This window comes from Callorhinchus milii, unplaced genomic scaffold (genome assembly GCF_018977255.1).
Source record: "Callorhinchus milii isolate IMCB2004 unplaced genomic scaffold, IMCB_Cmil_1.0 Scaffold5, whole genome shotgun sequence".
Lineage (NCBI taxonomy): Eukaryota > Metazoa > Chordata > Chondrichthyes > Chimaeriformes > Callorhinchidae > Callorhinchus > Callorhinchus milii.
This window is the reverse complement of record NW_024704746.1, coordinates 33263854-33335942: the sequence shown is the minus strand read 5'-3', so window position 1 is coordinate 33335942 and position 72089 is coordinate 33263854. Positions and strand designations below refer to the sequence as shown.

General features: G+C 38.0%; 3 protein-coding genes and 1 long non-coding RNA gene across 4 annotated transcripts in view; 3 read left to right on the top strand and 1 right to left on the bottom strand.

Moving 5' to 3' along the window:
• Nucleotides 1–5895, top strand: part of lum (lumican) — a 9235-nt gene extending 3340 nt beyond the window's left edge. The window contains exons 2-3 of the mRNA XM_007895309.2: nucleotides 1711–2598; nucleotides 4689–5895. Of these exons, the coding sequence (XP_007893500.1) occupies nucleotides 1731–2598; nucleotides 4689–4843 (1023 nt within the window). The 5' untranslated portion in view covers nucleotides 1711–1730 and the 3' untranslated portion in view covers nucleotides 4844–5895. The remainder of the gene's footprint in view (nucleotides 1–1710; nucleotides 2599–4688) is intronic.
• Nucleotides 5896–20607: 14712 nt separating this feature from the next.
• Nucleotides 20608–28144, top strand: kera (keratocan). The gene is made up of 3 exons (XM_007895310.2): nucleotides 20608–20635; nucleotides 25925–26796; nucleotides 27783–28144. Exons 2-3 carry the CDS (start codon nucleotides 25938–25940, stop codon nucleotides 27953–27955), a joined length of 1032 nt encoding a protein of 343 aa, XP_007893501.1. The 5' UTR covers nucleotides 20608–20635; nucleotides 25925–25937; the 3' UTR covers nucleotides 27956–28144.
• Nucleotides 28145–37356: 9212 nt separating this feature from the next.
• Nucleotides 37357–50872, top strand: LOC103179840 (epiphycan). The gene is made up of 7 exons (XM_007895311.2): nucleotides 37357–37480; nucleotides 38813–39031; nucleotides 45994–46135; nucleotides 47217–47375; nucleotides 48341–48543; nucleotides 48962–49057; nucleotides 50096–50872. Exons 2-7 carry the CDS (start codon nucleotides 38822–38824, stop codon nucleotides 50261–50263), a joined length of 978 nt encoding a protein of 325 aa, XP_007893502.1. The 5' UTR covers nucleotides 37357–37480; nucleotides 38813–38821; the 3' UTR covers nucleotides 50264–50872.
• Nucleotides 46613–57289, bottom strand: LOC103179839. Its single transcript, XR_488036.2, has 5 exons — nucleotides 57231–57289; nucleotides 48974–49051; nucleotides 48432–48507; nucleotides 48041–48097; nucleotides 46613–46681 (listed from the first exon to the last, which is right to left on the bottom strand). It is a non-coding gene; the product is annotated as an uncharacterized LOC103179839 (long non-coding RNA).
• Between the last annotated feature and the right edge of the window lie 14800 nt (nucleotides 57290–72089).

Sequence of the window (72089 nt, the reverse complement as noted above, 5' to 3'; positions counted from 1 at the left end):
TCAAGGAATCGTCCATTGAGCTTGTATCATCTAACGGAACTGTACACCTGCATAAGACAGCTTTCAGGGGGTCAGTGCAGACTCGATGGGCTGATTGGCCTCTTTCTGCACTGTGGGTTTTTATGTTCCTGTTATTGTATTCTCTGATTCCAATACTTGGAATTGCAAAAACGCATGTACATCTCATACTTAAAACTAAAGATCTCCTGGAAGCTTATCATATCAATCGTTCTCAATATGTTTCCCTCGTTGAATTACATCTCATTCTAACCTACAAAAAGATCTTTTTCTGGATCTATCCATTCATTTCATGGACACTGCTCTTCCCTAATTCAAATTCACCGCAAAAACTTCAAATAAATTACCCTTCATCTTGCTTGTGGAACATATCTAATAATAATAATAATCCTTGCTTTTGATGTAGCGCTTTTCATCTCTTCTAGACATCTCAAAGCGCTTCACAGAATATACTGTAAAGTGAATTGACTGTATATTTGTGGGTGAAACGCGGCAGCCACATTGCTGGTGCAGATACCTGCTTATCAACATTATATATGATAGACAATTTTATTCCTTGTTTTAATCATGCCATTAATTTAGGTTCCTTGTGATTCAGACAAATGCTAAGACTTCTAATATATTTTTAAATGGTTTGTCCCAGTTATTCTGTTTTATATTCCCTATCCATCCAAATTCATCTCCAAATTAAAATGAGTTGACCACTCATCTCATTGTTGTGTATAGGTCCCTGCTGTCACATAGTAGCTGTTGGGTTTGCCTACATAACATTGATTTACTAATTAATCTAATTTTGTAAATAACAACAAAAGTTACATTTGTATAGTTCCTTTCACGTAAAGCATTTCTTTGATATAATAGGTGCCTTCCAAATCCAAGTTCTTCTTATTTTCATCCAATTCTGTTTTTCTTCTTACTTTTCATTTTATGGATTCAAGTATGGTTGATTTATAATAAGAATCCATGCATTTGATAAAGCACCTTTCACATCAAGACAGTGTCTCAAAGCAGTTCACAGGACTTCCTGGAAAGTTTAGCAATTGTGTATTTTAGAGGTGAGTTTTTGCACACTGCAATGTCCCACAAACAATGATGAAGTGAATCACCAAGTTTATATTCTGGGGAAATGTTGGCCAAGACAGTGGGAGAAACTCCCTTCCCTTTTTGAATAGTGATGTGAGACTATGGCAGTGCTCCCCCATTATGGTATATCAGCCTAGACTAGGAGCTCAAAGTCCCAAAATGGGGCTTGAACCCACATCCTTCTGATGTGGAGGCAAGTGTGCTACAAATTGAGCCAGGTTTCCCAGCACTTGCTAAATGTACACCAACCCATTTCCTTCTGCTTAGCCATATGATTCACCATCTGCAAAAGGTTATTCCTTAGCAGACAACCAGATATTATCATGTATTCTCCACATCTGCTAGTCAGTATTATTAGCATTATTTCCATTAATTAACACTTTCAAGAGTTGGGTATCCAGCCATAACATTTGATCTTGTGTCAGTTCAACAAAACAATATGCATTTTTAGCCTCATCCTAGTTGTGATATCACATTCCAAATGTAACATCATGCGGGGAGCCTAATTGAATTTCAAAAGTACTGATAATTTGAGTTCAGAGTATATTGCGACCAGGTTGAGATCAGTTATAATTCCATATGTTTTTGTCCTTTTTTTTCTATTCACAGGGTTGCATTAAATTCCCAAGATGAAGCTCATTCAACTGCCTATATTTGCCCTCCTGGTCAGTGGCATATTCTGTCAGTATGACTATGATTCATACTATAATTATGATCCAGCAAGTCAAATGGCCCCTTCATCTCCAATTTGTTCAGTTGAATGTGACTGTCCCATGAATTTCCCCACTGCCATGTACTGTGACAACCGCAAACTTAAAACCATCCCTATCATCCCATCACCGATAAAGTATCTTTACCTCCAAAACAACCTGCTGACTGGCATTCCAAACGGTGCATTTGATAATGCAACTGAACTGCTTTGGCTAATTCTTGATAACAATCAAATTGCTTCTTCAAATATTGGTAAGAAGGCATTCTCAAAGCTAAAACGCCTACAGAAGTTGTATATAAACTTTAACAATCTGACAGAGCTTGTCAGCATTCCAAAGTCATTGGAAGATCTAAAAGTCTATTCGAACCAGATCTCAAAGATTGGAAAGGTCCTCGCTGACCATGACAACCTGACCACAATTCAACTTAATGACAACCAGCTGAGTGACGTTGGTGAGGCTTTCAGTGGTTTGAAATCCTTGATGTATCTTGACTTGAGCATCAATAAACTAACTAAACTTCCTGCGGGACTTCCATCTTCTTTGGAGATGTTCTACATTGATCACAATAATCTCAACAGCATTCCTAAGGGTTACTTCGATAAAAATAGCAAACTGCAGTACTTGCGCATTTCACACAATCAATTAAAGGATGAAGACATTCCTGAAAGGATCTTCAACATCACCACCCTCCTTGAGCTGGACCTGTCATTCAATAAATTGAAAGCTATCCCTGTTGTTAATGAAAATCTAGAAAATCTCTACCTTCAAGCCAATGAAATTGAAAGTAAGTTTGCTTATATTTTTTTCACTCAACCAAACATCCTAAATAAAAATGGGGAATTGCACTATTATCCCAACATTTGTTTCTCATTGAATTGTTGTTCCTTTTAAAGCCTCTTTCACTGTCTGAAGCTCTCATTTTGATGAATTGCAGAGCATCAGATTTATAGTTTTTAATTGTAGCCGCTTACTGTTGTAAATATTACCTCCAAAGAATTCTTCTTCTGTTGGCCTATTGGCAGCAGACAGCATCACATTCGAGCTACATCCAGAAACACTCAAAAATTGTGAACGTAAAGATTTTGCTACAATTGTTAGTTGAAGTGGCTTCTTGTAGCTAATGGATTGTGGCTACTTGTAGCCTTTTAATGGATAGTTGTTAGAAAATAAAATCTTCTTTTCGAGTTGCAATCAAACACAACCACTGTTTGCAACCAGAGTAGTGTTTATTAAACTCCAGGATCCGTCCAAGTTCCCGATGGGTGTGGGCAAATAAGCACAATCAATTAATTTACTAACAGAACAATACTACCGCGTAATTCCTCCTCGTGGTCGTCTACTTCTGTCTTCTAGATCTCAGTCTTCCATCCACGGTAGGTACTGTCCTGGGCGCGAGTCGATCTTGGTCTGGCACAGTGTCTTAAGCTTGTGTCCATCCAATCATGGTGCGGACATTAGGTCACCTGGCCAAAATCATGCTGGGTTCACGTGAACACTTCATGGGGTCTACGTGCCTCAGCACACATACACATTGTCTTTAAGACCCCCGTTATCTGATCTAATTGTCTAAGATAGAGGATTGATCAGTTTAGGACTGTATCTGGTGCTCATTATTTTGTGGTGTGGGATCATTAGTACATTCCTTTTAAGTGACTGGTTATTCCTTATCAGTATCCCGGGATGGTACCAAGGTCCTCTAGTTTAAGCAACTTGCTCATTAATTGCTATTCTTGAGGGTTGCCTTCTGTCGCTTGGCAGGCCCTGTCAGAATCTAGCGACTTATTGCTCAGTCGAGATCCCGTGTCGACTGGTAGCTTGGACCGTTACCTCTGTGGCTTGTTGTCATTTACTGATAAGAGTTGAACCCCTGCCCCTGTCTGTTATTCTTTCAAAAACAGAGAAAACCAGATGTGTCCTATCCCATGACTGTCAGTCCAGTTGTCCCCCACACTTAACTTAAAAGTTAACCCGTTCGCAACATCTATTGTGATTCTAACATAATACAAAAAGTGTAAATTCTAACATAGTGAATGGGAAAATAGTCTGTTTCCTCCAATTAGTACACTTACTCGAAGGGTACCTATTAGGAATTGTCAGGTGGTATCTTGGGAGGACATTTATGACCATCTCCAGCTAGAATACATGAGGTCTAACTTCTGGTATTTCTTAACAGGAAAATGCATCCTTCATGTATAACACACTGACCCATTGAACCCATGGAATCTATCGCCATCTATTCTGGAGCAGAGTTTCTGCCAGTTATTAAGGAATCCTGTCGAGAAATACCACAATTTAAAACAATAATATAAATATTGGTGCCTCTGCAAATCCTTCTTTCTATGATTCTGCCATCTTGCAATATTATTAAATGTTCAACTTGGTTGATTTTTCATCTTACTTCTGATTTTAAAATAATATCTATTTTTCTGTATTGGCTTCCCCAATTTCCATTCTATCAGTGTATTATTTCCATGATTGACAAAAAAAATTGTAAGTCTAAATTGTCTTATGCAATTTTAGAATATTGTATCTGGCATATCCTCAGTTAGCAGAATAGTCTACAGGCCTGAAATTCCACCTAATCGTATTCGGCAAAGACGATTTTGTCTTTAAAAACTAAGCTACTGAGAATTGTGGAAAATTCTTAAATTCAAGTCTTAATTTGCAAGTTGTTTTTCTGAAGTTCTTAAAAAGAAAAAGCTTCCAAATTAAAAGCCACGAAGAATTTGCCACAATTCAATGCAATATTAAGTTTCAAGACAAAATGTTCTTACAGGCTACGACTAGGTTGAATTTCAGGCCATGCATGTGGTGCATTTCTCATGGGCATGGATATGAGCTGCGTCACTAATTGTTTGTCATTTCATTTTACAGAGTTCAGCTTGAGCAGCTTCTGTCGTGTTACTGGCCCTGAAGAATTTTCCAAGGTCAAACATCTGCGTTTGGATGGCAATAAAATCACTCAAGCAGATATGCCATTTAACTCAGCACAATGTCTTCGCCAGGCTTACGAAATAATGCTGGATTAATTTGCCTACCAAGATTTCACACTTATTAACTCATCATATAGTGCAACCTAACACCTTAAATTTTATAACTACACATATTCATGAAACCAAGTTTTCTACTAGATTCTCAGTTAGTTAAACAATACTGACAGAATAACTAAAAGCAAAGTAATGTTATTTACTTTGTAAAGTTTTCTATACATTTTATAGAATAAGCATAGCTAAGTATTTTGTACAATAGCAAAGAGGTGTTATTGACCTTAATTCCAAATTGAAAGCATTTATCTGCAATTTATAATTTTCTTGAATAATGCATTTAAATCTATAATTGGCTATATACATGCTGCGCATAATTGATAGCCTATTCATGTTTATAGTTATAACTTTTGAAAAAGGGAAAATTCACGAAATGCTCACAAATGCAAGAAATGCTAAATGACATTAAATTGTATAATGTGTAGTCGCTATTATTTCTCTCCCTGTCAAACCATTTCGGTTCCGTTTCTGGTATTAGTATACTTATTATTTGTATCCTATAAAGAGGCCAGACCAATTGGAAAGATCCCTGAATGATTTTAAAGATTTAATATTTTTTATAGCAATTCATGTACTGTGCAATCCTTTCTTTAAAATTCTACAAATGAACTAATCGTTTGAGTCCATTTTCTATAAACTCTCACCAAAACATCTTATAGGATTTTTATGGTTTACTAGATCACATAGTTTGTATGATGTCCATGGTTGGAAAAAAAGTTCACATAACCAATATGGGATGAAATGACTGTAATGGGGTTTACACATTAATTCATGTACAGAAGTACTATGAAATAAAAATAAACAGAAGAAATTGTTTTAAATCTATCTATCAGTAATTTTGTATGTTTCTTCAACTTAAAAAGACAGCAATTTTGAAATTGCTAGGAAAATCTATTCTGGATGTATTTAAATATTGCATTTTATCTGAAACCAGGATTGTATGCTATAAATCATGCATGACTTTATATACATCATTCTTTGGTAACCTGTATACTTTTTATGATTTATCACATAGGAAATAAAGCATAAGAAATTAAGTGGTGGTTCATCTATTGCATTTGTATTTTGGCCAACATCCATCGATGTTCATTTTACAACAAAACTCTTCAGAATAAGACAACAATTGGTGTACACAACCACATAGTGCTGGGAATTGATTTCAAAGTCTCCTCGTCACTCAAATTCAAATGCCATTGCTTGTAATAAATGCTGTCAGTTCTCATCTAGGTCACTAGGCAAACTACCTTTCAGAAGTGGAGTAATAATGATCCTTATAATAATAATCTTTGCATTTGGTATAGCGCCTTAACATGTCTACGAGATGTCTCAAAACGTTTCACAGAATATACTGCAAAGTGAATTGACTGTATATTTTTGGGGGCAAACCACGGCAGCCAATTGCGCACAGCAGTGTCCCACAAACAATCATGGACTTAAGTGAGGAAATTTATTATTATTTTATTTCTTATATTTTTATTTTTTGAAGGAATTATTACCCCTGGAAAAGGAATCCGCTGATCGACTAAAAAACGGGTTCCTACATACCGCTAGATAAACAGAGGCATGTGGAGTAAGGAAACTTGCGTAACATTTTGCCCTGCCTGGGAATTGCGAGGCAAGTGATCTAACCACTGAGCTACAGGGTTCTACAGGTAGAGTATTCTACCTTTTGAGGAAGTTGAAGAGTTAACTGGCATTGCACACCTCTCACTGTCGCAGTGGACAGTGTTAGCTGGTCACACAATTACAGTCATGAGTGCACTGAGACAGAGAAACCTCTGCTTCATTCTTACCTGCTGAAGATGACTGCATGGAAACAAAAGGCTCTGGTTTGGGGAAGGAAAGGAGACTTGAACAAAATCTTCCTGAAACTGGGTATGGACGAGGGGAAAGATTTTAACTTTTGCAAACTTTTATTCTGTAAATACATCCATAACAAATTGTCTTATACTTTTATTGTTAACTTCCTATATCAGCTTGATTCTGTTCACTAATATTAGCCATTAAAATATATAAGTAAATGAAGCAAAGTAATAATGGCCACTCTTAGCCATTAAAATATATACTCTTCTTATGTTCATCTGTTTTCCTTTTTTCAACCAAACATTTCCTGAATTACTATTGTTGATACAGTGCAAATGGCTCATTAACTACCTCAGAATTATGTGTGGCAACTTCCTGCTTGCCATCCTGCCAGCCTATCCGCCAGCCTGCCTTACAAATACATGCCAATATAGTCAGAAGTCTCCATTATCACAATCAATCACTCTTCTATTTTATCACATTTTAAGTGCTCCGAAACGCCACCTCGTATAAAGGCACAATATAAGTGCGAGCCAACGTTTTGGCCAACGATGTTGATTTTGCAACAAAACTCTTCAGAATAAGACAACAACTGGTGTTCACATCACTGGATGCACAATCACATGGTGCTGGGTACTGATTTCCAAGTCTCCTCCTCCATTGCTTTTAATAAATGCTGTCAGTTCTCATCTAGGTCACTAGGTAGAGTGCCTTTCAGAAGTGGAGTAATAATAATCCTTATAATAATAATCCTTGCATTGATATAGCGCCTTATCATGTCTACAGAAGTCTCAAAGAATATATTGCAAAGTGAATTGACTGTATAGTTTGTGGGCGAAACATGGCGGCTTTTAAATGCTTCCTCAAGTTGTGGTTTAGGTATTCCAGTCGACTCCCAGTTCTTGAATTCATTATAAAATATATTAAATCTATTTTATGGTTGTTCTGGAAAGCACAGAAAATTACAGGAGGATTAAAATTTCAGAGGGTGCTTAATCTTTGCTCCAAAGTTACCAAGTTCGATTCTACGGGTGGGGCAAATTATGAAGAAGTCATGGAATAGGGTGAGGTCACAATAAACTGGAAAACAAAAGCTATTACTTTACTCCTTAACATTTACAGGTTCAGTATGAGTGAAAAATGGTGTGATCTAAGCATCAATTTATAAGTCCATTAATATTTTGCGAATCTTTGTATTGGGTATTGCAATCAGTTACAGCAGGATTCTTTTGTCAAGGTTCGGTTTGAAGTCTCTGTGACAAATGGGATGAAAGCCTACAATGTTTAAGCTTCCGCCAAATAAAAAGAGTCTGCGTGGATTTAGAAGTAACAAATCATGCCTTCCAATTCTACTGGAATTTAGATAACTGAACTGGTGATTGAGGATTACTCACCTGAGATATTCCTCAGAATTTAAGAAAGTCATTGATAAAGTTCCATGTCAACATTGGGAAGGTTCTGACAGACTAGAAATAATCAAAAGTGGTTCCTATATTCGAAAAAGGTGAAAGAGCAAATACAGACCTACTTGCCTGGCTCAATAATTGAAAACACCCAGTAGGAAGGAAATTACCTGTGTAAAAATAACTTACTAGATCACAACCTCCAATCTTGCCTTACCAACCTCATGGACCTTTTTGAAGAGGTACTATTTCAACTTGACAGTAGCTTTTGACAAAGGGATCACAGGTGAGATTCTCTTACAAACTGATGTTATAGACTAACATCACCCATAAATCCCTTCAAGCCCTAGCACTTCCCAGGTCTATTTGCCTTCTCCTCGCATCGTCCCTCCTCTTGTCACAGGCTCGCTGTGCTCCACCCCTGACCCCCTCCTTGCCATCATTGGTAGCTAAGCCTTCAATTATTATGCCCTAACCTCTGGAAGTCCTTCCCTAAAACCCTACATCTTGTTCCCTCTTTGTCCATCTCTAAATTCCCCTTAAAGCCTACCTCTTTGACTGTATCTATGGTCCTGTTCTCCCTTCTTCTTTGTTCGGGGTCCGTAAAGTGCTCTGAGATGTTATCCTGGAAAGCGCTATAAAAGAAGTTGTTGTTGCTGTTTTATTAAGGGTAAGAAGTGAATATGGATTAATAACATAGCAAGGGGAATAATGGAGAGAGCAGTCATTAGGGTAACTAGGTTGAAATGGGGGGGGGGGGGGTGGGGAGAATAATATATTGAGTTATATCTCTCAGAGATCTGTACTGGCACCCTTCCTATTTCTTCTATACATTTTCCCAGGCTATTAAAGATTAATATGGCTCAATCCAATAATTTCTGATATTCAGAAAGAGGTCACATTGTACATCTTGTAACTGATGGACAGATTATGACAAATCTGAAACAATTTACTGAAACAGCTTTACATTGTTAAAGGGCAAATATTTATTAGATACCACAGTCATGTTACTCTAAAAATAGTCACTTCAGAGGAATTCACACAGACTGTTGTTGGTAAGCTGGTATGTGAAAACTGCCAAAAAAATGAAGCAAAAATTTCAATCTGAAGCAAAAATTTCAACTATTTTGCACTGAGCTACGGAGNAAAAAAATGAAGGTATGAACTAGCAATGGATAAAACAGACAAATATCATCTTGCAAGAGAAGGCTAACATTTCACTTAATAACAGTGGTTGATGATCAATTGCAATTAATAGTTGGATACAAAACAGGAATTTTACTTGAAATTCAGCATAAATGAAAGAGATTTAGGCCACCATGCCTGAGTCTTGTTAGCTCCCTCCACAAGGAAGATTTTATCTCATGCCCTTTTAAATGTCATAATTGACCCAACTTGAATAGTCACTTGTGCAAACATATTCTATGCTCTCATAGCCCTTTATGTAAGCAGTCGATTATTTGTCAAGCCTAAACAAACACCAGTTCTGGATGTTATGTTTAACTCTCTTCTGTTTTCAAATAGATGAAAATATTAGCTTGTGTTTGTGATCCGTTCATAATCCGAAGGCCAGATGTTAGGGATTTGTCCAATCCTCTTGATTTACTCACTAGTTTCCAGGCGCAGAATCCCTTTTACCCACGTATAAATTTAGGACTTTGAACTTCTTAAAAGAACAATTAATAAAGCATATTTCTATGAAATTTCTGCCCACGTGCTAGTTATTTAATGCACTCAAGTTTGAGAAATTACAATACAGTAAGCAAGTTTTATCTAGCTATGGCTAAAATGAAAGCATTGTTTTGTTCTCCTTCTAAGAACATCAGGATTTAAGACCATAAACTTGCAAAAAGGAAACAAAAACAAGAACTGGTCCAACTTTGTGCCTTCCCAGTCTAGACAGCCTGTAAATTCAGGATGGATTTTTTTACGCAATGTTTTCCTCAGAACAAAGAGCCAAAGGCTAAAATTGCGCTGTTCCTTTGGGTTGTTCCATTGAAACACAGCTTCATAACCCGAAAAGGGCATGAAATCAGACATGGCATGAGAGCAGACATTTACACTTTGACAGATGGAATCTGACTCGTAACATTTTACAGTCATCACTGCACGTTGTTTAATATGACGCCTCCCTTGGTTGGATGGAATTACACAAAATCCAAAATGGTTTACAGTAATAAAAATAGGCAATATGTTAACCAATGGAATCACAAACCTATAAAAGAAAAATAAGTACTTGGGTGATTAAGAGGTGTTAGAGGTATTAAGGAATATGGCGAAGGGTAAAGCAATTGGGATTAAAAGACCTGCCAAGCTCAACATAAACTGGTAGATCTGGCTCAATGGACTGAATGGCTTCCTGCTGTTCCAGCTTTCCTAAGTTTTATGTTTGTAAATCTGTGCAAATATTGCCATCAGCCTCTTACTGTGTTAGCGTGCTTCTCAGTGATATTAATTAAAATGACAACCATGCAATAGGTCTGACAGCCAACCATAAGCAGTTTGGGATCAGGGCCTATCGAACACAAACATCTGTGTATTACCACCACTATTTCTGATAACAAGTCAAATCATTCCAAAGCTGATCAACTATAAGTCATAACATAACATGTAGGAGCAGGAGTAGGCCATTCGGCCCTTCGAGCCTGCCCCGCCATTCAATCATGGCTGATCTTCTAATCTAACTCCAGCTAATAACCTGATCCTGCCTTATCCCCATATCCCTTAATACCTTTTGCAATAAAAAATCTATCTCTCTCAGTTTTGAATATGTTCAAGGACTGAGCGTCAACAGCCATTTGGGGTAGTGAGTTCCATACGTTCACCACCCTTTGAGTGAAGAAGTTCTTCCTCAACTCAGTGCGAAAGGGTTGGCCTCTGATTTTAAGGTTGTGACCCCTGGAAACAATCTCCCACTATCTACTCTATCATGCCTTTTGATCATCTTATAGGTTTCTATAAGATCCTCTCCAATTCTTCTATATTCTATAGAATATAGGCCCAAATTGGTCAGCCTATCCTCATAACTCATCCCCTTCATCCCTGGTACTAACCTAGTAAATCTACGCTGCATCCCCTCCAAGACAAGTACATCCTTCCTTAAATAAGAAGACTAAAACTGCACACAGTATTCCAGGTGTGGTCTCACCAGGGCTCTATACAGTTGCAGCAAGACTTCCCTACTCTTATACTCTAATCCTTTCATAATGAATGCCAACATACCATTCGCCTTCCTAATTGCTGCTGCACCTGCAGACTAACTTTCTGTGAATGGTGTACAAGGACACCCAAGTCCCTCTGGACGCTAACACATTCCAATCTCTCCCCTTCTAAAAAATAACCCACTCTACTGTTTTTGCTACTGAGGTGGATGACTTCGCACTTCCCTACATTATACTTCATCTGCCACCTACCTGCCCAATCACCTAACCTATCTATATCGCGCTGCATTTTTTTAATGTCATGCTCTGTGTTGACACTTCCTCCTAGTTTTGTGTCATCCGCGAATTTAGATATATTAACTTCGATGTCCTCATCTAGATCGTAGTTGTAGATGGTAAATAGCTGAGGCCCAAGGATTGATCCTTGTGGCACTCCACTAGTCACATCCCGCCAATCTGAGAAGAACCCATTTATCCTTATTCTGTTTCCTACCTGTTAACCATTCCCCAATCCACGTTAATATGCTCCCCCCAATTCCGTGGGCCCCTATCTTTTGGACTAATCTTTTATGCGGCACCTTATCAAATGCTTTCTGGAAGTCCAAATAGACCACATCCACTGATCTAGTTTACTCGAAATATCCTCAAAAAATACTATGAGATTTGTCAAACATGACTTCCCTTTTGTAAAGCCATGTTGACTTGGCCTAGTTATATTGTGCTCCCCTAAATACCGCACTATCAACGATTCTAAAATTTTTCCTATCACTGATGTGAGACTAACTGGCCTACAGTTCCCCATCATTTCCTTTCCACCGTTTTTAAATAGTGGTGTGACATTTGCGATCTTCCAATCCATGGGGACTGTTCCAGTATCCAAGGAATTTTGGAAGATCAGACACAAGGCCTCCACTATCTCATAAGCTACTTCTTTTAAAACCCTGGGATGCAAGCCATCCGGATCAGGGGATTTGTCACTTTTTAGTGCTAACAGTTTCCCAGCACCAATTCTCTACTAATGAAAATTTCCCTAAGTTGCTCCCTGTCCTCATCCCCTTGGTGCATCCCTATTGTTGGCAGACTTGTTGTGTCTTCTCGGGTGAAGACAGATGCAAAGTACCCATTTAGGGATTCTGCCATGTCCTTGTCCCCCATTACAATTTCTCCTGTCTCTGACTGTAGTGGACCTACACTTACCCTCACTAGCCTATTCCTCTTAATATATTTGTAAAAACTTTTACAATCAGACTTAATGTTCCTAGCTAGCTTATCCTCATACTCCTTTTACTCGCTCTTAATGAGTTTTTTAGTTTTATTTTGCCGGTTTATAAAACTCTCCCAATCTTCAGATATGCCGCTTTTCTTGGCAGTTTTGTAAGCCTTTTCTTTTAATTTGATGCTTTCCCTAACTGCTCTAGTTAGCCACGGATGAATTAATTTCCTTGTGGTACTCTTATTCCGCAAGAGAATATGCGACCGCTGAGAATTTTGCACTACATCCTTAAATATTTGCCACTGTTGGTCTACATTTTTACCTCTTAATCTTATTCTCCAGTCTATTTTACTTAAATCTTTCCTCATACCTACAAAATTAACCCTATTTAAATTCAGAATACTTGCCTCGGTTTTAACTATATCCCTCTCTAACTTAATGCAGAATTCAATCAGATTGTGATCACTCTGCCCTCGAGGATTCTTAATACCTGCACTGCCAACTACACAAAACAAGGTCAAGGATGGCTTGTCCCCTAGTTGGCTCCTTGGCATGTTGCTCTAGAAAGTTATCTCTCATGCACTCAATGAACTCTTCTTCTGACCTACTTTTGCCGATTTAGTTTTCCCAATCTATGTGGAGATTGAAATCACCCACTATTATCGCTTTACCTTTCCTACATGCGCCACTGATTTCTTGATTGATACCCTGTGCTATATTGTGATCGCTGTTTGGAAATCTTTAAACCACTCCCATTAATATTTTCTGCCCTTTATTATTTTTTATTTCCACCCATATTGTCTCGACCTCCCGGTCATCGGATTTCAGATCCTTCCTCTCCACTGCTTTTATTTTATCCCTAATTAACAGGGCTACCCCCCCCCCCCCCCCCCCCCCCCACCTCTTTTCCCGCAGTGCCTATCTTTTCTGTAAGTCATGAGAGACATTTGTCAAATCAATACATCAGTGAGTCACTGGTTTGATGAAGCCAAACAGAAGTAATAATAATAATCATCCTTACATTTGATATAGCGCCTTATGTCTTCGAGACGTCTCACAAAGTTTCACAGAGTATACTGTAAAGTGAATTGACTATAATTTGTGGTTAAAACGTGGCACCTAATTGCGCACAGCAGTGTCCGCACAAACAGTCAAGGATTGAATGACCAAATTATTCATATTTATTTATTTATGAAGGGATTATTACCCCCGGAAGGCGATCAACAAATCGACTAACAATCAGATTCCTACTTACTGCTAGGTAAACAGAGGCATGTGGAGTAAGGAAACTTGCTCAATGTTTCACCCTGCGACCAGCAATCAAACGCAGGCCCTCTAACCACTGAGCTACAGGACTCTATAAATAATGTCAATTGGTTACTGCATTATTGGTGTACAGACACACAGTTTATGAGCTGTGCTGGGAAGAAGACAAGAAGTGATCTTAATCTAAACAAGGAACAAAATCAGTTGACGATAAGCATCTCAGAAATGGTTAGCATCTTCGGACACATTTTGTTCAGAATTAAATCTGCCTTTTGTTTGAAGTATAGAGTTTTCTTCAAAGATTTCCATTTTCCATGAGTATTAGAGGCCAACTTGACTATGATAACTTCCACGAACAAGGGTTTCATTTCTCATCTGTTAAACTGGGTGAATCAATTATTGAACTGTGCTTTTATTTGGTCGCTCTGTTTATCATCATTAAATTACAAAAAACAGCTTGCACTTATATAGCATCCTCCACGCCAGGTAGCGTCTCAGAGCGCTTAACAATGGTGGAGCCCGAGGCAAGCCAGGGGGAGGGGGAAGGTGACCGTAGGCACGGTCGAAGAGAAAAGTCTTCAGGCACGACGTGAAGATGGGGAAGGAGGGGACGAGGCGAAGGGGTTGAGGGAGGGAGTTCCAAAGTTTCAGGGCGTAGTGGCTGAAGGCATGACTGCCGATGGTGGAGCAGAGGATTTGGGGGACATGGAGGAGGCCAGACCCGGTAGAGCTGAGGCAGCAGATACTGCTGTGGGGAGAGAGGAGGTTAGGGAGATAGGGGGTTGCCAAGGAATGGAGAGATTTCTACTTGAGTGCAGGAAATACTTTTTTTTGTGGTCCAGCAATTTGCATAATTTATGTATATTTCCCACAAAAATGCTTAATATCTACAAAAGAAAGATGCTCTTTGGGGAACTGTTTATGTATTTATAGGAGAAATATAGAAAATTTTGAAATTGGATGCAGGAAAACTGGTTCTGATTTGGAGGCAGTAATTTGAAACAATTAAAATGAACCACAAGAAGCAATTACAATAAAACAGGGAAAGGCTGAGCATTGCAATACTACAGGGTGACCAAAACGTTGTGATACCATTACAATGTCTAATAAGTCTCAAAGAAATTATGATTTTTTTAGATAATAGGTTAGTAATCAAGACTTTTTGGTCACCCTGCAGAATGCTGGGGTCTCAGTGCACTTTGATTGGCATGCTTACAAGTATTTCCCTTGGGGAGTGGATTTACCAAACTTGACCTGGTCACGTAGAATGAGAAAATCTTTTCCTTCATATCTTAAAGGTGAATCCTTTTATGATGGGTCAATCAAGCATGAGAAGATATTTCTTATGGAATGAGGAAAGAAGATTTAGCCACCAAATCCAAGGCCAAGACTTCCACAAATCAAAACCTATTCCATTGAGAACTCTGTCTCCAGGCAACACTTTTACATAGATATTTCCCAATTCCCAGAGGTCACAAAGGAAAAACTTCCAGGATATTCAGTCATCCAGGGATACATCCTCTGTTGAATCCAGATCTCCTTCCTTCCGCAGAAATGCATTCCCTCCTCTGGTGGTCATTATCTCCCAGATGAAGTTTTTTCCATTTATCATTACCATCTGCCATCTACTACTAAACCAGATTTTAACTCAACTGAGTAATTTGCTGTTAATTCCGTGGGCCTCAATCTTTTCACAAAGAAACATCTGGTGTTGATGGAGAGATACAAAGGTTTTTCCACTGTCCTGCTCTGAAACTACATATGTAGAGGCTCCCAGTGAGGATAGGAAGATATGGCTATTCAGAAACTCAAAAGATTCATTCTAAATAATTAGAAAAACTTCTGATTTGTGATAGTAGGGGAGAAAAGGGGCAATTAAACAAAAAAAACACAAATAACAAAAGTACAGCCAAAAACCTCTGTCAGTGTAGAAAATGTCTGTTTCTTTGCTATGATCAGTCTGCCAAAACTGGAATTGTGCTACAAGCACCTGTCGTTTTAAACTCTTCACACAGTTTGATTCTCCCCACTGTAATACAATATAAATACACTGGGTGCAAGTCACACTCAGCTCCCTCCTCCAGTGTTCCATTGAAAGTCCTCGAGTGATACATTGGATAATTTACAAACTTTCAGTGGACCATTTTTTTATATTATTAAAGAATTGATCACGCGATGGACTCATTAATAGCATTACAAAAGCTAACATCCACTTCGAGGGCTTTGCGTATGTGCTGAGGTAAGCATGTGCAGAACTCCTAGATTTTCTTCCACATTATAATGCAATGGAATGTGGAACCGGAAGTGTAAATCCGTTGCTTTGCTCCAAGCATTGTAATGTCAGCATACACTATGAGCTGAAAGTCCAGCAGAAGTTGTTCACCCTCTTCCTCTGGTCGTTTTGCAAGATTGCTTCACACAACATATCGTACCATAATACCACCTAAGGGATTCCAGTCACAGAAGATATACCATCATTACATGAGCCAATGATGCTCAGCCCAGCCTTTTCTCAGTCAACATTCTTAGGAACAAGCTATTTTTCATTCTCCCGAATACTTCATGATGTATAACCATATGTTGATTTCTATTTTTGCACGAAAGTTGTAATTTCTCTTTGAGAAATGGCAAAACATAAACACAAGAAATGATAACTGGACTCAGCACTTTAATCTGTGCATTCTGTGAAGTGCTTCGAGATGTCTTGATGAGGCGCTATATCAAATGCAAGGGTTATTATTCATTGTCACCAGTAAATGACTAAATTGTAAGTAAAACTAGCTATGAAAGCTTGGATATGAAAGTTTAGGAACTAAATGAGGACGCGTTAATTTTAAGCAGTTTTTGCACAGAATTACAAATGCAGCAATAACTAGCAACTGATTTTGATTGTTCACTAAACAATAAAATATATATAATTGACATTCAGTGTACTTAACAGTGTTCTCCAAAAGTGTACAGTTTTAAAGAAAAGCACAGCCATTTACAAGAAGTAATGGAAAACAGATTTCTCTAAACCACAAAAGGGTATTCCATTTAAAAAGCTTAATTTTAGTCCATACTATAAAATTTGAACCTGCATTTATCCCAACACATAAACAACAATTTTACTGTAAATTTCAGTATCTATGACCAACATAATTGCTTATTTTCTCACCAGAAGTAAATGAGGATAGTAGCAATCTGAACCTAGAACTAAGTCTCAAAGGGGTATTGATCTTTCCCCTTTTTTAAATCCCAGCTGAAAACTTTCCTTTTCAACTGTGTCTATGGTCACATCCCACCCCCCACACCTCGGAGTCAGGCTCCGCCACTGTTAAAGGCTCTGAGACGCTAGCATGCATGGAGGGCACTTATAAGTGCAAGTTGTTGTTGATTGCCGTTAAATCTTGCAGGGCACAGAGTAGCAGCCCAATTACTGAGGGCTGAGAGTCTTTTCTTTTGGCTCCTGATTATCTTAACGGATACGACGGTCCTAACTGCATAAGCAACAGGAATCGCACAAGTGCTCCACGATGGTAGGCTACACTCTTTCAGCTGGTTAAACTTCCAAAGTACCTCAAATGCATCCCAATTCTTGGCTCTTGTCAACCTGTACCCAAATTCTCTAGGAATAGGTAAACGGGATATTTTTCTCTGAGGAGAGATTTCACAGAAATAGAAACCATAAAACATGTGATACTCCCAGTAGATTTTGAAGCTCTTAAAAACAGAGTGATGGGTTTTTATACATGTTAAATACTTGGCTGAAAAGAAAGTCCATGAAAAGGACAAACGAAAGTCCACTGTTTAAATTAGCATCCTGTTCTCCACAAACAATAACTTCCCCATCCGCGAGGATATTGCGAGAATATTTGTTCGCCTTGGATTGTACATTTCCAAATATCCTCCACTATTGTTCTAAGCGGATATATACAGTTCCATTTTGTAGGACCTCAAAACAGCAATCACCACGTTTGTTGAGAATCTGTTCCACATATTCACTGCCTTATACGAAACAAAGTCTTCTAATCTCTAGTTCTGCCAGAGGCATATTAATTTAAATGTATCCCCACCAGTACTGGTCTCGCTACCTAAGTCAAATTGCTTGCTTATGTCCATCAAATCCATGCCTCTAAGTGATTCAAAGATCAGAACAAGTTCTCCTTTTTTTTCTTATGAGAACAAGATTAGCTGATCAAGCCTTTCATAACATATGAATGTTCATTTTTAAACTATTCTACTGTGTATAGTTGAGGCAGTACAAAATGTTGCTCTGTAGCATAGAAGTGACAGAGTTATGGCTGAAATGCAGTGTAATTATTGTTGTTCTGGTATATTAGACGTCTGGAATTATTCTGCATTTATATGGCCCAAAATTAAATTTTAGATTATATATGAATCATGCATGGAGAAAGATTCATAACAAAATGACTACTTAGTCAATGTGGTATCAATGAACTGATATCTCAATGTCATGCATGTGTTCAAGCTTCTTCATCAATGTGAATTTGGGTTAATCATGGCAGTAGACTCTCTCAAGTAAATTGATTGAGTTATGACACATACATGAGCATGTAACCATGCCACACAAAATGGTGCCTAGTGGTAGTGGATCTAATGGCAGAGGAAAATAAAATCTCCCTCTCTGTAGGTAATGAAGCGCTCTGAGATGCTGTCCGGCGTGGAGGGCTCTATATAAATCCAAGTTGTTGTTGTTGTTGTTGTAACATGGTGACATGAGGGAGGCAGAGCTGTTTCCACCAGAGTCACAAGATCACAAGATTAATTTGCAATTAAAAGGCATTTGGTCCATCTGATCTCATCCTTCCCTGATGGCTTCTCATCACAACACAAAGCCTTTGTTCTTTTAAATGTTTCCTGGCCTCAACCAATCTTCATGGCAACCTGTTCCAGTCATTAATTATTCTTAGGGTATAGAAATACTTTCTGGTATTTACCCTGAAATTGCCTTTTTGCAATTGTAAACCCATGCCCCTCCTCTTCTCCTGTCTTGCTGCACCCTCAAGTATTGTGTAGGTTAAAGCGCTCTGAGATGCTATCCTGAGTGGATGATGCTATATAAATGCAAGTTGTTGTTTACCTTTCGATCCCATTTAAAATGCTGCATAGCTCTTCTAATATCCCCCTGAAATACTTCCTTTCAAAAATGAAGAGCCCCAGCTTGTCAAACCATTGCTCGTAGCTCATTCCTTTAACATTGAGGATCATCTTAGCTGCTCCACTCTGCATTGCCTTTGGAGCCTGGGGAGCCTTCTTTTGGGGCAACCAAAAATCCTAAATATAACAACGAAGTTAATAACTTTCAATCTACAGGGCATTTCCAAAGTGAACTGAAAACGTGGCAGCTGATGACTGGTTCCAAATCTAAATCATATCACGGCTGGAATCAATGTTAATCCATTGCCATAGGCTTCGAAGGTTTCTAAAGTTTCACCACGGTTTTAACATTTAACATTTGTTTTCCAGTTTTAACATAGGTTTTTGAGGAGCTCAAAATTGGCACAAATGTTGGTTGAAAACTCAACATTAATTCACTTTGTGCCATTTGTGATGCTCTTTCTTAAACCAGCATAAACATGATTCAAAAGAATTAAAACACACACAGTTGGATACCAAAGAAACTCTCCAATTATTGCCCCCTGTGGTGCTCTGCTTGTATTTTATGATTTTTTCAACAGTCCAAAAAAATTTATTTGTAAGTTCACAGACTGAAATATTTGCCTATGTCGACATCATGCAATGGAAGATGGAAATGTGCAGCAAAAAACAAGCTCACTGGTCACATCAGTGCCACCTTTACACATTAAATAGGAACAGAACATATTTTGACAACGTTCTTATGACTAGTCTACAATCAGAATGGTCCTACTCATGCAATGAATGGATTCATGAGCCCCATTCTGATTTGAAAGGTAATAAATGCTTTCTTAAATAGAAATAAGACAAAATATTACTTCAAAATATTTGACCATAACTAGAAACATATAGAATTTGTTACCAGTATGCCTTTTACATTATTGTAAATGGAAACCATTTGATATGCAGAATGTTGAAAAATCTTAACCAGATTTGTTCCCGAGTGTTACATTTAGTCCCTGCAGTGTATACTCCTCATGCATACATTTACTGAAGTAAAAACCTTAGCACGATCCAAACAGAAGTAGCACTAGTAGGATGACTTAATAAATGATCAGATGTGGTACTTTAAATACAATTCCTGGATCTGGTTTGTACACGACTCAAATAAGGAGAATTCACAAAAAAGCAGCTGGGATTGTTTTTCATGTTGTTCAGTAATGTAACTTATGTTATGGAATGTTATTGCTGAATAAAATTAATTAAAGTTCTCTTTGTAGCTATTGTATTCATTTCATATGTTTTATTTTAAATTACAACCTTTTCAAGTGGTTACGTTTTGCATTAACCTTGTCCTAACGTAGTCTTATCACGTTTGACATTATATAAAGGTTTATATTGAAAGATTAAAAGAATCCCAAACAGCTGTTTCATATTTCTGATCTTGACCCTCGAGCCTCGAACGTTAGGTGTCTGTTATTTTAGGGTTAAAAAAAGTTATTCCACTAATCAGTGTATATAATAGCCTGCCTTAATAAAACACAGCATGCTATCTCAGCCAATCTGGTACAGTGTAATAGTGGACCCTGCAGAAAGCTGGAAGCCTGGACAGAAAGTGTATTGACAGATTATGGTCTGCTGTACATTTAACAGCAGAGGTTAAAATATTGTAGGTTGGGCATTTATCTTTTGGCACCAAAGGGAGTTCTTTGTCGTCTTAACTGCTGTTGAGCCGGAAAAACATAAGATTGGATGAAACAATCTGAAAGGAGCCAAAGTTTCCTCATTGGGATAATTTCTCACAAGCCACAACTATCTAAAGGAGGCTAGAGCTACACTTCTGGAATCCAAGGTAAATTGTTTTGCACTTTTTTAGCATGAATCAGATGTTTCAGGATATTTATTACAGAAATCAGCCTCCATAATGTCCAAGTATATCACCATGGTATGAGTCGCCTCCATACCTTGATAATAATGAAAGATTTAGTGGTTTCATAAGTAACTGTTTATTTGTGCTAAAGAGGCAACTGTAATGAACAGTTAATTTACTATACTAACAATTGACTTTAGTGTTTGTTCAAATGATCATGATTAAATTAATCAGAAACTGATATCATTGATTACTTTTTAATGTTTCTTTAGTTGACTAGAATGTTGATATTTTATCAGCTTGTCGTTTAGGTTAAATAGATTTTTTAAAATTGGTAATTACTCTGGAGATGACAGGAAAATATTTTTTTTCTTTATTTTGAAAGATTTATCAGACACACCAGTGATTAACAGATTTAATAACTAGGATGATGCACAATAGTGCTTAAACTTCACTTCCCCCCCCAACCCCCCTCCTTCAATATTTCTTGTCTATTTTTCTTCCTCTTCTCCTGAAGGTATTTGACTAATTCTTCCTTCCATTCGGTTACATATCCACTGGCACCAGTTGGCCACTTACACCTCAGGCAAGTAGGTCCATTATTCATCAGTAAGCTTCATTCATGTGCAAGTACAGTGAGTGTCAATTAGCTCTATGACCAAGGGGGGCATCACAACCAAGTCCAAACTTATCCTCAGCCAATCTCTGCAAATGTATATATTTCCAGGAGGAGTCACCAGATAGCAATTAGTTAAGGAACCTTAACTAATTTCCCTTTCCTTACCCCAAGGCACTGAGGACAACTGAAGGGTCCCAATTGCAGCCTGGCTACAAGATAACACAGTGCAGACCAGGATTTGCTCTTGCGACCAACTGGCCTGTATGGTTCAATGCAAAGCTATATTTAACCCCAAAGTATATTGAAGCTCAAAATTTATAGCCGACAATTAGAGCTCAAACAACAACATGTATTTATATAACACCCTTCACATGGGGTAGCTCTTCAAAGTACAGTTTTGAACAGAATTAGTTCACGTATCAAAACAATTTTTCTTCCGTTTAATATTATGTGCAAAATATGACTGGTGATTTTGAAATATGGTTCCTTTATCAAAAGTACCTGAAGAAAAGAATATTCTACGCATTACATCGTGGTTTTGGTGATGCAGCTTAATTGCTTGCAGGTACTGTATTTCAAAATAAATAAATCACCTAAATCTAATGAATCAATTCAAATCATTTCAATGTTAACCTGGTTATTTTTGATATACTGCACTTTAGCAGCAAGCTTTATTGGTGATGGACTTTGCCTCTGTGATTATCTCACTGTGCAAGAGTGAGCCTCCCACCACTGGAAATCATCCACGCTTTCATCACTTCAATAGACTGCACTAGCCTTCTCCCATCTCGCTTAAATGCTATCGTGCCCCTAAGCATCTTAAAGTATTATCTTGCCCTTTGTACTGAGACCCATGTCTGTGTTTTATACACAGAATGACCTTCACAATGTACCCTGACCACTTGTCATCTCTCATGCTGTTTCTCTTTGTCTCTTTCATGTCCCACAAAAATCTGAGTCTGATGGCGAGTGCTGGATTGAACAACCATTTATTTAACACCAGGCTGCTCTCGTTTACACTGCCGATTCCATTTCAAACAAAGGCTAAGAATATTTCACACAAATTTTTCTGACTTTTTAAAATTGCAAACAGATAACCACATGGTATAAATCAAACACCACCACTGAAGGAGTGGTGGTTAATGGCCTAAACGTTGTGTAGTAAACCCAGTAAACCTGATATGTTTTGGGGAAGGGGGAGGATTATCACTTCCTGTCATTTATTCCCAAATGTAGAGCATTAAAACATTTGAACATTATACAGTATATTAACTATCAATTAGTTTAACTATTCACTTCTTAATCGATTCGAGTTACTTAGTAGTCGATCAACAAAGGATTGAAACAGAAATTTATTAGAACTTTGCTTCATGATTTTATTGATCATTTGTTGTGTCTGTGTTCATTTAGCAGTAAGGTGCGATTCTGACTGGAACAGCCAAGAAGTCAGCTGGATATTGATAGATCAGTAAAGGTTTGAAATAGTTCCCAATAGGGTTCCTGTTATTCCAAGACATCTGATAAGCAGTCATGACAGGCACTTATTAGATTTCTCTTTCATCCTGGGCTGGGGGGAAACTCCCAAGAAAATGTAATCCAGATGATTTTATTGTCCAAGGTGATTAAACATATAAACAAAAACATCTGTGCACTGTATTGGTCATCTGTAGAGCACAACTAGTCTTCATTTAATTCTGCAGATGTTAAAATCGACAGTTAAAATTTCACTTGATTTCCTTTGGGAGATTGGGGAATTTTTTTAATTGAACTTCCCTTTAAGAAATTAATAAATGTGCTTTAATAGTAGAGAATAGCACAGATTGTGTATGTCTGTGGAAGAAGTGCATTAAATGGGCCAAATTGCCTCTCTCCTATCCTTTGTTATGTTCTTATGCTTAGATAGTAGTCAAATGTCAATATTAATGTGTCAATTACATTTTGCAATTCTCAATTAAAACACAAAACATTGAAAAAAAATGAGTGGTATAATATGTCAATGTTGCAACCTGGATTTGTAAATATTAAAACCTGCTGGCATAATGAGCTGAGTGTGTCCTGTCAATCCACAAGTGAAATGCACTCCATTGTATCCCAGAGAAGATCACATATTGGTTATTGACAGAATCCAATATTTAAATCCAGGTTACATCTTATACACTGTAAAGCCAATTGACGTAAGCTTTAACAAAAGCAGGATCAATTATTGAATAACACTTAAATGTTAAATTATGTATTAGATGTTATACATTTAATAACTACTGCCATTGTATCGTATTGGTTAATCAATTGGCCAATTCTCACTGACTAAAAATAACACAAGCTTTAAGGCATTGTTTTTATTGTATGTCTACAGAAATGATACGCTGGCAAGCGATCTTCTTTCTGATTTCACCGTTTCAGAGCTCTTGATGTCCTTTGTTCTGTTGGAACATTTAATTTCTTCAGGATATTCAAAAAATCCACAGTCCTTAATCCAGAACAGCTGTACCATTGTCAATTGTTGGTTTGGGAAGCAACATTTTTATGATTCCCAATTTGTACCTCTTTTCCGACGATTCCCTTGAGTTTTCCATCCCACAGGTGGGCTTCTTTTGAAAGCTTACGCTTGTTTCAGGATTTGGGCTGGAACTTTTTAATAGAATCACTCTTTTGTCTTCTGGATCTGCCTTTGGCTGGCATGATCATTTTGATAACAAATTATTGTTTTCTTCTTTGCTTTTGTTTCAACTTTTTCTCAATTTCTTCCCAAATATTTGCCCCCATTGGTCTCAATTGTTCTGAAGTATTTCCAGATGTTCCACGTGCAAGGCTTTGAAAGAAACTTGCTGGAATGAAAACTGAGTTAGCAGCAAGAGGAAATGGAAGATGATCAGTGGAAATCTCCCTGGGAGGCAAAACCAAGTAGAATTCCTCAAAAGCCTGTTTTGTATTTCTTTCTGTTCAAAAATGATGTCATGATAATCCTTGCATTTGATATTTGATATAGCGCCTTATTGTGTCTTTGAGACATCTCGAAGTGCTTCACAGAATATACTGTAAAGTGAAACAAAAACCATAGTTGCTAAGAAAACTCAGCAGGTCAGGCAGCAGCTATGAAGAAAGGAAAGTGAGTCAATGTTTCAGGTCCACAACCCTTGGTCAGAACCCTTGTTTCAGATTTCCAGCATCTGCAGTATTTTGCAGTGAATAGACTGTATATTTTGTGGGCGAAACGTAGCAGCCAATTGTGCACAGCAGTGTCCCACAAACAAGCATGGATTGAGGTGACCAAATTTTTTTTTTTTGAAGGAATTATTATCCCCAGAAAAGCAAACTGCCAATCAATTAACAACCAAGTTCCTACTTACTGCTAGGTAAACAGAGGAATGTGGAGTAAGGAAACTTGCCTAACATTTCACCCTGCTAGGAAACTGACTCGTGTCCTTTCGCTTGCGAGGCGAGTTCTCTAACCACTAAACTACAGGACTTCCAAGCCATACTGTTTGGTTTCTCATCAGCACCTGCTCACTTCTGGCTCCGACTCAGGTGTTAGCCTAACTCAGTTAGTAGCACTCTCGCCTCTGAGCCAGAAGGTCATTCACTTCATAATGCTTTAAAATGTCCTCCCAATGTGAAAGGTGCCATGCCAAATGCTTATTCACTCACTCAATCTCACCAGCAGTGGCCAAACCTGTGATCATACAATCTTCAGCTTTGTTTCTCCTTTCCTTCCAAAGCCTCTTAAAAACAATAATTTCACTTTTCGCAAACATCTTTTTATCAACACCTTTTTTCCTCCCTGCTAAGTATTCCTTATGATATTTGCTTTCTGTTTTGATACATTCACCCACGTGAAAGGCATTACATCAGTGCATGTTGTTTTACTGCAGTAATATGTGACCATATGAAACTATAAAGGTGATTAATAGCCTTAAATGAGATAAGGAATCAATTAAGAAAAGATTACGGGTAAGTACAGACAGTGATAATGAAATTCAGTATTGAAGACAATGATTCATATATTGCCTTAGTTTGAATAATGAAGCTATCATTAGGGTTAATGTGTTGATATCGGGGCACTGTCAAGTTTCTGTCACATGTCCAAAAGTGGTGAATGTTATGAATATCACAGCTAATGCAGTCATAAAGGTATTCATTAATTTCATTGCTCTTTATTATCATATCTTAAACAAACAACATTCATATAATATAATGAGAATAGGGTAACAGAGGTGGTCTACGTTTCCAAGACTTACTGATAAGCCATTGAGGCTGGTCAAAAATGCCTCAACGTACCATGGAGCCACTTGAACCCACAGGGAACCACTTACTATTCACTCTAAGGAGATATTTTTGCACACGGTTCTATTTGTTTAATCTCAAATGGGTTGTGGGACCCATTCGGAATCAAACCCCAAAACGTCTTTTCCAGGTCTAAACCAGCTGACCTATTTGCCACCAAAATCAAATGTTATGCAAAAGAGTTGTTTTGGTTCTTTTTGCTTTTGTTACAAAATGCTATATAAACTAGTTAATGATATGCTGCACAAACAAATCTATAAAAGGTGAAATTAAACTGTTAATTGAAATGTCCAAAGATTGTAAATTGATTGTTAAAAAAAGTTGATATTTAAAGTAAAGAAAATTTCAATAATATTTGATTTCTTTTTCAGGACACATACAAATATGAATATTGTGGTCCAATCTGTCCTTGTGGCTTTTATCCTAATCAATGGCGTATGGTGTCAACGTGCATCAGACTATTTCAGCTATCTGCGTGACTGTCCTAAAGAATGTTTCTGTCCACCTAACTTTCCCAATGCCCTATATTGTGATGGTCGGAAACTCAAAGAAATGCCTGTGGTTCCAGCAAGGATCTGGTACGTGTACCTTCAGAACAATCTTATTGAAACACTTTCTGAAAGTTCCTTTAAAAATGCAAGTCAACTTAAATGGATAAACTTAAACAAAAATAAGATCTCAAACCATAACATCAGCAAAGGTCTGTTTCAGAAAATGAATAATCTGCTCTACTTATATCTCGAAGACAATGACCTTGAAGAAGTACCATCCCCCTTGCCAAATAGTCTGGAACAGTTACGTCTGGCCAGGAACAAGATCTCCAAGATCCCTAAGGGTACCTTCAGCAACTTGGAGAATCTTAGCATGCTCGACTTGCACCACAACAAATTGGGAGATTTTGCTTTTGAAGAAAACACCTTCCAAGGATTGGAGACTCTCGTGCAACTCAACATGGCAAAAAATGGCCTCAAGAAAATGCCCCAGGGCATCCCTGCTTCAACTCTACAACTCTTCTTGGACAATAACTCCATAGAAGCTTTACCGGAAAACTATTTCAACGACCTGCCTAAACTAACATTTGTCAGATTAAACCACAACAAGATTTCTGACCAAGGAATTCCTAAAACGGTGTTTAATGTTTCATCCATACTTGACTTGCAGCTGTCTCACAATCAACTCACCGCGTTTCCACCATTCCACCTCAAATTAGAACATCTGTATCTCGACCACAACCAAATCAAAAGTAAGAATCAAGTCGATGTAAAGTGTCACACTTCTGAGAGTTGCAACAGTATACCTGCAATTGTACTTTTAAATGAGCAATAATAATAATATTAATCATAACAGGTTGTGCCTTACTTATTGTTATGCCAGGTTCCTGTAATTCAGTTTAATATAAACCTTTACAAATAGCTAAGAGAATAAAAACAACCACAACTTGTATTTATATAGCGCCCTTCATGCGGGGCAGTGTCTCGGAGTGCTTGACATTGACTGAGCCTGACGCTGAGATTGGGGGGTGGAGAAGGTGACCGAAAGCACGGTCGAAGAGGAAGGTCTTAAGTGATGATCTAAAAGAGGTTGAAGGAGGGTGCAAGATGGAGGGATTGGGGCAAAGAATTCCAAAGCAAGTTGGGATGGAGTTGTTTATAGGTCACGCAAGGGATAGAATGTTCCATAATGTGCTAATTATCACATCACTTTGTGCATTTTCATCTGCGTTGTGTCAGAATAGGACAATTCATCAACCCAGTGCTCACATGATCAAATTTCAATCCATGAAAAGTTTAGCTCGAACTACCTGTTGACATCTGTAGATTCAAACAGGGTTTTATAGAGCTGGGAATGAAGAGTACTCAAATCTTATGGTAACTGGATACATTTTGAGGTCCTGAATTTATTTTGACTAAAGCTACTCTGTGAAAATGAAATTTCTTCAAATTCTCTTGATCTAGAATTGCGTAGAAATCACTGCAAATGAAACTAAATATTTTGAAAATATCTCCCATGTCCATTGTCCTATATAAATAGAATTTAAAAATGAGTATATCTTTAAAGTAATTCTAACCTTGTTCCAAATACATTGATGTTTGTTTTAGTGGGGTCCATTATGAATGAAGTTGTGAGCTAGCCCAGAAAATCCAGAAAGGCAATGAAAGTGAATTCAAGGGTGGCTTTCTTTTTAAATGAGAAATTAACATGCAATATTTGTATTTTTTTTATTTCCAGGAATTAATGGAACTCAGATTTGCCCCACACCTGTCGGCAGCATTGATCAATACCCCCCAAAGGAACTCCTGCCTCGCCTTCGCTACCTCCGTCTTGATGGAAACGGAATTAAACCACCTATTCCACTGAATGTCATGATCTGTTTTAGGCTTCTCTCTGGAATTGTGATTTAAAAATACAAGCACGCGTACCAAACTGCTTGAGAGAATCAAACAAAAAGCAAGTCTTGCTGGCAATTGTACTTGCTGTCTGAGATGATTCCTGGTTATGTACCTTCTAAGCTGGAAGAGAGGCTTTGAAATAAAGCTTTACTCACAAAAAAATGACATAGTAATAGCAGAATATTGTGATGCATGAATAGCATGGGTAGAAATTCATCCACACTGATGTTATTGGTATTTTGATAAGGTAGCTTCTTTGGGTATAATTCTACAGTTTGTTTTTCTTACCTTTCACTATAACATAGTTTTAGCCATGTGATATATTTTCTGCTGATACTCTGCATTAAAAAAGCAAAACCCAGCATGAATTTCTACCTTGATTCCAATTTTGTTGAAATCATCTGCTATTGTTAATGAGAGGGTTCAGAGAACATGCATTTCAGAAAGTTTTTTTTTAAATCAATTGATCAGTACATTTATACATGCTGCAATTCAAGACTGAAAGATTTCCTTTTAAAGTAAACATCTGTGTAATGATGTAAACTTATTCCAAAGGAAAACATTACACACTTAGTACCAATGCATGCTCAGATTGTATTAGACACATTTGTTGAATGAGTTGAATCCATTATGGGAGTCACAACTTAAAAGTTGCGAAAGCTAAAAATTCAAATTAGCATATCAAATTAAATTATCTAAACTCAGATAATTCTTATACATTTACTTAAAAAGTACAAGTACAACAATCCAATCATTTTGGATTCCTAGGAAAAGTAGAATAGTCTGTGTGGTATAATAGGTGAAAAATACACAGTATTTATGTTTAAGTAGATCCATGTGACACAATAGAGTATATGATTTGACGTGTGCTTGTTTCACAAAATAATTAAAAGCTTATAATTTTGGAATAGTCTTACATAATGTGCATGTTATTACAGAGTTGCTAGCATATTGCCTTGAGTACAATAAATGGCTGAGTTTAATTTATTTCCATTCAGATAAATAGAGTAATGGAGTGATTTAGTACTCATGGAAATAACAATAAAAAGTCAAAGAGATCTGTTGAAGCTTGTAGATTTTAGGCATAAATGGAGATCTGCGGATGATTTTGTTCTTTAATAGATGCAGTAAAATGTCACAACGTTGCTTGAAACACAGAATAAAGCAATATATCATATACATGTCTGTTTGTCTTACAATTCTTAATCATTTCAATTGCTATACATAAAGGATTGTAACACGTATCGTAACAAACATCTTTATCCTCTTCACAATTTCTCCTATAAAGAGCAGGAACTAATTGTTCCCAATTCCTATCATTATACGTTCTGATATAACAACTTGTGTTATATGGTGCCTTTATGTTTTACCAAAGTAAGATTAATTCAAAATAAAGTGAGTAATAGTCCCAATAACAATCCTTGCATTTGATGCAGCATCTTTCATGTCTCAAAACATTTCACAAAGCATTTCACAGGATTTGATGAAAAGTGCAGTGACTGTGTATTACATTAGGGGAAGGTTGTGGTATATGTCGGCAAACACAGCAGCTACTTTACACCAGCAATATAATGATAGAGCATTTGAGTTCAAAGAAGAAAAAGGAAGAAAATTAGTTGGGTCAGATCCTGAAACGGGAGCTGGATTACAGAGAAGGCTGAATGGGCTCAATGGTCTTTTGTTCCTTCTAGATTATTAACCCTTTTAGGGATTTCAGATATTGATCCTGAAGTAAAAGCTAATATCAAAATTTAATTCAAGGCTGTTGATGGGGGTGCGCTGTGTGCAAACTGACTGCTCCATTCACTAAAATCACTTCACCGTACAGCAATTACCTGTGAAGCCAATAAAATAGGAACTGTCAAAAACTCCATCCCCTGGTTATGGACAAGTTCTACCCAACTGTCTTGCTTAGCTCGGGCATCTGCACAGACAATATTAACAGACAGGATTGAGTACTTTCGTACAGAGAAGTCACAGTTCCGGTCTAATCCGGAGGCTGTTATGATTATAGAGATGGAATCGATCTGAAGTTTTCCACTAGATTTTTAATTAACAGAATCCACAGATAATCACAGAATAGGTAGGTTTTACAGTGCGACTTTGATACAGGAGCTTGAATGAAAAAGAATAACCATTGCAGGTAGAGGCGATGTTACCTTGGCTCTTTGTTAACTAGCACTATATAAAATGGAAGGATAATTTAGTTCATGAAGAAACCAATTCTGATTTTCAATTGCACTATTAAAACATATTCCAGCCAGCTGCCTGCAGTACTAGTGCTACCTCTCGGGTATAGTACTAATTCTTACTTGCCTAACTTTAATGCCCAAGAGTATCATCTTACTTCACTGCAAATTGTTCCTTATTTTCATTTCTGGATTACCTCACTGATGGAAACAGGCAACCAGCCAAGATAAATTGTCCCACATGCTGGCTTTAATATGATTCAAATAATTTCCCTCACCTCTATTAAATAGAACTTGTTGGCAAAGGTTCACATCCATCTTCTTCCCTAAAAAAACATGTGTAATCCCCCGAAGAGAAATCTTGCGTCACCTTTTAAATTTTAAATAAAGTGATGACTCTGGAATGTTTACGGTCTTGCTTTTACACATACATAGAAAATCATTCTGTTTACAGTGTTACGTGAAAAGATACTTTAAATATTTCGTAGTCAAAGTGAAAGTGGAGAGAAAAAGTCAAAGCATGGAAAATGGAAATATGGATTTTTTTCCTCCCAGAACAGACACAGCAGGGCTTGAAGCCAATAAAATAGCAACATTGCCAGCCTGTCCTCCTCCCTTTCCCTTATCCCCCTCCCTCCCTCCACACATATATATTCATCCTTTCAATGCACACATTTACTCTGCCAGAATAATTTTGGCAGCTAAAACATATGTGTTCTGCTTTCTTAATCCTTAGTTTTACTACAAAATCCCTGATGTAGAAATGAGCACACAGACTGTGAGGCTCCATATTCAAGTCCCTAGTGCTGAGTTAACTAATCCTAACTAGGACTATCTCTGGAACCCAGAGTGGAGAGAGGAAAATTGAATTAGTTTCCACTCCCGATGTGAAGAGCTCAGGGATAGCTGTTGATTGAGATCAAGCTCACCTCTTACATTATCAACAGTCATACACAATATACATTTACAGTACAAATTGATATTTATACAGCATCTTTCATGTTGGGAGGACGTCCCACGGTGTTTTAACAATACATCCAAGCTAGGGGTGGGAGATGAGGCAGGTGGGGAAGGGAAAGGTATCTGATGGCACAGTCAAAAAGATAGGTCTTGAGACGGACTTTGGACAAGGTGCGAAACGGAGTCAGTCAGAGGATGGAGGTCCAGAGTGAGGGCAATTAGGCTGAATGCACATCCGCTGATGGTGGAGTGGGCAGGGAGGGGCAGGACATGAAGCAGGCACAAGCCTGTTGTAAGAAGCGAGTGGCCTAGTCATTAGGGTTTAGATACAGCTGCCAATCACTGTGGTCCAGGTTCACAAAACAACTGGGTGAAGTGCTGGATGTCGATTGGTGCTCATGGAAATGTAACACAGTTCAAGTCAGGAAATTCAAGACAAGTTTAAAAAAAAGTGATGGGATCGAAATTGTGCTATTCCTAAACTTATTCGCAGCCATTAAATACCACTGGGGGTTATTAAGGTTATTAAACAACACATTACCAATTGGAAACTATCCTTAATGATAGATTTGGGATTGAACATCCCCAAAATTTGTGAAAACGGTTTTTCCTTCAGATTTTTCACAGTCAATGTCTTATCCTTCCTCTCACAATGAAATCTCCTAATCTCGAGGACTAACTCATTTAAAAGCTTGACAGATTTTCCTTTCAAATTGATGATTTACTGACCTCTGCTGGTTCTTGTCAAGCAATTTTATTTTAAAAGTTGTGTACTTCATGTAAGTATGATTTTGGCTGAAGTTTAAAATATTATTGATTACAAATATTTCATACAGTATTATATTTAGTTTGTTCTTAATTACATTTCAATAAGAAGAAATCTCCAAATTTCAGCTCCGTGGTTCTCCGCGTTTACCTAGTGAGTAGATGAGAAAGGGACTAAGTTTGGCTGTAACATATCCCATGAAGCTTCCATCCAGTAGTTGAAGAGCCCAAAATATTGATAAAGAGAATGCAAAAAAAAAATCTTAAATAAAATATCACAATCGCGCCTTGTTCTGAAGATTGATAGGTTGCAGCTGAACTTAAATGTAGGTAAATATATTATGGCATATTTTAGGGGAAAAAACCTAGTGTGGAAATGCACCCTAAAAGATAAAATGTTATAATCAATGGAGGTACAGAGAGATCTAAGGATCCAAGTAACACCAATCTCTAGAAATGGGAATGTAGATGGAAAAAAAATCATATTTTTCAAAAAGGTTGGTAAGAGATGGAAAAAAAAACTACATGAAATAAGGTGCTATATCAAATGCAAGGATCGTTATTGTTATTATTGGTTGGAAAATAAGGAGAGAAGAGATAGAATACATCATTAGAGTAAAAATAGCATGATGTTCCAGCAGGGACGTCCGCCCGACGTGAAAGGCGCGCTATAAATGGAATCTTGTTGTTGTTGTTTAATGCTGCGGCATTAATTTTCTTTCTCTGGCCCAGAGTTGCTGGAAAAAACAATCATTTTCCAACTGAAGTCAATTAGGATATTAGCGAATACCACTTTTGAAAGAGACAGCACTACTATTTATTAAATCATACAATTCAGCTTATGTGACCCCTACCCGGGTCATGTCGCTGCTGTCTTAATAATCAGACAGGTCATGACCTAGGAGAATATGGGATATGTTCCCATCAAAAGTAGGGATGCAATATGATTACATTGAGTCAGTCATGTAATATCATACTGTATATTGCACCTCGTAATGTGTCATTGTGACAATCACCAAGACTGCCTGACTACTTTCAGATTCCAGCTCATAACCTACCTTTCAGTGAACACTGGCTGGCTTGCTTCCTGTCCCCTAACCAGTCAGGTGAATCTCTGAGATGTCAACCCAACATGAACCATCTTTATACTAATAAAGGTGAAAGAGGGTTTTTGGGGGAGGGAGGAGTGGAAAGGTTATATGAGCGTGTGTGTATGTGTGTGTGTGTGAATGATTGTGTCAGGAGGGAGAAGTGAAGTCTGAGGCCTGTTCAGACTGACTAAGCACCAGGAGCTGAGAGAGAGAGAGAGAGAGAGAGAGAAACATCGCAGCACAGCTCACAAACTGTGCGTCTGTCCACCAATAACACAATAACTGACTGACGTTATTTATAGAGTCCTGTAGCTCAGTGGTTAGAGCACTCGCCTCGCAAGCGAGTGACCTGGGTTTGATTCCTGGCAGGGTGAAAGCTTGGGCAAGTCTCTTTACTCCACGTGCCTGATAATAATACTTCAAGAAAAAAAACAAAAATAATTTGGTCACTCAACCCACAACTGTTTTTGGGACACTGCTATGCACAATTGGCTGCCGCGTTTCGCCCACAAATAGTCAATTCACTTTATAGTCTATTCTGCAAAGCGCTTTGAGACGTCTAGAAAAAGCGCTATATCAAATGGAAGGATTATTATTATTGTTATCATTAGTTACCTCATTTGTAACTCATAGATTTATACGTCATCAGAAAAGGGCATATTGTTTTTGTGGGATCTCCTATCGTTGATGAGCTATGACCTAAACAAGCTCATCACACGTGTGGCAATTTTGCTTAAGATGTACACACAGTGTTTGTGGCATGTTAAATGATTTGTGAGTGCTATCACTGAAATACTTTGGTTGCAAGCGTAGCTGCAACGGATACAGCTAGTTATCTATAAAAGGGAAATGGCAGTCTGTAAAGAAGATGGTTCATCATCTCAACTACATCAACACTGATGCTGCAAATTCTCTGCTTCATACCATCAGTTATACATTCTAGCTTATACACGCCAAATAGTAAGTTGTACGAGGTTACCCTCTAGGTTAGTACTTAATGTACAGACTGTTTAACATCAATGGTATTTGTGACATATTCTTAAATTTCCCTTTTGGCTGTTAGCTAACAGGGAAGGATGGTTGACCTTTGAATAGCTAACTAACAATACCCTTTAGATTATCACAGCCTCTACCCAGGGTCAGAAATGATGAGACTTCAACAGAATGCTCACTGAACATGCTTCTGCTTACTGAAGCAATATAATGCGGAATGCAAACAGACACTGAGGAAAATTCCAGGGGAGAGCTAGAAGGAAACAAGCAGATGTTTGAAATATTATGGTATTTTGAAAAATACAAAGAAATCTACAATGTTTTCCATATTTAAAAATGCAAAATAATATATATGTGTATATTCAAATTGGGGTGTACACTCCCGAAGATCAGTAATATCCCAATGATTTTCTAAATAAGAAATATTTGCCTTTTTCTGTTTCCTTCTGCCTTTAGGCAGAATAACAGCACTTTCTACTAAGGAACCATGCTCGGGGAACAAGTGAAATATCTTTGAAGAAGAAAATGCAGCATATGAATGTATGACTTTAGAACAAGTGTATATGGGCTTTAAGCCCATATTTCCAAAGAAAATTCCAAGGAAGATTTTTGTCAACTGATCTTTTGGTATGAAGTTATTTATAAATACATTGAATTTGAAAATAAGCACAGCTCAGTATAGCTGTGAGAATTCTACAATGTGGAATGCAATGAAGATGCTGAGGGAGATTCCAAAAGAAAATCAGAAAGCCACGATAGAAATCTGAAACATTCACTGGCATATCTTACAGCAATTAGTCCAGAAATCCCCAATTTGTCTTAATTTTCAAATGGTTTGACTGCCTACCTTAATGTTCTGCCATTTCTCAAGAATTTTTTTTAACCCACAGATTGATCTTGAATCACCCAAGTATTAGCAACTTACTGAATAATTAACTGCAAATGATCTGACAGAAAGTTTCCATGTTCAGCAGTTATCGTTTTGTGGGGGAGGGGCTTGTAAAATATTTTTTGCAAGAAGCAAAGTACTCTTAGGAAAACATTAGAGATAATCTCTATCCTGTGTACATTTCATAAATTTGTATTCTCTTCAGCAAATAAGAATATGGAGTAAAGCATGCCATGTTGGATAACTCTGTGGTGTAAGTTGACTATACTTATTGAATGCTATTTGGGGTATTTGGTGTGAAACATTAAATGGTCACTGCCTCTTCAGTGTGGCATTTCCAGAGTTTCACATTGAGGTTTCAATGCCATCTTTGAATTGAATGCAGACATCTCAAGTAAGTTACAGCTAGTTCAGTAGCTTCTAAATTAATGTTTTGTTTTTGTATTTATTTCAGTATTTTTTGTTCATCTGAATCATAGGACATTCACACTCTCCTCATCCCAAAGATCCCTTTTTACTAATCAAGGCTATGTCCCAAAACATCCATTTTGATCATGATTTGAGTGGTCTAAGCCGAGGCTTAGATTACTGGGAGAACCCATAAGTAATGTGTGAATGTTGCATTGGATTCCATGGTACTTATTCTCAACACCCTCAACATTTACTTTTCCTTTGATACGACAATGTTCTGCCTTCTGAGGAATCATTCATGGTTTGTCATATGCTATTTACATCTTTGTAGATATGAAAGCATGATTTGTGCACTTATGACTGCATTGTCTCAAGGGGAGAAAACATTTAATGTTATGTCTGCTTATAAATCGATATAAGAAGAAGACAGAATTCAATAACAAGTCAAACATAATCACCAATTAACTCCAATGACTGGATAAAAGTTCTGCTGTTATTTGGGGGTCACATGATGATAGAGATGATCATCTGGTGTCTCTGTCGGACAAGTGGTTTAACACAATCTTCTGCCTCGCAAACTTCTAGACATCACTAAATCTTTTTCTGGTTCTTTCAGTGGCTTCACATTCAGTACCTTTTACTGAGCCAGTTCTACTAGTTCTGAGGTTTCAAAATAAATTCAACCTCAAGCTCTGTAACTATTTGTTTCATGGATCTCTTGAGAATGTCATTTTCTGCAATAAGAATACATACAGTACACTCATACAGTAAGTTATAGAGTACACAGGTCTATTCCTTACCAGTTAATTTTATTAAACATAATTACCAATTAACTCCAATGACTGGATGAAAGTTCTGCTGTTATTTGGGGGTCACATGATGATGGAGATGATCATCTGGTGTCTCTGTCAGACAAGTGGTCTAACACAATCTTCTGCCTGGCAAACTTCTATTGCCAACATCTTCTTTGATGAACTAACTATATTTATTGTTATCAATAAATTAGCATTCCAATGGTTCACTGATATCTGTATGTGGGTAACAGGTCTATTTTGCTGTAAACTGCTACGAAGCGATTTTCAGTTGCCAGCAAAACCATTTTTATGCTTACATACTAATTCCAGGAAAATAAGTAAACTGTCAAATATCTGTGGAAAAAGTAAAGTTATTTTAAAACACCACATTAACCATGTATTTACGTCAACTAAAAGGTGGTTTCTGCCTAGTACAGATAACTGCTTGCTAAGGGCCATTTCAGAAAGTCCATTATGGATGTGTATAATAGAGTGATTATGTTTATGTGAACTGGAATACTATATTTTTGTTGGCTCTTGGAATTAGTGGGTGTCATTGATAAGATACAAGGAACGCGTGAAACCAGCTTGTGATGTTTACGTAATCATGGCATGTATAACAAGTCACAAACCAAAGTAAAATTAATTTATCCAAATAAAACCTGTTTCTCCTAACTCTATCCCGCAATACTGTGGCTGAACCTTGGTCTTCTCCCAGCCTCGCAACCATTAAGGGTCTTTGTCTCTCTATTCATACAGCATTTGAGACATAATAGTGTGGTTGGTTCATAGCTATATTCCCATTACTCTCACTCTGCCCATCAATGATTCCACAACAATCAAGTTTTTAATATTTAATAATTCGTAAAATATTTTTTTATTTTTTGTAATACAATACCACAGAAACAATGGGGCAAAATGGTCCTTATCCCATTCCTTATGTTAGTTTGCACGCATTTCAACATTTCACCCCAATATTGGGTTCTTGAGAGAGCTAGTAATATTTCTTGGCTATAATATAGCTTAGAGTGTAAATATTAGTACTCACCAACATGCTAACCATACTGGGTTAGATATCAAAAGGCAAAATAAAGTTTGTTGTATTCTGGTTTTAAGTAGCTTTATCAAAAAAAGTTAAAAAAATATAAACTTTTGAAAATATTTAATTAGCATAGGCTACAAATAGTGTGGAAATATTAAGCGTGTATATAGTTTAAAAGGATTATCTGTGGAGACATTTACAAAGGCAGTATTAAGTTACACGAAAGTAAACATTTTGTTCCAAAGCCACACAGCACAGCCTACATGTAGTCCGCCAGCTCGCTCTACCTTATTTGAAGGCAGCCCCTGACACATAATTGTACCTCCCTCTTACAGCCCAGAATTCCATCAGCACTGGTCAAGGTCTGACTACTTTGGACCATTTCAGAAGTTAGCAGCTAAGGGTAAGTATTTAGACTTTTGGTTTAATTTAGAATATTTAAATGTCTTCATTTTTGGGTCGTCACAAACGTAACAGAACAACCATTTATGTTAAATTCTGAAAATGCATTGCTAATTTTATGAAACCATTCATTCTGCAGAATTCTTGCACCAATCTGCAAGAATGAAGCAATGAATCAATTATACCATATATTTTTGTGTGTGATGCTCATGACTTGTGCTTTGCACACTGAGTTATTTAGAACCACAAGTGTTTTAATCTCCAATAGCGATTACTGACCATGCTTTATGTGATAGAAAATCTGTTGCTAAAGTCTATGCATGAGAAATAGGACAACAAAGCAGGAGCTGTTCTACCTTTTCAGCTTACAGAGAGAATGCCAAGGATTTCACTGAGCCAAGTAAAATAGGACCTAGATAAAGATGATACTGAGAAGCATACCAAATGAGAAAAACTGCTCGCATTTAAATGTATCACATTTTTATTTTTTTCAAATACTCTGTTATATGAAGAAAACAAAGACTTCAATGCATAAAATGAAGTTTTGAAATCAGATTGTTGGCTTTACATTTCATACAGTAAATATCAAAAAAGTAAAATGGAAATTTGACAAATGTCTTAAAGATTCAAACTATAACATTCCCTTACATAGTAGTTTATCCAGTTGAGTGTATGAACTAGAGTAGATATATTGGCAACAGTATATTATATTACCCAGGGTCACAAAACTTCACTGTAACCTGTCTTGTCTGTAACTTTTCTGCTTCTCATAACTTGTCTGTCTTCTCCACAACCTGTCTGTATTCTCTATAACACACTTGTCTTAATCATTTACTCTTTGGCATAATTTATACGAAAAGGCCTGAAAAGGAAGCCAGTGTGAAAACTGTCGACTGCACAGCAGTCTCCTGCTCCCAGAGGAATTTCATATACTCATGATTAGAGCCACTTTATACACAGACCTGCTTTCATTGCAGCTGAAATTCTGTCTGTCAATATAACTGCAGTTAAAAAAAATCTAGCTAGACTACACCGGCTGAGTAAAGCTTCAGATATTCATATGAATGCATTTTTGAATTGGAACTAATTACTTTGTTCTGTAAAGTTTACAGATTTAGATCAAGTGTAACTGTACAGTCTTAAAAAAAACCTTTGCAATCTCTGCAGAGACTGAAAATGATGTAGATACACAAATACAAGGGAACAAATAATATGGTCATTCTGCACGAATTGTTGGCGGTTACAATAAGGCTTCATTACTTTATAAATGTGAATGCAAAGGAGTAGTCATTCATCAAAACATTAACTATGCTACTGTATTTATTTCCTCAAGAATTCAAGAATGAAGACCTTTGCTTATACATTGTTGGGACTTCTAATCCTTCAGGCGGTTTTTGCTGCCCCCACCAAGAATGTCGAGAAACCAAAGGGAATTAAACAAACACCACTTTTAGTAGATGCGATTGATGGCTTTGATTATCAACAGCAGGATCCTTATCATGAAAATGTAGAACTTATAAGTGCTTACTATGATTATGAAGATGAACCTAAGGTAATGGATTTAAATTTATTCCATAGATAAATAATCTTCAGGAATCACAGACAACCCGTCATCGGTTACTGTCTTACCGTTCCCTTTTAAACCTCCTAAAATGCGTAATATGTGACGAAACACAAGTTTTCTAGCTTTCTTAGTAATGGTGTGCTCTTAGTAATGGTATATTATAATAAGATGATTCTTCCTGTGACTGCTATGCCTGCGATTCACAGAATAAACTGTAAAGTGAATTGATTGTATATTTGTGGGCGAAACGAAATGCGGCAGCCAATTGCTCACAGCAGTGTCCCACAAACAGTCGTGGATTGAATGACCAATTTATTATTGCTTTTGTTTGAGGGATTATTATCAGGCATGTGGAGTAAGGAAACTTGCCCAAGGTTTCACCCTACCGGGAATAATAATAATAATCCTTGCATTTGATATAGCGCTTTTCACGTCGGGAGGACGTCCCAAAGCGCTTCACAGAATATACTGTAAAGTGAATTGACTGTATATTTGTGGGCGAACGCGGCAGCCAATTGCGCACAGCAATGTCCCACAAACAGTCGTAGATGGAAAATGACCAATTTATTATTGTTTGGTTTTTTTTTTGGAGGGATTATTATTAGGCTCTGTGTGGAGTAAGGAAACTTGCCCAAGGTTTCGCCCTCTGCCTGGAATTGAACCCAGGTGTCTTGCTTGCAAAGCAAGTGCTCTAACCACTGAGCTACAGGACTCCACAATCGAACTTGGGTCTCTCTATGGGTACCATTTGAGAATTTAACTGTTTGCCCTGTTCATAATATCAATTTAAGTTCTTGCAGTTTGCTCAGATTAAGAAAGAGAAGGATGGAGGATGATTCTCGATAACTCTTTTGTTTATAAAAAAAAGTTCCCATGTAGAATTACGCATTATTGTTGGTAAGGTCACACCCACAAATGTATTGAAGATCATTTATTTTTCGATAACAATAAGCTAAAAGGCATGAGGCAACAAACATTAAATATTGGTTCACAATATACTGGTTAAGATGATTACAACTGGGAAGAAAGAGAAAGAAGTAAATATAAATTATAATGGCAGCAATATTCTCATCTATTGAGTAGTCTCACTATTTTACACCATCTATTTTAAAGTCTTTTCTCATTGAACAGGGCTCAGAGCCCAGTGAATGGCTTTCGGCAATTTACCTTTGGAATGTGATCAGAGAACCTCATGATAAACTAAAGATAAGATATTTAAATGTTACAGTCCAAAGCTTTGGAGCTTGTAGAATTGAAAATAACCACTATTCTATCCCTTATATGCCTCGTGCCTTTGGGCAGCCTTGACATTAAGGACAACTGTATGAGATGGTGCCATGCTGTTTTCTGAGAAGGTGGTTATTACTACTGTATCTCCTGAAGTGGTTCTTTACCCCACATCTGACAGGCACAGGATCTAGCACAATAAGCATCACTGGATTCATGCTCATCATGTTTTCCAGAGAAGGGAAGAGACTCTGGGGGAGGGGTGGAGAGCCTCACTAACAAGTTTAAATTTCTACAATTTCAACAGATCCCATGGAGAATACAAGAATATTCTAAACTTGTGCATCTGAAAGAAGACAGAGCTTTTCACTTCTTTGAGATGCCTGTAGGGAATGATTAGACATGTTCATTATCATGAATACATTTCCTCTATAGAAGGATAGGAGAAATCAGCTGCTCGCTTAAAAGGTACAGATGGAAGTGAGTTCATTATACCAGGAAATGAAGTCATTTATTTTTAAACTAGATACTTATACATACACACTAATTTATAACTTAAGTTCTGGTCATAGAAATGGTGAATTATTCTTCCCTTGAAACTTAGAAGTTCATTTGTAAGCGATCTGCTTCACACCAGTTACCAAGCACATAATAATGACGTTTGTCACATCAAAAAGGGCACACAAACATTTTGCTTCAAAACATCCCAACCATCAAAAACTGAATTTGATGCTGCCTTTATAACATATTCTGCATGGCTATTTCTCATCAAATGCACACTATAAATCTGACAGCATTCAAAAACACAAAAGCATGCTTGATTTAAAAAGCACTGACTGAGACTTCTGATCACATTAATGCCAATATGAACAGACCCTCATATCATATAAGTAGACTATATATTACACACATACACACACACACACACTAAGATGCTTCTGAATATAGAGCTAATAAAATAAGACAGGATGTAAGAAACAGGGCAAGAAATCATATCATACAAATTTTAATTATGCTAGAGAGAATGGACATAAATTCGCAAATACAAAGCAGAACAACAAAGGATTAGTTCAAAATCAAAAGACACACAACGATTCTTCACAGATATAAACCTGGAAACCTTATTAACAGTGTACAAATCTTAACATAGCTACATACAGCATACAAGAAGCATAATACTACTATATGACCAAAACCGTCACTGAAATATGACACTCCTTTGTACCAAAGTGTAAAATCTCCAAAATCCTAAATGTGTTGATATAATAGAGCACATTTAGGGTACGAGACGATTAAAAAAATCAGTAATATGATGCAAATGATGGCAGAAAACCTTGGGAATGCAAACCAACCAAAAGATAAGCAATTCAATCGTCAAGCAGCTCATTTATAAATGAATTGGCAGAGAAATCCTGCCAAACCAAATACCGCAGATTACCGGACTTACTGAAACCTTACTGATTCAAAACTTTACTGAGCTTGAAGTTAGAAGGTAAAACTGTATGAGCAAAATAAAATTTTAAGGGGTGCTTTCCAATCGCCTGGACCTAGGCACACATTATAGCATTGCTACAAAGGATCTCGAACTTAGAATAAAATACCATTTCCAATGAAAACAGTTATTTCTTAATTCTGTAAGGACTGGTGAAACTTTCCACATAAACAACGAGCAAAACCCAAACAATTCACCACATAACAAAAACCTGCAAACACTCTAATACTATAGTTGTGTGCACATGAGATCAAAAAAACTCTCGGAAAAAGACATTTGGAAAGTTATTTATCCTTACTTTATATTTCAAAGTTTAATGAACGTATTTGCAAGTTCCAAATATCTCCTCAAAAATATCCAGCTACAAAATGATATTGTCCTGATCTTTCTTAGGGGTTAGTATAACCTTACCTTCTACCCCCAGCTTGAAACTGAGTTCAAGAAAACAAACAGGCCCATATCATATAAACTCATCACATGAATCACTTTACTGGTTCATGTCACTGTGGCTCCCAGAAAAGGGCTGCAAATTAACACTAAAATAATCTTGCAATGTTTTTATATACACTTATTGTACATCTCTGATATAAATAGAATACATGACAGAGTTCAGGTCTTTTTATGGAAAATAAACCTCTCCTATTACTGCCAATTTAACTCATTCAGTGCAGCATTGCTCAACCCCCATCATTCATCATAAACTACAGATCTACAGCATTGTATCGTTTACAATGAGTTATGGCAATATAGATTTATAGGATTGCAAAGGGCCAGAAAAAGTAATTGCAGTCCATTTGGATTGTCCAAGAGTTCAAAAAAAAATCCTGCATTGCATATCTCTTTTGCAACCAATTACTTGGAAAACACCAGAAATATTTAATTCCCTCCTGAATTTGCTGACAAAATCCACCACCTAACCTCAGCACTTACAAAAATGCTTTACTTCCTTTACCTATTATGCTGAATCTCGCCAATCTGTCATCTCATATGTTCATTGATGCAATTGCATTAAATGGTGTTTCAATAACAAGAGCAACATCCAGCTTAATTGTAGATTTAGCTTCAATTGGACCAAGGAAGAATTTTTCCAAACGTTTCCTAATTTGACTTTCACTGTTGTAAACGTGGACAAGAAAGCAAGGCTGTCATTGTCTGCTTATGCTCTGACACCCATGCTGGACCATGAATGGAGGGAGATATGTTTCATTTAGCTGCTTGTATTTTTAGACAAATTTACTTAGGAAAATGAATGTTTAGTTTTATTTCCCTTCATGAACAGTTTTACTCTGTGAAAGTAAAAGATGTCGCTGTACTTACCCATAGCCATTCGTTCACCTGCTGCAACTTTCTTCCCTAATAACCATTAGCTGTGCCTGAACATACACCAGCCAAGGCTGATTTACTTTTTTAACAATAAATACATTAATCTGTTAATCTGTTAGATACGTTAATCTGATGGCTAGTCATGTGATATCAAATTCCTTGTGACATGGAGGTTAGGAAACCCTGAATTTTTTTTCATTAATAGATAAACTGTACATTGAGATGAAAAAAAGCAGTCGATTACAGCAGAATTCACAAATATTATCACAGACTCACCACTGGGGAGTCCAGCTCTCAGTAACCTGGTGATCTACAGTGATGGACATCTGCAGTGATCTCGTCAATCAGCAATGACTCAGTGCCTGCAGGATTCCAATTAGGGACTCTGTTTCCTATTAGTCAATCCACGAATTGCAAACCACTGCTTCATCCAGATCCATCTGAGGTCATGGAATGAACAATAATGTGCTTCACGTAGTTTAACTACTACATGGATCAAAACAACAGCCCATTTGCATTTTGTACCAACATGTTTTGGAAGGAAAGCCAAGTTTCCTTGATTCAGCACATATTCCTGGATGTGGATGACCTGACTAATAAGAATGCATAACTAATTTTGTAATTTCTTTAGATTATAAAAATTCAATTTGGGAGCTATTTACCAACTTACTAACAGATGTGACCAATCTTTGGTGAAATCAATTGCTTCCAGCCAACTTCCTGATGGGCCACTCCATCATTTTAACACTTCCTGAGCCACAGCAGACTTTACTCTCTACTTCAAATGGAAAACTGAAGCAATGGACAGTCAATGGGTTTGTTTTTGAAAAACATAATAATCATTTAATATTCCTTGCACTTGTAAAATGGTGGGACTGTGTATTTTGTGGGTGACAAGCATAGTAGATCTTTAACTCACAGTACATTATGCATATTACATACTTAGCAGTTGAATAAAGCCATACCTAAGAACTTCAACAACAACTTATAGCACCCTTCACACAGGGCAGCTTCTTGGAGTCTTTAGCATGAGCATGAAATAATTATATTAATACAATATAATTAACAAAATAACTTGTGTATTATATAGTAATATGCAGAGTAATGATGATGATTGAACAATGAATTACTTCTCAGGTTTATTTTGATCAGCCAGATGTCTGACCCACGTGGAAACCCATCACCATGCTTAAGAGTATCCAAGCCAAACAGCTGAAGTGGCCTAAATGACAGAAAAAAAAATATCAGAAACATTCTGGGTGACAATGATTAATATCAACGCATTTATTATATTCAATAACATTTTCAATGTTATTGATATGTACAACCACCGCCCCCAGGGTTTAGAAATCGAGGCTTGCTAAAGGTAGGTCAGCGTCCAGTGAAAAGTTATTACATTATGTCATCACGTATTACTTTATTCAACCGTTAAGTATGTAATATGCATAATATACTCAGAGTAGGAGATCTCCTATGCTTGTTGGGTGTATTCCCTCCAAATGTGTTTTGGTTGAGGAACATGTTGAGTATTTAGTGTGTACTTGATATTTGTATTGAAACAGAAAAGAACCTACAAAATAAATGTCTAGGCTGTTAGTGGAATGAATGTAAACTATAGTACAGTGCTGATGTGTTACTAGCAGAATTTGTAAATGCAGTCTACAAGTTTGCAAAGCATACGCTGCAGCTAGGATAGAACTAAATTCCAGAAGACATACTAAAGCCGAGAGACCTAGACACCCCATTTTTCCTACTGCAGGAGGGAATTTGATAACAGGAAACATTGGAAAATGAATTACACAAAACAATAAAAAGTTAAAAATATAAAGAGCAACATGCTAGCCCCAAAGATACAGTCATTGCACTTATGTCCTGTGAAGAGCTTTCAGATGTCCTCCCGACGTGAAAGGCTCTATTTTACGAATTTTTATTATTACTACCAGTTAAATAAATAAAGAATTTAGAATTAGAATCTGAATTTGAGATTTTGCTATTGTTAGTTTGAACATGTACAGTATTTGCCGATGCACATTGATAATGTCTAATAATCTAAAGTTAGAATATATAAAAATGCGATTGTTTGTGAGAAATCCTTGTGCCTTATGGTAAAACACAGGACCCACAGGACAATTAATATATTGGTCTAAAAGTTTGTAGAAATTGGCTATGGTTTAACCGGATATCATCTGCAGCCAATGGCATGACATCAACTCTACAAACCACATCCAGGTTTTAGCAGAGCTCCAAATTGAATCAATGCCTTTAAAGCCATATTGACTGCAAGTTTAGAACAAATTTAATATAAGTTGTGGCTTCTCATTGCTAAAAGTGCAGTATAAATGGATCACTTGACCATTTCAAGTAAATGTTTACTTTTTCAATGCAGTTGGTTGGCATTTCTCCTTCTAGGTGACTGCTGATTTTTCATTGAAGCTAACAATCTAATGGTCTGTGGAAGCAGTTTTGGCGTGACCTCCCTCCTGTTTTCTTGTTTATATGGTTACCAATTTAGTACCATCTGAAACCTGAGTGTTTTATTCGGTGAACCACGCTCACCAGATTCTAGATTAAGACTATGCAGAACCCTTACAAAAAATAGGCGGAGATTTCCATTCCATCAGTCTGGATATAACATGTATCACTAATCCTTAGATCAAACTAGCAACATCAAGATTCTTAGTAAATTCATCCAGGTTTGCAATTACTTATACTTGTTCAAATTCTTTCAGAATAACCAAAAGGCTAATGAGGTTATCATACATCAGTGCCCTCATGTGGTAGAGTGTGGTACAGGCCTGCAACTGGAAATACAGTACTTCTATTTCATTGGTATCTCCTTTGCAAAGCAACTAAATGCACAGATTTATGTTAAATGACATTCTGCTTATGTCCATTCTGCTTGACATAGATTGAGATTGGCACGTTGGCGCCTTCTGGTAACAGCGAGTTTCTTATCGAAGAAGATGATTATGAGGAGCTGATTCCCCACGAACCTTTGGATCCCGGTGCACCAAGTGTGCCTGGTCTTCTTGGCCCTGAATCAAAGGAAGGTTTGTACAGCTAACAGTCAGCATTCTTTTCAGTACCTGCATTTGTTGAAATTTTGGAGACTTGCCATATGTTACCGTGTACTACAAAATCTTAAATATGAGACATATGTAGATGCAACTTACTTACAAATAAATTAGTTATTTGCAGCAGTATTTTAATGCTGTACGACTTCTGAGTGACAGGTTATTTACTAGAGCAGACAGAATCCCTTTGTAAGCCCTCCATTACAATTTTGGCTGCTGAAAGGTTCACTCTTGCCCAATGCTCCACCTAAAGTGTGACTTTCTGGTGTCTGTGCTCCAACCACAGCAGACAAAAAGTATACAAACGTATTAAATTGCATAAAAGTTTCAGACTACATGTCTCTGAGGCACATTTAGAATAGCGTTCAAACTGAATATCTCACACAGCACAAAAATTAATATTTATAGACTTACCATCTGTTAGAATATTCCAATAGACGCTGAAACTGGATATGAGCGGTAAAAAATGACCGAAAAATGAATGTACAGATGTCGCACAGATAGCATTCCTCGTATTTGTCCCTTGCAAATCATAGAAATAATTAGGCTACTTTCCACATTGCATTCCACAATCTTAAATTATAAGACAAAGTAGTCTTACTGACTAAGAATAATAGGAATATCAAGTCTCAGATTTTGTTTTCACATAGAAGGTTGCAAATAGTATATGAAACAGTCCAAGCAAAGCAGTTGATGCTCAGTTAGATCGTGGAGAGAGTACAAAGGAGACTGACCCGGTGATATAATGAATGTCAACTTGTAATAATAGAAACTTGAAAAGTTGGGACTGTGGAGATGTTTGAGGGAATAATTTAATGGTTTTTCGAAATCATTGGAGTGGCTTTTGTCCTTTGGGCACCATGAGAGGATATCATCATTAAACTTATGTGATGCTTTTACCGACTGATTATAGTTGGAAATGCTACCCAGAGTATTGTAGATGATGAGCTGCAATCCTGTCTCTACAAACTAATATCATTAAAGTAAAAGGTATAGTCTAATCATAAGATCATTTCTTTAACACAATAATTAATTGTTTTCTCACATTTCCTTTTAGGGCTTCCAACATGCCTTCTGTGTACATGTCTGGGTGGATCTGTCTACTGTGATGATACAGACATTGAAAGCATACCTCCTCTTCCTAAGGAGACCACTCACTTCTACGCACGTTTTAACAAGCTCACTAAGATAAGAAAACAAGACTTTGCAGGGCTAAGTATGAAACTGTTGGCTTGAGTTTTTTTTATAATTTTAACCAAGTGTACTGCATTATCACTCATCTTTCTCAATAAGAAGGTTTACAGTTATCTAACAAGAAGGAAAATATTTTCAATTTCACTGAGAGACAATTATTTCAGTGAAGATATTGTTCTGTGATTTTTATATAACGTTCTGGTAACTAGATAATGTGAGGTAGAAATTCTACCCAAGTCTAGATTTACTCTATGTAACATGGCAGAGCATCCAGAATTTGGCAAATTCTTAAATACAACCTTAATTTTGAAGCCAATTTTCTTAACGCTCTTTTAATAACTACAGAAAAAATAACTTCCAAGTTAATTTGAATTCAACAATTCACCTAATTCTGGAAGCTCTAAAATGCTACATAAATAGAGGAAATCGAGACCCAGGTGGAATTTCTCCCAAATTATATAATTTGTGATTGACTTGCCCAGTTTGGGGCAGCATTTGGAACTTCCTCAAACCCTACAGCTCCAGCTGCTCCATTTGCTCAGACACAAAGGCTGCTTTGTGACCTGCCCCACTCACCCACCAAGGTTTGCTTTCACCCTATCTGTTGCCACTCTCTGAAACAACAACCCAGAGACCCTCCAACTTGCTCCCCTCCTTACCTCGTTCAAGGTCCATCTCAAGACCTACCTCTTTGATCATGCTTTCCTTCATATTTGCCCTCCACATTTCCCGCAGCTACTACCCCTAGATAAGGGACCAAACCAGTATCATTAAGCGTCTTAGGACGGCCTCCAGACTTGAAAGGCACTGTATAATGTATGAAAATTCATATTGTATTGTATTGCCACAGGATATTAATACTGTACTAAATAGCTAACTGTGCATTACACCACTGGGCTGGAAATTTGTAACTATTCCATGGAGAAATGTTTTAACATTTATTCCGCAAAGTAAAGTAGTTTAATTATATTATTACTTTCATTTTAGATAATTTAAAGAGGATTGATGTGACCGGCAATAAAATTTCTTCAATTGATGAAGATTCCTTCAGGCTGCTGCCTGAACTGGTGGAACTGACCGTAGCTTCGAATGAGATTGCGCAGGTCCCAGAACTCCCCAATACTATGGTCAGCATTGACGTGAGTCACAACAAGCTGCACAGCAATGGAATAAAGAAAGAGACATTCAAAGTAAGAAGTATTACAACATTAGAGTTAATGTCTGTTTGGGAATTATGTGGATTATTTTCAAATATTATTGCCAGGTTTTTTTTTAACTTTTTTTATGCAATCTCTTTGTTCTTTGTCCATTCCTTTTCTTATATAAACATCAGTCAGAATGTTTGTTTAGTGTTAAGTGAGATCAAAAACTTGACTTTATAATTTACCTTCATGACAATGTTTCCTGAAGCAAAACTATTTTCTGAAATTTGAAGCCAAAGGAAAGCTAAGGGTTAAAATTATCATTTGGATACCGACTAAAAAATTCTTTGTCATTTTTAATCCTTCTTGCACTTGTAAGTACACATTAATGCATGTTCGGCTGCTGTGATGCACTAATTGATCAATGTTTATTTCTCAGTTTTTTTTCATTTCTTGTATTTAACAGGACATGGCTAACCTTGCTTACTTGTTTCTGTCTGACAACGAACTGGACTATGTCCCACTTCCTCTACCAGATGGTCTTCGCTCAGTTCACCTACAGGTAAAAGCCAGATTATCCATATATTGTATGTGCATTTAGAGTAAATCATTTAGTAACACCCAATTCCCCCAACACCAAAAATAGAAATATTTACTGTGGAAAATGCCAAATAAGAAGATGTAATCGGACAGTTTGGACATGTTTATTTAGAAACCTATAATTTTGGCCTAAGGTGGAAGCAAATGACAAGGCACATGACGAGAGAGCGAGAGAATGCAGATAGAAATAATGTAGAGATACAACACAAAGAGAAATAATAGAGGGGCAATGCAGGAACAAAATGTCCCTCTGAACAAGACCACTTTATTTTTGTCCATGATGCCAGTTGCCAATTGCCAAGATTGATTGCAGATTGCACTCCCAAGAACAACTTTGCTCTGCAATTTGTTTGAGTACTTTCTACTCAGCAAGTTTATCAATTGAAAATATTAAATGTTTATTGTACCACAACACAGCTTTGATGGGTGTTAAATACAGAAATGTGCTTGAATGTTTCAGATAATGGGGAAAAACACAAGTTAACCTTTTGTTGGCTGTTGGGATTAAGGATTTTAAGTGAAGATTTGTGATAGCATCAAACCAGTTCCCAGTGAACATGAATTCAGCGTCAAAACTGACATTGAATTGGCACAAATGGCAGATGTGGGAAATGAAAATTATCAAGATCATCTTCCTTAGATTGTTTTTCTTAGTGAACTCTTGAATGAATGAACTTTCTTGCTACAACGACCAAATTTAACTTAACACGATACATAAGAGTATAGATTAAAAACACAGTTGTGATAATGATCTAGAGGGCTAGGGACACTAAATCAGCAAACCAATAAACACAAAAATAAAAGTAGCTCTAGCAAACAATTCTGCAATCATGAGGGTATTTATTTTGATTCTCTCGTCTTGAGAAAGAAGCCTGTTTTAGCCTGTGCAAATCCTCTTTTGATACAATACATTTCATGGTCTGTATTTGTCCGTTTGTTTCTTTTTAGCTGTGTTACATAACACAAGTGTATTAATTTACTATCTTATGATGTTTTCCAGAACAACAACATTCAGCACATCAACGATGACACTTTCTGTAATTCAAAGGATATAAACTATGTTCGCAAGCCTCTGCAGGACATTCGACTGGATGGAAATCCTATTAATCTAAGCAAAACACCACAAGCCTACATTTGTCTTCTTCATATGCCCGTTGGAACTTATTAAAAAGATCTGTATTTTGTTTACAGTTCACTCAAAAACTATATGACGACAATCAAAGGCCTTTTATTATATGCTTATGTTTTATTTAAGGCAAATCCCCTTCTTTAAAGGAAACATAGACAGACTCGTTTAAATACGACTGCAGGCACGCAAATAGTGGGGTTGATTTTGTGTCATTTCTTAACAGATTTATTAATTAAGAAATCCGGACTTCAATGGCGCAGGCTTTTGAGAATGCTGCTCCAACTCCATCTATTTTTGGAGCAGATTTTTCTCTAGTCAGAATAATGTGAATGATACACTTCTAGTTACATTCAAACATGTCTTCAACAACCTCTCAAGGGACTGGGCCAAAGTAGCCTTCATAGAAGGATGACCATTTGAGTATGAGTTCGTTGCTGTGTGAACGCTTCCTGAAGGGGCTGTCCCAGGTGGTTAGTAATAGGGATAGTTGATGAATGGAGGTGGTTACTTGAACAGGTTTGACTGTATTAGAAGGAGTTTTCATTTGGATGTTTCAAGAAACACCAAAAAAATTGTCCCTTGCATTTACTAAACTAGTAAATAAAAGAAATGGCTCGAAATAATTACATTTGAAATGTCAAGTAACGAAGGGAAAAAATATAAAAGTTGTAAATGTTTTAAGCAAATGCTCTGGAATCAATTGTGTACTGATTTTGCCAATTTAAAATAAATGTGATTTGATCAATAAATTGATTACTTGTTAAGCTATATGCTCCATCAAATAATTTCAACTTATTTCATGTTTTAAGTTATCGTGATCTTGCTTCAATAGAACAGAGCAATTTATGTTGCTTTTTCAGGGCTTTGCAGCATTTTGTATCATTAATGGGTCTAATAGTAGACCCAGTTATTTCAACCTGCCTTGTAACCATTATATACAATTGTACTTGGAGCAACAATAAATATTTCATTAATAGTTTATTTTAAAAGTCTCTTAATATTAAAAGAACTCATGTACACAACAGGTCAGGGAAGGCAAAAAGGATTACTAATAGCCAAATGGTGAGACAAAGGGATTAACTCTACCTGAACTGAGGGAATAATAGACAAATAATTTTCATATGCTTCTGTTTTTGGCATTTTTATAAATTTTTATTTTTATTTTATTTTTATATATACAAATGTAACTTTTTATTAAACTCTAGAGTCCCAGAAGAGAAATTCTACCTCGATCTAGATATACCCTATTTACGTAGCCTTTTAAAGCATCCAAAATTTGGCAAATTGTTGAACTCAGTCTAAACTTTGAACACAGTTTTCTATAGCTCTTAAAAGAAAACCGGTTTCAAAATCAGGTTTTTTTTTTTGAAAAGAATTTGTCAAATTCTGGATGCTTTAAAATGCTATGAAGAGTAATTTAGACCCAGGTGGAATTTTAGTTCACAAGTTTACTGATGTACAATACACTTTAAAATGTCAAATGTAGTGCCATCGTTTATTGACATTAATTAAATTGTTCGGATATATTTAACCTTTTAGACTTCACTTAGTTATTTCCCATAATTATAGTTTGAATCAAAGCAGTAAGGCAACAATAGCCTAACTCTTTTCATCTCATAAATAAATACAGAATAAAATCCTTTTATGGCTTTTTCATTAAGTGTGTAAACCTGGCTGTAGGATATCATTCATCATCATGTTCATATTATTTAATTAACTAACAACATTCCTATTTCCAAAAATAACACAAGATCACCATTTTCCACTTTGCATTAAGATGCATTAACATCCCAGAAATGTCAATAACTGAAGCCCTATAGCTAACTTCTGGAGACTTAAATACTGATGTTTAACTTTTTGAAATAAGTGCAATGATTCCATCCTCTACCCATATACAATAATTTTCAGCAGACTTTTGTTCCAGAAAATTGTGTAGAAAAATATACTGAAAACATTTTTCTTTGGTCAAAATTTCAAAATGAAGTACTGTACCCATGAGGTTATTTAGTAAGTTGGTAATGGCACCTGAAATGTCTGTCTGCTTGGCCTAACATTTATAAGGGAAACAACAGAATAATGGAACCAGTTTATCACAAATTTCAAGGACAAATACAGATAAGCTTTTACAATCTTCAAGCCACTGAACTCCCATGTCATTTTCACTTTATTTCTTACTATACCAGAAGATAATGAATGGCGTAATGTATTCAGTTAGAATGCTATCCTTTCATCTCTTGTACTTGGATTTCAAATCAGCCTGGATGAATGCAACAATTTCCCCTCTGTAATGTGCAGCAATCCAAAATAAATGATATTTAGTATTTTAGATGTAGTTTACAGTGTGTGCAAGTGCACAGTGTAACGCTTAAAATTAGCATAAAACATAGTAAAATTTAGCTCTAATTAGCACCAAACAGGGCATTCTCATCCTGACAGTTAATATCTCTAATGTGGTGATGGAAATGTAAGCGCTGTGACATGTCAAACACATTCTGATCACAAGAACATCCTCCAAATAAACAAACACAAATATTCTCCAAAAGTAGGAATTATAAAGAATGTGTACCAGACATTTAACATCCAGCATATAAATCATTCCCCTATTAATGCTAATTTAAAATCACCATGAGGAGGTGCATGAGAGCAGCATGATTGACTCATTCTCCCTTCTCCGAAAACATGTCCCAAGGCCTGAGCAGGAACTATAAGAGGGAACTACGTCCAATCCACATTACTTTAGATTATTTCAGATCAGAACTTGACACAATTGGCTGCCTCGTTTCGGCCACAAAATAGACCTTTACCACAACACTTTACCATATATTCTGTGAAGCGCTTTGAGACGTGATAAGGCACTACGTCAAACGCAAGGATTATTATTATTAATAATATTATGCCTTTGATTTTGAAGAAACTAAATTGTTTTGGAAAAAATCCTTTCCTGATTTGGGTATACGGTAATCTTCTAAACATCTTTAGAGCTCGGGGTGAGTAGCGGATCTCAAGTTCTGGTTTTCGTGACAACACCACCGCCTGCAGGCAATTGTTTTAAACTGCAGTTCTGCTCAGTGGAGGGACCTCAGTAACTGATCTCTAGAATTAGATTATATATTTTAATATGAGGTAAAACAAAAAAAAATTATGTGAATGTAAGATGTATTTGATAAATATTGATTGCTTCCTGGAAGAAAACTAGTGTTTTGCGCAATGGAGGCTTCAAAATGACGTCTTACACAAACAGAACTAGGAACGTTTGATAAATCACAAGATTCGTCACAAGAGAAACTCAGACGAACAAGGCCATTCGGCCCATTTGATCTCAACTCCCTCTCCAATCTAAAAAAGAAACGTGGTTTAACCTTACCTTAAGCTATTATGGAAATGTTTGAACATAGTCTTCCTTTTTATTGAGATTGCTTTCCACTCAAAGTACTCCTTCCAACTATTGAAGAGATTTTTTTTAAAAAACATTAATGTAGTTACATTCTACCGACAACACTGAATGCATATTTAACACATGACTGGTAATAGTTTCCTAATCGATTAGGATAGTTTGTACCCATTTGTTAAGGAGTGTTCCGAGGTGTGCCCCAAAGTGATATAATTTAGATTTTCAGGGGCTGGTGCTTTGTAAATCCCTGATCATATGTAAACAGCAGTACTCAATCTGGCACCCACAGGCAATGTTATACAATTTAAAGATTGTTTTGAACAGAATAAATCATCAGCAATATTTACACCCATCGTGTTTTTGCACTGTATTTTGATGGGTTATTTGACAGATTGCACATACACACATGTATGATGCACACTGTCTTCGTTCCCTATGAGCCATTGAAAGCTTTCAGATCATCCCATGAACTACTCGGGAGCTTCCAACACACATGTTTTTAGAATTATAAACAAGCCAGTCACAGAACCAGGTCTTTAAAAACCTAAAATAAGGTCAATGTTTTGCACACGTGTCAACCTGCACATTGCAAATAATGCTGAATTCAGATATTTGGGATTTTTGGTCTCAATTTGAATTAATAACACAAAGAGAAACTCCTCTTTCAAATAGTAATATGGGAACTTTACCATCCACCTGAACAAGCAGAAAGGACCTCAGTTTAATATCCCATCAGAAGGACATTACCCCAAAATACAGAACTCCCCCAGCACTCCACTGGAGCATCAGCCAAAGGAGTATTTCTAGTGTAAAGTCCTCTCAATAGCAAGGAATGATTACCAGACTTTGTACACACATTTTCATGATAGCTTTAAAATAAGGTTACCATGTTTGTTTCAATTGGAGAGGGACTGGAGAACAACAAGGCCTTGTTCGTTCAAGCCTCTCTTATAATCTTGGGATTTATTAAACATTCCTAGTGCTGCATATGTAAGCTGTAATTTTGAGTTCAAAGACCCAATGTGAGGCAGGCCGATACCCAAATGGCCCCACTAATTCCATTAAAATGTGCTATCATTCCCTGAAAATTCCTAGGAAGAAAAAAAATCTCATGACTGTTCAGGTGGCTTACAATGCTCTCTTTCCCAAAGGAATCAGAAAGAACTTCATTAAATAGCTGAATGTCATAGTTTTAATGCAGATATTGTACAGTGGTAACAGTCCACCCCCATTTTGTCTAAACGTCAGAACCAGTAAGAAGTCTATTTTTCAACAATCACATGTCTGGAAAAAGGCAGAGGGATGAATTTGGGAAAAGCAAAGAGACGACACAGAAAATCGGAATATGCAAAGCAGTAAATAGAGAAACAATCTATTATTTCCTCTCCCCACCTGATCCATATTGCTTTTACTTGATGTGTGGAATCTTGGTATAAAAAGACATCCTACCATATAGTAGCACAGCATATTGGGAGTGTTAAGATATCAAAAGTATATTGGAGATGAAATATTATTGCAGCCCAATAGGTAAAAGGCAATTCGATCAGTAAATGGTGCTGCAGCAAATGTAAGGATTATTATTTTGTTATTACAACAAACAGGTTTGTATTGTGTGTAGTGACAGGTGGTTCCATTGATTGCAGAATGGATTGGCATCTTTTCAGTTCTAGTTGACAATCAGAAGTATCAGATACAGTAAATAATGCAATACTGGTTCATTTGGTACTCCAAATTTCCTGCTTAATCTTAGTGTACACTGCTGAACTACCTCATTGGGGCATTATTTTGATACAATAACTGTCTAATGATAGCCCCTAATTTGTTACAAAAGAGTCACATTAACAACGGAAGACAACTACAAATTCGTCTACAAAATACAGTTACTGCACTTTGCAGAAAATATTGTGAAGCACTTTGAGACAACCTCCTGACATGAAAGGCACTATATCAAATGCAAGGACGATTATTGGATCCAATAACAGTCACTGGGGGCATCTAATGTCGTGAAAATACGGTATCCCGGTGCCTCTGAGGCCATTTGAAATTAAAGAAAATAGATTTGGTGCACAATGAGATGGAGAAAGGACATAAGAGTTTCTGTGTTGTTGGGAAGGGGGTGTTAGGTAAGTGATGACTGTGTTTAGTTAAAGGCAGCCAGGCCTGCAAGGAATCAAGTGGGTCTGGCTGTATGTTTTGCCCACAAAATATTCGACAACTGAAAGGGTGGTGGAAGCTGATTCGATAATAACTTTTAAGAGGGTAGATAATTATTTGGGGAGGACAAGTTTACAGGGCTATGGGGAGAGAGTGGGGGAGAGGGATTGAATCAGATAGCTCTTTTCAAAGAGCCAGCGCAGACACGATGGGTGAGTCTATAATTACTTAACACTTACATGGCGCCCTACATACAGGGTAGCGTCTCAGAGCACTTAACGGTGGCAGAGCCTGACTCCGAGCCAGAGGGGAAGGTGACCGTAAGCGTGATCTTACAGACATCAGGGCCTGGATGAATGCAAACTTCCTGCAGCTGAATGTGGACCAGAAGCCGTACTCCTTGGCTCCTGTCAACCTCTTAACTCCTGTGGATCTAAACCCCTCATTCTCCCTCAGACTCTTCGAAGCAGTGTACAATCTAGACGACCGGTTCGACCCCCAGCTTCCCCACGTCCGGTCCCTGAACAGGACGCTTTCCTCCACCTCCATCACATTGCCTGCTTCCGACCATACGTGGGGAAGAAAAGACAGCTGGGAATCAAACCGGACACCTAGATTGCACATTGGGTTTAGAGTTTAGATCCACAGGAGTGAAGGCGTTGATGGGAGCGAAGGAGTACAGCTTCCATCTTGTTCACATTCGGCTGCAGGACGTTTGCACTCATCCAGGTCGCGATGTCTGCCGGACAAGCTGACAGAACAGCGGCAGACCTGGAGTTGGTACTGGAGGAGGCCAAGTAGATTTGTGTGTCATCCACATACAAGGCAGATGCTTACTCTGTGTCTGCGGATGACGTCGCCCAGAGGGAGCGTTACAGATAAGGGAAAGAAGAGAGCCGAGGATGGAGCCCCGGGTACCCCCCTCAGGTGACCGGGCGGGGGGGCGGGAGGAGAAACCATTTGCCGAGACGAAGTGGAGGCGGTTGATTAAATAGGTCCAATTCACTTTACAGTACATTCTGTGAAGCGCTTTTCAGACATCTCAAAGACGCGATAAGGCGCTGTATCAAATGCGAGGATTATTATTATTATTATTATTATTATTGATATGTGGGACGTCTACACCAAACTTCTCCTCGGGAGGCAGCGAGCGGGTGATACGAAAAAGACAATAAAAGATAATGATAAGAATAATCCTCGCGATTTGATATCACGCCTTAGCGCCTCTTCGAGACGTCTCCAGAGCGCTTCTCAGAACATACCGTGAAGTGTGGCGACCGCGTATTTTTGAGGGCGAAACGCGGGCGCCAACGGATTGAAGCCGAACAGATTATTACGGTTAATTTTTTGAAGGATTATTAACCCTCCCCCACCCACCCCCCTCGATAAAAAAAAAGTTGTAGACAACTCTCTGCACAGCTGCTGAACTGCTCTTCCGTCGGCAGCAGAGATGGGACTCACCCGCTGCACCGGCTCGAGCCCCTGTCGGGGTGGCGGAGGGAGACGCAAACTACCCACGTGACGCCCGCCCGCCCGCCCGGCACGTGACGTGCTCCGCTTCAACGGTCGCCATCATCCGGGCACTTTTGTGCTGTCAGTCACGTGCCGGGAAAGGCGCCCGCTGAATGGTCGTTGCCCGGACAGCAGCCCAACCCCCCCTCTCTCCCCACCCCGCCCACCCTCCCTCGCCACCACTCCCGGGCCGGCAACGGTTACCGTGGCAACGGCCTCGCCTCGGGCGGCGGGGCGGGGCCATATATAAAGGACGTTTCCAGCAGCCCCGGGCGTCAGTTGGTACCGGCGAGAAAGAGCCAAGCGTTGGGGGGGGGCGGGAGGGAGGGGAGGGGTTTGGTGACTCTGGTTGTCAAACACTACTGCACTGTATGTGCCCGCCCCGCCGTCCGCGAGAGAGAGAGAGAGAGCGAGAGCGAGTGAAGGCTGACAGGCCCAGCAGCTGTGGGGAGGTTTCCTCGGCTCTCTCCATCTAACGCGACCCCCCCCACCACCCCCTCGCCGCACCGCACCGCCCTCGCCTCATAACCGCGACCGGGTTTGCAGCTCCTTTCGAAGACCGCGAAAAAAAAAAAAAACCGTTTGAAGAGGTTTGAAAGTTTGAGGGGAGGCGGCGAAGAGGGGCCTCGCGGCTCAGGGGGGAAACGAGCGACAGAGAGAGAGGGAGAGAGAGGGAGAGAAGCCGAAGTGCAGCTGCTATCCCGCTGATAGTCCCCCCTCTCTTCCCCCCTCCTCAGCTCTCGGCGTTGTCTGCTTCACCTCGTCCGAGTCCCTGATAATAAACTCCCCCTTTTTTGGAAGGAATAGAGGTCGTCGGCTCGGTCGCTCGGTCGGCCGGGCCCCGGCTCGGTGACGTGCTTCGCTGGGGACTCCCCTCCCTTTCCCCCCCCCCCCCGCCTCCCCACCACCTTTTTTTTTAATGACCTGTCCGCCTGCTTTCTGACCGGGAGTCCGGGCCGTTCGCCGGGAAGACTTTCATGGAGGGCGAGGTGGCCGTGAGCAGCGGCTGCAGGCGTGGGCACCCCCGTCAGAAGCAGCCCAGAGCCTACCGCTCCCGGGGCTGCTGTGCCCACCAGAAGAAATGGCGGCAGAGGAAACCGCCGCCGCCACCGCAGCAGCAGCAACAGCAGCAACAACGGGGCAGGTACGGGAGAGGAAGATCCCACCGCCCTGAGCTCGGAGCCTTGCTGAGGCCTGTTAATTTGAATGGCAAAAGGGCACCAGGTATGAGAGCGCCAAAGAACACCACACAGTTCCTAATGCATGAAAAGTACCAAGAGCTCAAAAGGCAAGCGGCTGCACAGTGCCCCAAACACTGGGAGGGGGATAGCATGTTGGACTATCTGTCTTACTTCGAATACTCTCGAGGAAGCTTTGAGCGAGCGAACGCCGAGTCTCTCGGGCAGGGCGAGCGCGGACATTTGTCACAAAGTGCTTCCGAACACTATTGTTCGTCCGAGAGAGATTTAGACAGAACAGAGACGTTTCTAAAGAGGAACTTTGAAGACCTGTACAATAGGTTGGAAGATAACTCAAGCCCCCGGGGTCTGACTAAAGACTCGCCGTTTGAAAGCATAGACTCGTGAATTCTTATCCAGTGCCCCGTTTCCAGTCAGAACTCTGAATTTCACCAGGTCTGTCGGAAAGCACTGATTTCTTTCCCCCCCCTCGTTTGTGTAGGACACAGAATTCACTAATCTTGTAAAATAAACCTGTCAGCTTTATAAGTTTCTGTCTTTATCTGTACACGATGAATAAAAAAAAAAACAGCTGTCAAAATGTCTTATGGAGGAGTGCAGTATATAGATGCCAACCAGGAAGCTTGTAAGCTAGGGTTCGTAGAAGTTGAATATTATGTATAAAGTAAACTTTATTCGAAATTCAACTTTCGCGGTGGCTTTATTTGTTCTTCCCCGTTCTTGATCTGAGCAATAGTGTTCTGTTATAAGTTTCTTTAGATGTTTTCTGTGCAGCTGTCGATGTTTGTTGATTTGTAAGAACGGAGAAGGAAAAGCATTTTAGAGTTCCTGGCTTTTGGTATTGAGCAATTTGAGATCTGGTGCATTTTTTAAAAAATTAAAAGTGATTGATTTTTGCCATTGGACATGCCAAAGACCTAGAGTGATATCTTGCCACATTCCCAGTAATAATAATTAATAATAATGCTAATGTCTTCACTGAAACCTTTTTCTACTCATTTCAAACCCTTATTGAGAAAATTTCTCAAGATCGGGTTTAGAATTAGTGTTCTGGATGTGTGGATGGCTTCCTGTCCTCAACTTAACTGGATCCCAAAACATGAGTGAAGAGAAAAAATGGTCTTTCCATTGAATGGATATGCCCACACTTTCATATTTAGTTTTTCTTTTATGTGTCCAGTCTTTAGTTGGTGAGTCATTAGGTGTGGTTTTAAACCTACACTGGGACTTAACTGAAAGCATAACTGAGTGATGATCCAGTGTATTACTGAGAGGGCAAGCAGCACTGGTAGAAGTGATGTCTTTTCGATGAGAGATAAAAATTTATATCCCATATAGTGTTCAGAGTGACTGTTTGCATTGATGCAGTTCATCTCAGCTAGCAATCTGTCTTGGGGTGTTGAGTACATATTTTGCAATAATACTCTGCTGAGCTGTAAGTAAGTGTATGAAATTGAAACAGGAAGCCAATTAGAGAAATCCTGATGATCTATCTGCTGCTCCATTTTGTTAGAACTGCCTTCTGGAGACAGGTGACTTTTCATCAAGCTTTCAATAGCCCATGTAAATGTTTTTTTTCGCTAATCAGAGTTTGTAATCAGTTTTTTTATGCTTTGTACATTTACAGTGTTTTAAATGTCTAAATACTTTTACATGCATATGAAAGGATTGCAGTCAATCTTGCATGTGATCCCAACAACATAGGGAGGATAATGGGGAGAAGAATTCTCCCAGGTTGTATATTTTGAGAATGTTCCTACCTACTGTAGGGCAACAAGGGGATATTTATTGTCTCTTTAATTGTTGTATACCTACTGTAAGTGTAACATCACATTCTGCATATCGATGCTTACTTATCTTCTTGTCTCACAGCAATGGGACCTCCTGAAAGGCACAAGATACCTATCTACGGATGGCTGTTTACCCTAGCCAGGCTGTTACAGTCCACGGCCATGAACAATGGTTGCAAGCCTGCTGACTGTCCATGATCTGGAGTCCACGCAGCAGTCGGCAGCTGGTGTGATTTCCAGGTAATTGTGCCCACTGGCACAGAGGAGCATGTTATAGCAAAAAAAAGCTGTGAAAAGTGATATTGATTGGATTATGAAGTGAAATCTTGTTGCCAAAATGGAGCATTTGTTAAAAGTATACAATTTAAGGACCTAATCCTTTACAGTTTTTTAATCATGACTATATTGATGACTAAATTCCAGAAGTGAAATTGTGTAATTCTATAATAATAATCCTTGCATTTGATCTAGCACCTCATCACATCATTCAGACGATCAAAGAATATTCACAGAATATTGCAAAGTGGATTGACTGTACGTTTTGTTGGTGAAACGCAGCAGCCAATTGTGCACAGCAGTGTCCCACAAACAGTCGTGGAGTGAGTGACCACATTTTATTTGAGGGATTATTACCCACGAAAAGCGATCCACCAATCGACTAACAACCAGTTTTCTACTTACTGCTAGGTAACCGGTGTGTGGAATAAGAAAACTTTCGTAAGATTTTGTCCCACCCAGGAATCGAACCCAGGTCCTCTTGACTGTACTATCATTTGACACTTGCAAGAGGGACATCTTAATGAAGGAAAATTTGGAGAAATCAAAATGAACCAGCCCACCAGTTATTTCACATTACCATCCTAACTATCTGTAGACAGTAATTTAGACGGCTCGCTCAGATGGTAATGTACGATAATTCTGTGTTTAAATTGCACTGAAATAATGTTGCATCTACCACCTGAAAGATAAGTGTTGTGATCTACTGTTGAACTGTTTGTCAAGTGAAATATAAAATTGATGCAACATAGAAGTTTTAATCTATAGTTTTTTATGGGGAATATTGCTTACATTTCTTTCTCTAGCTATTAATTATTCAATCCTATCTTACTGTCTCAACCACAGTTCATAAATTAAACTCCAGACCACAGATTGCAGGTTTAAATTGTTCACACTTGAAGAATATGAGCACAGTCAGCTGGCTGCTGTTGAATACTTATAGACCTGCTGGTTTGATCTTACTTGTTCAGCCAAGTTACTTGCCTGTCTTAGGAAAACAAAAGTGCAGGAATTTCAAAACTCTGCAGTCCTTTCAAACCACTAAAGTATGAAAAGGACAAAGTCAAACTTCCATTCACAAATAAAAGAAAAATTGCCATATATAAACGTGTGAATCTGAGTTGTCATTTTAGAGCTATGAAATGCCTCTCTATAATAGTCACTGTTGTGTTGGTATGTTTAAATTCAAGACTGGGTTAATTTAGCTCTGTTGGTGGCATGTTTTTGTGTGGGACAGAAGGTTTTGAATTTTACTAATGTAGAGAGTTAGATTTGCATCACACTTTAACTCAAAGATTTTGTATATGCTTGTTCTGCTGCATTTCACATCCCAAAACAGCAACAACTTGCATTTATAGTGCTCTTCACCCAGGGATAGCATCTCGGAGAGCTTGAAACAATACTCATCCCTTAAACAAATGAATCAGTTTGTGGATCATTGCTGCCATATTGTCAACTAATTATTTAGCAGGATCACTGTGTTATATAGGTGATCTGTAGCGTTTCACTTGCAACATACAGGCACTGTACAGTAAAATCTTGTAAAGCGCTTTAACCTGATGTGAAAGCCACCATATCAAACACAAGGATTATTTTATTCTCTATCTGGTAGGCTCATTGAATTTCCCATAAGCATTTCTCAATTTTTTGAGGTGGGAATTTGCTAAATCCCTTTTTAAAGCTCTTGCAGTTTTTTATTCCACCATCTGTGCTAGTAATTCAAGCTTTTGCAAATTCTTTTCCAAACACCTATTCTAGTAATCTATCCTTGTGCTGCTCATCTATGTTTATCGCCCTTACTTAAAAGGAAGTCCCCTATTCTTTTGTTCCTGGTTTGAAGGTGTGACCTGCTTATTTGATTTCACGGACAGATTTCTAAATCTATTTGAAATAATAATAATCCTTGCATTTGATATAGCGCTTTTCACGTCGGGAGGACGTCCCAAAGCGCTTCACAGAACACACTGTAAAGTGAATTGACTGTATATTTGTGGGCGAACGCGGCAGCCAATTGCGCACAGCAATGTCCCACAAACAGTCGTAGATTGAAAATGACCAATTTATTTTTGTTTTGGGCATATTATTAGGCGTGTGGAGTAAGGAAACTTGCCCAAGGTTTCGCCCTCTGCCTGGAATTGAATTCGGGTCTCTCACTTGCAAAGCGAGTGCTCTAACCACTGAGCTACAGGACTCCACATATGTTTCAGAATAAATACTATTACACCGCAGCAATTTAAATCTAACATTTCCATTTCCTTGCATTTGATATCATGTCTTCGAGATGTCTCAAAGCGCTTCACAGAATACACTGTAAACTAAATTGACTGTCCACAAATTCTGAACACAAATGTAGTGGTCCTTATACCAACTCTTGTGGCACATCACAAGCAATTGGTTACGATCCAGAAACCTCAATAACCCATTATTTCATTGCTTTGTGCCATCAGAAATATTTTTTTACTGATGGCTGATCAATTAGTGAATCTTTTTCATTAGTCTCTGGAAGAGTGTCAGTTGCCTTGTTAAATAAATAAGTAATCCAACTATCTCGCTCTACCTGCTAGGTATAACCTCCTCATCTGTCAATCAGATCAATTATTGACCACATGGTCTCTTACATTCATAATTTCCTTGATTTTCCAAACCTTTTCTAATAACTGCAGGACTTACCCGACTAACCTGATCAGCATTTTAACATGGTTAAGTTCCATTAATTGCAAGTACTTTAAAGATTTAAAATTGTAAAAAAAAATAATCAAAATAAAACAGAATAATAATCCTTGCTTTCAATATAGTGCTTTTTACATTCACGTTAATCTAAATCTGGAGGTGGTCATGTCTCATTTTCAGCAGTAATCAGTAAATGAAAATGAGGATCTGCAATTTATGTAAGACATACATGACGTTGAAGGGATGTTCATTAGTAAAGTTGATAAAGAAAAAAGCTTTGCCAATTTACTCTGCCAATTTACTGAAAGAAAACCGTTGAATGCAAAGCTGTTAAAAGTGAAGTGGAATAAATTTTGTGAAGCTTTTGTAAATATTTGCCTAGATTTTCAGTAAAGTTCTTCCAGATTGTCATCTGGCATTTCTGAAAATGTCCAGGACATGTAAGAATAAAACTATACATAGTGTTTTTTTTAAAAGTCAAAAACCCAGCATGATACGTTTCAATTTGATCACAAGGTGGAGCTGTAGCTCATTCATTTTGCCCCACGTGTTTTAAAATTGCAGAAAGCATTTGGAGATGCATTCTCTCCTTCGTGCAAAAACCCAACATTGAAAAGGCTTAGTGTATACCAACACCTGTTGTGCTTTTGTTACCTTTCTTGCATTTGATCCTTTGAAATTTTCCCATCTCAGTGCAAGACCCTTGCTTACCTTGTTAAGGTGGATTGCTAGTATTTTAAAGTAAGGAGCAAACTTTCAAACTATGTGAACTTGTCATCCATCAAGACGAGCAATAAGGCATTTCATTACTGGCTTTGATGTGATAATTGAGATGGATCTTGAAGGAGGCTAGGGAAGGGGCAGGGCGAAGGAATCAGAGATCGAGTTGCAGAGGTGGGGGCAAAAAGAAAAGCGCTAAAAGCCTGACCACCTAGAAATACGCAAATGTGGTTCCCTCAATCAAGAAAAGCGACAACCATACCTGGTAACTACAGACCCACTCGACTGACCTCAATAATGGAAAAACGAAATCAATCAACAGCAAAGATATCAAATCATAATTGTATAAAAATTTTAACAACTGATGGCCACCGTGGGTTCAGGGTGAATAACATTTGAAAAAGTACCACATGAAAAGCTCTTTTACAAAGGACAACACATGGACATTAATTCAAAATTGGCTGATGGGAAGGAAGCAGCATAGTTGATAAGGGAGTTGGGTCAAAGGAGATATCAATTGCGGTGAATCATGGGTTTCTACTGTGACTTCTGTTCCTTGTTGTCGATAATGACCAGGATTCACAGACCCTGTGTAAGGTCTCATAGAGAACTTGATGTCATATTGCATGTGGGCTGATTATAATAATAATCCTTGCATTTGATATAGTGCCTTATCAACTTTTCAAGATGTCTCTAAGCGCTTCACGTGTCGTGAATTATTAACCCCAGAAAAAGGATCCGTCAATCGACTAACAACCGGGTTCCTACTTAGTGCTAAATAAACAGAGGCCTGTGGAGTAAGGAAACTTGCCCAACGCTTTGCCCTGCTGGGAATCAAACCCAGGTCTCTCGCTTGCGAGGCGAGTGCTCTAACCACTGAGCTACAGGACTCTACAGTTGCCAGAAGTTCAAAACAGAAATGCGCAGGATACTGCATACAGGAAGTAAGAATAGTGCATGTACTTGAAAATGGAACAGAATTCACCAAAGGGGAAAATAAGAAGATCTAGTTGTTAGTTGAGTTCAGTTCCCTAGAAATATGCTCAACACGTATAATGCTCTGGTCAGCAACCCTATTATACCAGCTGCTCCCTCTGCTCAGTGAACACTGTCCTGCATCACATCCCCACACACACTGCCCCACCATCGGTGGGTGAGCCTTTAGCTACAAATACGATTAAATGTTACACAAGTACAATTACATTTTTCTGGGTAAGCAAGTACTTTTTTTAAAAAATATATATTATTTGAAAACATACAATTCATCATAGTTAGCTAATTGAGATTTGACAGTCACACCTTCTGATCTCTGTGGTTGAAGTTCCTCTTCATGTTTTCCAGGGAGAATGAGGAAGGTGGACTTGTGGAAGATCTAACAGGTTAGTATCTTTCTCTGGGATTTTTCCATTTCTTGTCTGTGTTAAACCCCTCCAAGTTGGATTGTGTTCTGCATTACCTCTCCAGTGATTACTCCTGTAACCACATCTGATAGTGAACATCTGATGGCTTGTTGTAAATGTGTTAACAGAACATTTGAATTTAGACATGCAAGGGTTGCGGGATTTTAATAGTATAATATATGATTATAAACTGAATACCTTTTGTTTTGCAAAATTTTGCCACAATATAGACAAGTCATCTGGATAGATATGCAAGTATATTATCTGCAGGTACTCTGCTATTTCTGTAAGTTTTCAAATTTCACCCCCAATGATAATTCATGTATGCTATGAAGTCACAAAGTTCAGATGAGTGTTTGCCAGTGATGACACCATACTGATAGAAATAGCTGAACCCATATCACAAGATTTGGTAAAATATTTCAAGCATACATATTTTGCGAAAGCTCTGCCATCCACAACAAAATAGTAGATGCAGTATTATTTTTCTGCAGCAATTTTAGTCCTGATAATTTGCAAGACTGTGTTTCTCTTTTTAATTTGTTCTTGTACAACTGCATGTTGTCAATGCTGTCTGAAGCATAGTTTACGTGTTACTGGCTTTATCTGTTTCGCTTCAGTTACCTACAGTGGAAAATGGGTTTCAATCATTTACCAAGATGCAGTGGTTCGTGCCTTCAGCTCCCCTCTCGACTCTCTACCCCCTCCTCGCTCCCTCCCTCCCTTCCCTCCCCTCACCCTGACCATTTCCCCCCTGCTCGGGTCCCGACCCAACTGTCCAGCGCCTTGGGACTTCCTCCCGACGTGAAAGGCGCTCTATAAATGAAATCTTGTTGTTGTTCTTTTCTGGTTGTTAAATTGTTTAATTTGTATGGCTGAATCTAATGTCTTATAACTATCTCAGCTTAGAGCCGGTGGTAGACTAATTTATCTTATTGCTTGTGGTGCTCCAAGGTAAGAGAAGGAGTACTGCTGCCCCACAGAAGTGTAGAACATTTCTTCAAGAGGTGCTTTACTTGTGTCACTGGTAAAAACAGTGCTCCCCGATCCCGACTCTCAGCTCGGGTCCGAAACCCAGCGCCTTGGGACATCCTCCCAAAGGCACTAATAAAATGTAATGTTGTTGTTTTTGTACTGGCTGTGTAGAATTTCCCCAGATCAGCACAATCCATTCAACAGTGTAAGTGGAGTGAATTCCACATCTGGATATTACAGACGTCAAATGATCAAACTAACCTCAAACCAGCGTGCTGGTTGCAGATGGGACAGACCGGCCACAGATTTTATGGATTTTTTTCCTGCAATTTGCTGTTTATGTAGCTTGCAATACTGTTTCTGTTCACTAGATGATGCTGAGTTTCAAGCTGAGAAGGAAAAGAAAGTTTATCTTGTATAACTTCAGTAATTACTGCACTTCATTTGTATGCAACAGAAGGTTCTTCCAATCTGCAACAGCAGTATTTGTGTATCTGCATAACCATTCTCCCTTTCTCTTAATCAGCTGGCATTCAAGCTAATGCATTTCCTCAGCACTACCCGATTGTATTTGAAGATAAAGCCAGACTTTGTTGGCCGGTTTCACGGACTGAACACAATGGGTTTGGAAGCCTCAATGGAAAAAGCTGTTTTCAAAAAAAATTCATAACAGTTGTCCCTCAATTGGATTTAAGCACTTAAGCTTTGTTTTAAAAAATTGTCACATAAACAGACCAAAAGTGTTGTTGATATTTAAATATATTTGACATTGTGCAGAGATCCATTAGGCTTCAACTCATGAGCTTCCCTCTTCAGTGATAATAATTTGCAAAAATATTTTGGTGCCGTTTTTATACTGTTAACTGATTCTTGGAAACATTTTATTTCTCATTGCATTTGAACTCAGTTGCACTCTATTTTAAAAGGCACAATTTAATGTCTGAGCTACAGCCAGAAAGGTTTAACTTGTTTTGGTATACTCCCTCCCTCAGACCCCTAACCAGGAATTGTACACCTGCACGAATCTCTCACCTTCAAGGGACTAGAGGTGATAAAGAAAAATGGAGGCAGGGCAGGGATGATTATATCTGACTTGCACATTTATGTATTAAGTATAGACTGAAGCTTTCAAACTAGTGCCAAATACTCTGGTTACTTGAACCGAGGACATTTGTTTAGATATTTTCAAATCTACAAATCGGTTTGGATTGATTTGAACTGTCTTTTTGACTTGATGTGCCTTGGTGCTGTGGTGAGGAATGGAATCGATAATAGACTACATGATAATTCAGTTGGGAAATACAACAATTGTATTTGATCCTTCTGCCATGTCCAATGAAGTGATTTTGTAATTCGACTGAGTATGTTCCTGTACTGCTTGCATCTTGTCTTTTTTTATCACACAAACCACTGGCACTATTAACTAAGCGGAAACGAGAGATGAATGAGAAGGAGATAAACATCTGAATAGACAAACATGAATGCAATAAATCATTACAGAAATCAATGGGATGAAATCCCATTTGTTGGTATTATAACCCATCTAGGCATTCTACAAGTAAAGGGATTTGAGTCCCATAAACACTTGCAGGGAAGGTAGCAGCTGATCTGTGATCACCTCCCTGCTTTACAAGATGCCATTCATCTTCCTGAAGGTGTGATTGTCTACCCATCGGACAGTGATTGCTTATATGAATTGCCCCCTTCTAATTGAGGTTGTGTATTTACCATGTGGAAAAGAGGACCCCTCATTGCTGAATATGACGAGAACGCTCATACAGCTGCCAACTGTATGACAAAGCTGACGTAAAGTCCTGTTTGAAACTCTCAGCTTCTGTGGGTATGGTGTGACTGCCAAGCTACGCATTTGCCCTGGGAAACTGTGTTTCTAAGAAATCCCTTTGAAATAACAGGCAGGATGATCACACAGTCCTGTAAGTGTGAAGAGCTTGAACGAGTTGACTATTTTCACTTGCCATCCATGATTTGGGAGAAACCGATATGAAAAAAAGCCTGTGAAGTCCAGTCTCAGATGTAGTCTTAAACGAGAATTACGGTCCCAAGAGATGGAACATTAATAAAACTGCAGTCAATTATGGTTATCTGCTGGAACATTATGATTGGATAAAAATGAGAGGCAGTGTTGCCATGACTGCACCTCCTGCCTACTAGCTTGCTTGCTACACCATACATAGTCGCTGCTCAATGATGACAGCTTAATTTATTTTTTAATAAAAATATAAAATGGCTTTTGAAAATGTTTTGTAACATATGATTGCATCCACCGCAGCAGACTTTAATAACAGTGGCCAGCATCATTGTTTAGCAGAGGAACCTTGAGATTAGGAGCTGGCCGTAACCAAACTACTCAGGTCAGTGGCACTGATCCTTTAATGTCCAAAATGAATGTATCATTTGACGTAAGCACTTGACTTGTCAGCACTTCCACTGAGCGATTTTTTGTACAGCATTAACTTAAAAGGGCTGGTGTGCAAATGTCTGGGCAGAGTATATGGAATAAATAGTATTTGGGGGGCGTAACATGCACTGCTCATAGTTCCTCATATTATTGAGGTCTGAAGTTTTTGCAAAGCCAACGTTTTTAATTTGTCTAAAGGTAGATGGTTTGAATTTTATAAACTGCATTTGAGCAACTACTCTAAATGCACAATTGTGGATCCCCAATCAGTGGAGAATTAGATATTAATCCAATGCCAAAATGAACCTTGTTCGTGGTCGCAGATCATGCTTCAGATAATTTATTACTCAGAAGAACCACCCTCCTGTCCCACTGCAGTATTCCAAATGATGTTTAATAACTTGTCAGCTTGGCTCAGTGGTAATTCTCTGAGTCAGAAGGTTGTGGGTTCAAATCCCACATCAGGGCTAGATCTCACATAGTCTAAACCGACACTCCAATGCAGCACTGGGAGTGTGTTTCATTGTCAGAGTGGCTGTCCTATGGTGAGACGTTAAACTCTGGTCCTGTATGCCCGTTCAAGTAGATGTTAAAGATCCTATGGCATTACTCGAAAAGAGAAGGGAGTTTCTCCCAGTGGTCTGGCCTAATAATCCCCTAAATAACATTTGGTCGCTCATTTCATGGCTGATGTCAGACATTGCTGTGGGGGAATTGTACTTTTGTGTTTGCCTACAAATACAGTCACTTAATTTCACAGTATATTTGGTGAAGTGCTGTGAGATGCCTTTCTGATATTAATCAGGCTCTATATCAAATGCAAGGATTATTATTATTAATGAATAGCACATGTTATATAGAATGAGAGCGGGGATCTCAACACAGCTTTAAAATCAGATCCGTTTTTGACAGCGTTATTTACGGCACTTAAGCATTTTTTATATACTTTATTAAAGTTTCACAAAACTTGTGTTGTGAATCCAACACTACAGAAAATTTGCAGCAAATCTCAGTTGCAATAAACAGGAAGAACATTTTTTTTTAAACTTTCGTTTTTAGTATTTTGCCCAGACATGACAAAATATCATGAAGTTGATCTGAACAATTTAAAAACAAAACCATTGTTTATAATATACAGGATGCTGTTTTGTACATTTTAACATGCACCTGATGAATATCTTGATCTATCGCAAAGCCACTTTTTTCAGATGTGTCAAATATAGTGAAACATGCACAATAACACAGGTGTGTTGAGCCTAACCAATTAGCTCCACGCAAATTTGTGCCATGGAGTTTCATTCAAAGGTTTTGGAAAAGCAGCACAGACATTTTTATGCTCACACGCTGGCAACTTCATTCACATCATATTGCCAGAAATACCCATTCAAGAATGACTGCTTTTTGTAGGACGTCAGTGGATTACGTTTGCATGAGATGTTCAAAGTGAGTTATTCACATTGAGGTGACTTTTCACATCGACATTCCAAATGTTGAATTGAAACGTGTAAATGTTAAGATATCATGGTTCATTCTGAATACTTGCTCAGAGTTCAGAGCCATTTCCCTTGTAGACAAAATAACCGCCTACATGGCTAATATTTCAATGCATATGTTCCAGACTGTCAGCATTTCCTTTGAATCTCTGGGAGTCCTCTGTTTGCTGTTTAATGACAGATTCTGCGCAGATGGCACAGTATCTGCACAGCAGCCATGTGTATACATACAACACTATGAAAGGTGACCTTCAACTGTGTTAAGTGCTTGTCTCATTGATTCTTTTGGTAAGACAGCAGGCACTGCTGAATAATTCTCATCTCCCACTGACAGACAACATCCTTTCTTCCTGCTGTCTCTTATGTGACACCAACAAACAGGTGCTCTGTTGTATGCAGTGAGGGGAGGAAAGAAAAGAACCTCTGGTTAGTAATTTGAGGTTTACTAATAAATTGCACAAAAGATGATGCCAACATTTTACCTTATTTAAATAAGATTCAAGGATTTATTCAAAACACCTTTTCATTGCGTGGTTTTACTCTTTATTACCAAAAGAATTGTTGCAAATGAAGTAATCCTCTCAGGTGTTACCCCTCCACCTTCCTTGGCTCCATTCCCAAGGACTGGGCAGGTTCCTGGTCAGCAATTTGAGAAGTCTCGATGATGTGATAAGGGTTCGTATCAAATGCAAGTATCAGTGTTATTATTTAATGCATTGCTAGTTGTGAAACAAGTCTGTTGGTACCAATGTGTTCTTTTCTAAGCATTATAATTCAATTTAGAAGAAATGCAATGAATACTCATTTTAAACTTCCACTTTAATAGCACTCCCCACTGTATTTATTTCCAGTTGTGAAGAAATCCTTTCTATAATAATTTATTTGGGTCTGAAACATTTAATGCTGATATTGAATCATGGTAACTGTGGAGTGAGGGATTACGTTCCCCAGTTCTGAGATCAATCCTCTCCCACTACCTGCAAAGTTTTATTGTTTTAATTCTCTTATTCCAGAAACATTGGAGAGTAAAATGTAGGAAAACCAAACACTCTGCCAATGAAAAGAATTATCTTTAAAGGTCCTTTGAGTTTCACCTTATTGACAGGAGAATTGTTAACATTTTTATAATTACTTGCATGGGGTTTTGCCAACCTACCAATTATCACTCTAGTCTAAGTTGAACTTGATGACTTTAGCACCAAAAACTGTTACATGATATATTTCAACAGGCTATTGAGTGTCAAATGGGAACAGGTGTCAAATGTACATGGTGAAGGTTACTATTGACATAATTGTATATGGGTAAAAATGTGCCAAATCTCAGGGAGAATAACACTCCAGTAGTTTAGGAGATAAGAACATGGGGACGTAAATAAAGGAAGGATAGCTTCAGAATTATCTACTTTAATTAGTCAGTGTGAAAGTATATACAGTTTTGTGTATTCCAGTTCCACATTGTTAAGCAAACTCTCTTACAAGTAGGACAGGCCTATAGGCTAGAGAGAGAAAAAAATGCTTAGGTTTACTTCTGTCGGTCTTCTGAGGCCTGACTTGCTGTCTTATTGAGATAGTGTCTCCTCTACCCTACATTTACCCCGTTATCCTAACAGTACACATTGGGGATGATTCTCAAGTTATTATTCAATATATGTACTTTGTAGAGCAAGAACATTGCATTCTCTGCTGGTCTGTAATAGAGAATACAATGTTCTTTCTCTTAAAGAGGACCAGAGAATCATCGCCTAACTCTTAATCCACTTCCTTTACACCAGGTAGTGATTGGAATCTGGAGCCACAGCACAGTTTAATTGCTGTGTGTTCTTATGTATTAACGGGAGGCACACACTGTTCAGATTAATAGTATTA

Excerpts from the sequence above, each read along its gene's own strand:
- kera (XM_007895310.2), top strand. The coding sequence starts at position 25,938 with ATGAATATTGTGGTCCAATCTGTCCTTGTGGCTTTTATCCTAATCAAT. Across the intron at positions 26,797-27,782 it reads CGACCACAACCAAATCAAAA|GAATTAATGGAACTCAGATT; the intron begins GTAAGAATCAAG and ends TTTTATTTCCAG.
- LOC103179840 (XM_007895311.2), top strand. The coding sequence starts at position 38,822 with ATGAAGACCTTTGCTTATACATTGTTGGGACTTCTAATCCTTCAGGCG. Across the intron at positions 46,136-47,216 it reads TGGCCCTGAATCAAAGGAAG|GGCTTCCAACATGCCTTCTG; the intron begins GTTTGTACAGCT and ends ATTTCCTTTTAG. Across the intron at positions 48,544-48,961 it reads TAAAGAAAGAGACATTCAAA|GACATGGCTAACCTTGCTTA; the intron begins GTAAGAAGTATT and ends TGTATTTAACAG.